Here is a 72089-nt window from a genome sequence, read left to right as displayed (position 1 = left end):
AATTTCGATTATTGTCAATAACCAATATCTCTATCCGTTCTTTGGTTAGATGAAAATCAAAGGACATTTGATTTATTGGTTGCGTAATTTAGTATTAATTGCGAAGATTTTATGATGTAGAGACCAAGATTGGGAAGGATTTGTATTGAATTCGTCTGAGTGATTGCGGCGAAGTAAAATTACTGCCACAATAGAATTCTGCCAGCTATATACGATAACAACTGAAGTGAATGTAAATTTAAAAGCACTAATGCTGTGACACAGCTATTTTCAAAATAAATTTCATATACTTTCTTGCAAAAAAAGGAATTAAATTATATATATCTCACCAAGAAACTAAAATTAAAATTATTAAACCCAAACTAGACCTTAAGTTGGTTTAGGAGCCATGTTATTAAGTTACCCATTCAATCAATGGGTTACTGGCAAAGCCGGCTCAACAACTTTGAGAGCTTTAGACAAAAAATTTTAAGTGAGACATTTTTTATATTCAAATATTAATTAAATAATATTTATTGATTTTTTTTTAATGCAAAATCTATTGATTCTTTTTTGAGATTCAGTTTGTTTTTCAATTTTTCTCTTCTTTTTTGTTGTTGAAGTTTTTCATGTTTAGAAAAATATGTTATAGTAGGCATTTGTAATAAGCAAATATTTATAAATAAATAAAACACAATTTATAATTAAAAATTATAATTTAAATAAAATTGTTTTAAAAAAGAACATTTTTTAGAGAGTTTCACAACCGATGATGTCCACTCTTGATGATAGTTTTTTATCATTAGACCAAAACATTAATTGGTTTTTGGTGTAAGCTAAGATTGAACCCACAGTAAAACCCACAAAATAATAGAATCTAGTTATTACAGTTTTTCTAATGTTGTGACTACTTTATACTTTAAAATCTAAACTTGCAGTCCTACACAAATAAGAATTAATTTATTACATGGTTCAATAAATTAGTATTACTTAATACAAATGGGTTGATATGATATGCATCAAATTATCAATTGGTGTGATAAAAAGAGACTATGCGTGTACAAGTGTTTATTATTTAGTGGGTGGGGTTTAAGAATATTTTGTTAATAAAAGTTAAAACCCAAAAAATGTTGAAGCAACCTTTTGAGCATTTTAAACACACTTACACACTTTTTCACATACTTTTTCATCTACATGTATATTAAAAACACCCAAACAACTTTACTCAAACACCCAAAGTGTCTTTAGTAATAGTGTGTGGGCCATGTGGCTGTGGTGTGCTACAATGATATTTTCTATTTGCAATGTGTAGTGCAGTAAGCTGTTCTGTCAGCTTTGTAGTGCAGATAAATTTTTTTTTTTTTTGAATTATTGAATAAAATTAAAAGCTAATAGTTATTACAAATCAGTAGTTTAGTACTCTAAAATTGCCTTCAATCTTTATGGAAATTTCGGAGAGAGAGAGAGAGAGGGTACCTCCAGGGTTGGCTCACACACACACCGTCCATAGTCCACTGCAGTTAAGCTATTGCAATGATTGGTTTCACAGTGAAGAAAGAAACCTGATAAAAAAAGAGATTCAAGATGATGAAAAGAAATGTGAGAATGTAAATGGAGAGATAGAAAGATCGAGAGATTAGAGATTTTTTCTTTTGTTTTTTGTCTTTTGTTTTAGAAATTTATAATCTCTATTTTAATATATTTAAAGATATTTATGTTGTATTATTATTGAATTTGTCCGGTATTAATTTTAATTTTAGTATATTTCAAGAATTAGTTAATGAATTTGTCTCCTATGATTTAATTTTGTTAGCCGAATTTGACTTCTTCTTCTTTTTCCCTTTTTAATTTTCTATATTTTAGGATACAATAGGTCATTTTTAATGCATTCTATTGACCAATAAAAAGAATTTAAATGTTTTTCCTTAATTAAAAGAGATATATATATATATATATTCTTTTACAAGTGGGGCCTTTTTTTTTCCCTTTTTAATCTTCTATATTTTAGGATACAATAGGACATCTTTAATGTATTTTATTGACCAATAAAAGGACTTAAAATTGTTTTCTTAATTAATATATATATATATATATACACACACACATATATTTAATACAAGTGGGGGCCTTCTTTTATTTGGGGGCATTAGGCAATTACATCACTTGCTTCTATAGTTAAGCTGACCCTGGTTACCGATCAAAATGCAAAGTCAAATAAATATATAAAAAAATAAATATAAAAATAATTTTTATAAATGATAAATTATAAATTAATATGTAAATTAAAAAAAAAAAAGCATACCTAAATAACTAATTAGATTTAAGTTTAAAAAACTAGCCTCCTCATATACTTCAAAATCAAAATTCCTCAAGTAACAACACCACAAAAATAAGATAAAATGATGTTATAGAATTACATCCATGGTAAAGTCAGTGATAGTTGAATAAGAGATCTGAGGTTCAATATCCATCTACACCAAAAATCGATTGATGTCTTGATCTAATGATAAAGAGATATCATTGAAAGTGGATGCTATAAGTTGAAATTCTTAAAAAAAATATATATAAAAAAAAAAAAAAAAAAAGCTTTACTAAGGGTCTGTTTGGATTGAACTTATTGTTGCTGAAACTGAAAATTGAAAACTGAAAACACTGTAGCAAAATAATTTTTAAATGTGTGAAAAGTACCGTGGGACCCATTTTTAATATTTTTAAATGTGTAAATAGTGCTGCTACAGTATGTGAACAGTGATGAAACAGTGCATGAACAGGGAAAATTGTCTCTGAACAGTAAAATCTATCTCTCCTTAAACGCGTGAAAGTGAAAAAAAAAAAAAAAAAAAAGAAAAGAAAAGAAAAGGGAAAAACGTGGACGCAGGATTCAGCAAATGCTGAATCCAAACCCACCCTAAATATGATTCTATTACATGTCTTAAAAAACATACCTATTTAATATTTATGTTAACAATTGAACTAACGAATATCTTCTCAAAACCATTAGCCTTTCATACTCTCCAACATGCACAATTCATTGAGACTTGTGGTTTGCAAAATTGCACTAATGAAAATAGGGACACAACACTGCAATGTTCAGTAAAAAAAAAAAAAAAAGATTTCAACTCTATGAAATTATTAAATTGTCTTAATTTAAATATTAGAAAAGTAGAAAATGATACCGTGATGGACCTATAACAATGATCATGGTAATTAGACCAATGGTTTTGAAACTTGGACTGTTCAAAGAACCAAAAAATTGAGAGATTTAAGATTTTTTAGATTTAATCATAATGATATCATAATTAATTTAATAACTATTTAAAATATAAATAAATATATTAACTTAGTAAGAATTAAAAATTTGACTAAAATAGAATGGTTTTCAAACCCGGATGCTTTAAAAATTGTGTTTGGTAATCTTTCAAATAAAAATCACTTTAATTAAAATTAAAATCAATTTGAAAATAAATTTACAAATTTTCACATTCACATGCAATGATGTAAAATCATAATTCTATTACACAAATAAATTTAGAAAATACTATTAAGTAAATAGTGATAAAATTAAATTCAAAACTATTAATCTTATAAAAATACAATAAATAAAATATATATCCAATGGGTGGCCAAATTAAAGAAGCCAATTGGTGTAGTGGTTAATGTGCTGAACAAAGATCTTAAATGCATTCATTAGTTCTATACTTGATGCATGTGTTTTTCTCTGGCCTTGGTCTAACTATGGGCAGCAATTTGCAAGTAACTAGGACCGAACCGCATAGTCCGATCCGGTTAACCAAAAACCATACACCAAGATGATTCTTTAAACCCCAAAAACCAAACTAAAAAAAAAAAAAAAAAAAAAAAAAAGCAGTGAACCTAGGTACTGTGATTAAACCACCCTATTTTGAAAATTGTGAACAGTTCTCGGATTTTATATCAAAATTTTTTTAGGTACTTATAACCATTGTTAAAGCTTCAACCACCACAAGATCTCAGACCTTTAGATTGCATCTCTTTCTTCTTCTTCTTCTTCTTCTTCTTCTTCTCTCTCTCTCTCTCTCTCTCTCTCTCTCTCTCTCTCTCTCTCTCTCTCTCTCTCTCTCTCTCTCTCTCTCTCTCTCTCTCTCTCTCTCTCTCTCTCTCTCTCTCTCTCTCTTCCAAGGGATGCATATGACTCATGGTCCCAAATAGAAGCCCCTCCCATCACCCCAAAAAAAAAAGAAGCCTTCCAAGGTTTCATATATACGCTATAATGGTGTTCCTATGCTATGAGAACTAGATAACAGTGATTTGTGTTTCCTTCAAGTGTTATTGTTTCTAACCAAATTGAACCTTAATCCTCAAACCCTGTACTACCCTTTCCCAACCTTAGACAATTAAGCCATCAATTTCATTGTCAACCCGATCCCCATACTAATCCTAAGAGCATCTCCAGAAGAATCAGCGAATTTTTGTACTGTTTGGAGAATGAACAGTGACTTTTACTTTTATCTACCAACTTTTTCCAATACACTTTCCAATAGACTCTCTATCTTATTCTCTATCTTATTTAAATATTATTTCTTCATTCATTATTTATTCTTTTTTTAACAACTACACATCTTCCAACATTTTTTTATTCAACACCTAATTATTATAATAGAAAAAAAGGATTTGAAGAAGGAACAGTAGTCATCAGACCTGATGAGCTACTGTTCATTAGCAAAAAAAAAAAAAAAAAAAAAAGTTTTAGAGAGACTATTGGAGTACTCTTTTTCTGTTTTTTTTCCAGTTTCACTCTCCATATTTTGGCTATCCATAGCCTGTTGGAGATGCTCTAATAGTTCTACTTTTGTTGCTGTCCAATTTAGACTTCAAAATTATAAATTAAGGAAATAAGAGAGGGAAATGCACCAATTTTCTTTAAATATAACTAGCCTAACATAAATGAAAGTTACCCAATTGGCTCTTTTCCTCTCTATGGTTGTGAGCAATTCTTGTCTTTCAAATTTGGGTATTGTAACCAATTCAAGATTGGTTTAGATTTTGTATTTTGGTTCTACTAGAAGATGAAATAAAGGACATTTTTTTTTTCTGTGTTAGGGGATGACTAGCTTTAAGTTTTCACACGAACACTATTACCAAGAACTTCATTATAGCGTTTATATGGAAATTGGAACCTTGAGGGCTTTTAAAAAAAAATTGGGTTAGAGGTGGAGCTTTGGTCTTGTGAGTCCTTTGCGTCTATTAGAGGAGTTCATGGAGGTCCCCCCACCACCCCCCCCCCCCCCCCCCCCCCCGCCCCCCCCAACACACACACACACACACACAGAGCTCAGGGCCAACTGAATGGTAGAGCAAGAGATGCGGTCACCTAAGGCCCCAAGTAAAAAAAAAAAAAAAAAAGCCCTCAAATTTTAACCAAAAGGGTTATTTATAATTAGTAACTAAATAATATTTTTTTTACCAGATGAAAAACAAATAAAAAAGAAAGAAAAATGCAACGTCCACAATATTTTTCATAACACTTTTACAACTAATGCTAAGTAGCAGGTTGTTATAGTCTGTTATTGATGGCAAAAAATAATAATTATAGTGATATTTTCAAATAGAAAACAAAAAGCAACTTAAAACCTAAGATTTGTTGTAAAAATAAGAATAATAATAAGAGTTAAGGTAGCAAACTTTTACTAGTTTTTATCTAATTAAGTCTAACACTAACACCACTTTTTTATTTACCACTATCAATCTACCACATCAACAAGTATGAAAAATTTTGTCAAATATTCTGTCTATAATTTTTTTTTAAATTACGTAATTAATGTTAATTAGAAATAATTTTGCATCTAAAACAAGATAATTAATTTTCACCTTAGACCCCCAAACATATCAAGTCGCCCCTAAGAAAGTTATGGAGGGTGGAAAGAGGATAATGATTAAAAAAAAAAAAGGAATTTAATGAATTAATGGTATTAGATCTAATATGGTGTGGGGCTAGAGAATTTGTGATCTCGGCCCACTTTCCATTAGGGCCCAAGGCCCGCGCCGAGGAGAGTAGTTGTTGAGGACAAGTAGCGAAAGTCCAAATGACCTAGAGATGCAGCCGAGGATGACCCTGTCCTCAGCATCCCAAGGCCTAAAAGGGAAGAATGACACATCATCAAAGGCAGCCTCCAAAGCGCTCCCAGAAGAAAAGACGAGTAAAATGGGACTCGCACGGGGGTACAGTGTGGGAGTGGTTCAAGGAAAAGACGTCACCTCCGCATTGAATGTGCCAACAAACGTCCCAGCCACATTGATGGGAAAAGACCCCTGAACAGTGTGGTTTCAGTTATTGCAACTAATAGAAGGTAGGGGGAGGCGGTTGATGGGACAGACACTCGAGTAGTTACCTGCCTAATCAACAGATGGAAGGTCAGGATCAACTGAGAAGGGCTATATAATGTAAGGGTTTATGCGCCAAAAAGAGGATGGTAACCAAAAAAAGTGAAAGGAATAATAAGAACATTAAGCTCAATGAGCAGGTCCATGGACAAACTTAGTTCACCTCTGTGCGTCCACCATGACTAACCACTGTCCGGTGATCAAGGCCTAGCCTTTCAGCCCACTCTCTACAAATTTATTGTTTGGACCTTTAACGTTCGAACTCAATATCAGTTTGGGATCGTTACAAATTGAGTCCTTACATATGGCATTAATGTTATTTTAACCATTAGAATGATGGAAATTAATGATTTAAAAAATGCGTAACTCCATAACTTATGTAACAGGTTATTATTTGCTATTACAGATGGACAAAAAAGTAATTTAAGCTGTGAATTTAAATTAGAACCAATAACAACTTACTACCAGTGATTTGTTGTGAGTGTTGTAGAAAGAGACGTAGCATTTTTCTTATTTTTTAGTGTTTGATTATGTTCCAAAAAAATATTTTGAAAAACATTTATAGTTGACAGCTAAAATATCCTTAATTTTATAAAGACAAGTCTAAGTGTATTATCTATCACTTTTATGTGGCTTTCTAAAAATATGTAATAAGAAAAATACGTTTATTTTATGTGGCTATCTCCAAAATTAAAATACATTCAAGTCCAAAATAATTATTTCAAATTTTGTTAATGGTTTATCAAACCATCATGCCTTGTCGTTATAAAATATATATATATATATATATATATATAAAGCATCATGTCAATCAACATAAATTCTTCATGCTTTAAACATTAAATTACTTGTAAAACTTGGAGAATCCTTCTCCTCTCATAGGAGCTCTCCCTCCCTCACTAGGCGAGTATTCTCTGTCGTTATGGTTCCCTTGACAACCTATCCCTCCCCTTCAAGGGGCCGATATGGCGGAGGAGTTACTTGATAGTTTGAAAAATAAAGATGTACAAGAACTCAAGAAGAAATGGAAGAATGCCCGACAAGAAATGGAAGGAGTTATACATTTTCCTACTTCAACCCCCACTTATCTGGTATGATAAATTTAGCTCAATTCTTCTTTGTTCAATCCCCATTTTGCATGAACACATGAAGCAATTAGCATGTTGTTTGTAAGAAAGTTGTCCTTGAATAAAGAATGGCTTGCTATCTTAACAGTGTGGACCAAATTGCCAGTGTGTTCACCAAGAGCTACACAGGCGCACAATTCAAGATTTTCAAATCCGAGCACATGGCTCATGAGGCATGACCAAACTCAGGAACCATGAGCTTGCAGAGTGATAAGTAGTAATTATAGGGTCATAACAAGGATCATGGAACTAATGCAAACATAAAAAATCATGTAGATCCTAGTCAACGATCATTATGTGGGGATTAATATAAGGAGTCAATTGTGTAGCCACACTTAATTGTATAATTTGAATTTGAAAATTTGTTGTAAATACATCCTTAAGAAAAAGAGACGTGATGTACATTTTTTCTAAGTATATATAGGCAAGCTATTTCATGGCTTGTAAGCCCATTTCACAATCATTGTATTATTTTATCCTTTCCCTAGAACAACATGAGAGTGACTATATATGTGCTATATGTCCAAAATCAAATTGTAGATGGTATATCTAAGAAGAAACTTAAGATAATGGAAAAGGAGGTTAGGCTAGCTACAGAAGGAAGCTCGGTTATTGATGTCTAGGTTCTTCAATCACACTAGTCTAAAATTCTGAATTTTGAGCACTTTGGGGTGATTCTTTAGCCATACTTTGCATTTGAATTTGACTTGCTTCAATCGGGCCTCTTGTACTTTCTTCACTGCTCTTAAATGGTTCTTTAAATTTGATCGTGCTACCCATCTTCATGCGGTGAGAAAATATTTTAAAACAAGTAAATAGAAAAGAATGAGGATTTCATATGTCAGGTGAAGCTTCTATATTATTACAAAAATAAAGCATGTGTGTGTATATCTAACCTGGGTCACAATAGCATACAAAGGCAAAGTACTATAGCTGCATAGCACTTGAACAATCAACCTGCATAAAGAAACTATTACCTTAGCATGTTAACGATGGGACACACAAAAACATGGGCTAGCAAAAGAAAATATGTTCCACATTCTCCCTTATCTCCAGAGTTTTACCCCACAATAAGTCTTGGGATGATGAAGCCTAATTTGTCCATGATGCATGAATGGAATCCATATGTGAACTGCAGGTGAGTAAATTTTACGATTGTATTAGATCATATGCCTCTGGAATTTCTTGTGCACGTATACTATTAGGTAACTGGCCGATATATGTTTACTCACCAAGATCCAGAAGAAGAACCCAATCTCAAATGAATTCTGAAACAAAATGAAGTGAATTAAGATGAGAACAAGAGCAGGGCTACTAAACCAAAAGTAATCATCTGAAGGCTTCACTGGTGGTGCTGCTTCATGCACTTCATGATTGTCTCTCTTCGTCTCTGTCACCTGTAGTTGTGCTTCATGATCATGTATGTTCCTCTCTACTACTACCTCCTGAGCCAAACGGGTGATGATGTGCTGTAACTTAGCACCCACAAGAAGTAGCAGCTATCACCCCAAACAAGTAAAACATGAGTCTAATTAAATGTCAGTCCATAATATAATTTAGTATCAATAAAAATTTAATAAATTTCCAACGGAAATCAACCTAAACCACTTACAATCAATGGCAAAAAGGACAACCAAAAATACGTGTTCCATCCTGCTTTCATGTTTAACTTAGACACAAGTAAAACGTGAAATTGCAATTGGGAAATGAGGCGTATCAATTATGATATAAGGAAATTACCTGCCACATTCAGCAGCAAAAAAACCACAACAAACAGCCACAGGTACCAGCTGCAGTTGACAGTGTTTATGTAAAAATTCACTTTCCATCCTGGAAGATTGTTCAATAATTAGATTTAAGCTGTATCTTCAAGTGTTACCTTACACCGATAACTTTTTTGAAATCAACTGCAAGTGTCTGCATCACATGATGGTGAAAATTATATTCAGGATCATCAGGGTAGTGTTTCTGCAGGGAGAAAACAAAAGTAATTAGCGGATGAAACAAACTATATAGACACGCATAATTTGGTATGTAGAAATGATGAAAACTTAACCTTGATGAATCCTTGTCGCATTGCTTTGTATTCTGACTTGGTGACAGAGGCATAAAATTGTTTGAATAATGACATCTACCAATAAAAATATAACTGAATGTCACCACATTTGAGATAATTAAGGTTAACTTTACCCTTCTATTTCAGGTGTAAAATAGCTGGACACCACATGCATGGTAGAGATATGAGAATTAATTAATTCATATACATCTTTAGATGTATTATATTTAAAAGGAAAAATTTATGTTTATTTTTAGGTGTAAAAATAAATGACAACTATTAAAATGCTTTAAACATTTATAAAGTCGGAGGAATTTTTTAAAATAAAACAGATTATCTTCTAAACTCATTATGGTCACGCATGCAAGAGTTTCTCACTAGTGTGGTGTCCGATGGCATGGACATCAAGAATTTTAGAGTATATATCTATGCTTCTTAGTACGAGAGACTAGCTATCTTTGAGTTCATCCAATTAATGAAAGGAAAGGACAAACACGTACAGATTACTCAAGATTGATAATTTGTGAATTTCATTATTCCATGAATAGGTTTCAATCTTACCATCCAACTAACAACTGCTGCCTTTCTCCAATATCCAGCTCCACGTTCATTCAAGAAATCTTGGTGATCAGTATTATGAACATAAGCGTCGTTGCCACCTGTTAGACCTGCACAAATTATTAAATTCATGCATACAATATTCCAAAACAAACCAAAATATTTACAAAGATCATTTAGAAATTTTTTGAAAATTCCGATTTACATTACCCTTCTTTGATTTAATTTCATTCCTAACAGAATCCTCCCAGGACTTCCATTGGCGTATCTACGTATTTAGAAGAAAAACTTCAGAAATTATGAAAGACTAGAGATATAGTTAGGTATTTGTCCGATTTCCACAAACAATGCAGACTTCAAACTAGTTACATCATGAACAAAAGCCACGAAATTAAAACATATAATGCAATGAAATTGGAGGTTAGGATCATCAATGCATTACCCTGGCTGCTCCAAGAGTCATTATAGTGACACAGAAGATTACATGAACAACTGCCAATACAAAGATGAAAATGTGTAGTTGGTGTAATGCTTCCAATGGTAACAATGGAGCTTTTCCCTGGTCAAGAGAGAGAGAACCAACAGTGATATAACTATAAATCAATTGAATATAAGCTGGTCTATTAGATAGCATATATGTACAAATGTTTCTTTAGTGGAAGAATCCAGTCCTTTTTCTATCTATAATCATCATTCTCTCATTCCTATTGTTATTAAGCAACCTATCCATAAATTGTTTCTGTATTTTCTAATGATTACATGGACTAGTCCAAAATTTTCCATATCTCCATTGTATGGCTACGTAGTGTATGTGTTGAATATTCTTAATGTTCTTTCTCATTCTTATATGCATGTATTATAAGTGTGTTACAAATATATTAAATCCAGGCCTACTGCTTCAATGTCTGGTTGCGCCACCGCCATAGATGGAAAAACGTAGTAGCGTTAGATCTTGTTCTAGTTAGATGCAAACTCTTAAGTCCATAAAAGAATTTTTTGAATTTAGAAGGAAAAACTCTTGAATCCACCGAAAATAAAGGAAACTTCAATATTTTTACTACTTCAATTTTATTGATAGCAAATTAATTGTTACTTTAACCACAGTTGTAGTTGTATTATACGTACCAGTATTTACTTGTACTTTGGCAATACCCTAGTTATTGCTACCTACATAGAGAAGAAACTCCTATGTTACTGCTGATATAGAATAATTATTCACACTATGATAGGACTGTTAAATTTACATGATTCAATTAAGAAATGATTCAATTACATATGTACAAGTATATAGTATGCCAAGGACCTTATAACTCAATTGAAACTTCTTAGTATTTTTAACAAAGATATTTATGTTTTAAATTCGTTCTCTTCCCAACTAAGGAATTATATATATAAAACTTCTAGTGACCTCTACTTCATGACCCCTTATATCTCCTGGACTTTAATTACAAGCAGTTAAGAAGTGATGAAAAATTATGTATAAAAAAAATACTTGAAATCGGACTATCATATACCTCATGTAGGCAATGCCCTGAATTAGTATCTTCAAACAAAAGTCGTTGTGAATTGTTTGCAGCTGGATTAGAGTAATGCTCGGTACCATTGGGGTGAACAATGTTACTCTTCTTACATGGAAGCATGAAATTTGAAAGATGAGTTGGTATGCATATGCGACTTATCAAGCCTTGGAAGACTGTTAGTAGAAGGGAAATGAACCCTAAAAGCATCAGTTCTGTAAACAAACGTCAGAAGTACATTGATTAGGGTTGAACATAATCTTGTGTCTTATTTTGTGTTCTACTTAATGTCCCATTAATCACAACTTTTCACATTTTTTTTTTCCTTATAAAATACTCTAAAGTTTAAAATAGAAGAAAAAAAAAAGACATGACAAGTTGTTGTTGATGAAACATAAAGTAAAACACAAAAATTAAAACAAGATTTGTATTCATTCAGGATTAGCAAATAATATTAGAATAAAATAAAAAATAGTCATGTTATGTTGAATATGCATGGTAAAATGTTAAGTCTATGAGAGAGAGAGAGAGAGAGCACCTTCCTTTAATTTTTGTAATGCTGCAAATAGTTCATCTTGTCTTTTACGTATCAAGAGCTGAAATGAAAAGCAACACATGTACATCAAACAGAAAACTGCTTTACAAAATTAAGAAGAAATTTTGTTTTCCGTAATCAGAGGAAAGATGCTCATCAAACATACTTAGTAACTTTCGTTGTTTGCTAATCAAACACACAAAATCTCACTATATATTTTTCTTTTTTCTTTTTTCCCCCTAGAATTTTGACCAGCCTATGCTATGGTCTTCTACACCTGTATGCGTGGTTATGATGTGCTCTCTCCGTTATTTATTTATTTATTTTCTTCCATCTTATTCCTCAATATTCATTTAGGATTGAATTGAAATTGTTCCTCTTCTTTAGCATTCACGAAAAGCTACGGGTTTTGTATTATACAATTTGAAAAGGATATCAGAATAAAGGTCTATGTTTTATATTAGTAGTTAAGGGTTCTCAAAAACAAAGGATTGTGTGTACTGTGTAGAGAGGTTTTCGCGGGGTTGGGGATTCAAAATATTCTTTTTATCCTTGAAGTTTTCATGAATTTCACACTTTGTTTCTAAACTTTAACAATTTTTTTTTCTTAACTATTTAGGGTCTATTTGAGATCCATTTATTTTACTGAAATTGAAATTTTTTTTGTTAAAAGTACTGTAAATAAAGGTAAAAATTAACTCAAATAGTACAGTGGAACTCATGAATAGTAGCAAAAAATGCAGTAGAGTCCATGAATAGTAACAAAAATAAGCTCAATAGTAAAATAAGTTGACTTTTTAATTTGGAACCAAACACACACTTTGAGGAAATTTTTTTTTTTAATAATTTACGGATGACAAATTGACTTTTTACAATAATATAGGGATGAAAAGCATTTTAATTAAATTGAGCATTGATAAGTATAACCCCTTCAATAGTTTAAGATCCATGACAAATTTACTAGATAGCCTTTTTTTTTTTTTTTTTTGTCAGTGATTTTTTTTTCTTGAAAAATGAAAAGAAAAATTTTACTAGATAGATATTTTTTAAAATAATGAAAAAAAAAATTTGTTTAGTTGGTGCTTCAGCTCTTAATGATATATTCCAGTTCTTGACTAAACTCTCAATTGAGAAATTAATAAACCCATTCATAGATTTGACAAATGCATAACAACCAAATAAAATTTTGGTTCGAAATTCAATTGGATTATCAAAATTGATCATGTATCTAAGATACATATATAGTTACTCCATAACCATGAGCACTGTAAGAATGAAGATTGTAGAGGGTGATTCAAGAGATTTTTATTCATACCTTTCCAAGTCGATGCAGAGTGCGCTCCACGCATAAAGATATGAGAACAATAATGAAGCAGACGGTGGCAACTACCCAGGTGGGCGTATACACTAGGGAGTCTGTGTGTTCCAATGCCATGTCTTGCTAACACAGTGGACAACATATGATAGTGTTGAACTTAAAGCATAAGAAAGATGGTTGCTCATGTTGATGTTGGGAAGCAAAGAATAGAATATGTAGAAGCTAAAATGGAGCAGAATATATATATTCAACAAGTGGAAGTTAGTATATTGGTGACCACTCTACGTAACGCACAGAATCTACCATGTCGGAAAGGAAAACCGTTTGCCAAACCATTTGCCAAACAACAAAACAATCTATAGGACCACCACTTTTGCTTTTAAGTTTATAATTATATTTTTATAAACAAAGACCAAACAATCTATTATATTGAAAAACACAAATCCCTAATCATAAATACAAAAACTTGTGATGAAAGAGTCCATACCCAAACCTCCAAAGTTCAAACCCAAAGCCCAAACACGAAAACTTTGTAATGCAAAATCAAAAACCACAAATTCCAAACCCGGAACACGAAAACTTGTAATGTAAAATCTCAAACTTTAAGCCCAAAACCTCACACCCCAAAACTAGTACGCAATGTGAAACCCAAATACGAAAACTTATAATAAAAGAGCCCAAACCTTGGGCCGCATAACACAAACCCAGAATCCAAAAATACCTATAATGCGGAACCCCAAACATAAAAAATAAAAGGCCCTAATGCATACTTTGATGTGATGGATAATTTACAAGTACAAAATTCTTATAGAGTGAGAGGAGGATATGGAAAAGGGTTCAATTCTCTAGAGAAAACTTCATAAATATATACTTAGATTAAACTTGAGTAGAATTTTTATTATATATATATATATATATATATATAACACTATTAGTCCTCTTATCCTCTTTTGTTACTTTCTTTGCTTATGTACCTAATGGAGCAAATTTATATTACCCGTCCAAAAAAAAAAAAAAAATATCACCCATCCAATTCATTCAAGTCTAATGTGTGAGAAAATATGTTTGTATCAAAATGTAAAAACTGAAAAGAGAGAGTGATATATATATATATATAGGGAGGGAGAGAAAGAGAGATATGAGGCAAGTAATTACTGTAGCGGACCGATGCATAATAAAATATAAATAATAATCTTGAAACGAATTCTGTTATAACTTTTACTCAAAAAAAAAAAAAGAAAAAAAAATTCTGTTATAACTAATTATGGATGGTTCATGTTTTGCCTCAATATGCCAAAAAATATTAATTCTCATATAACTTGAATAGAGGAAAATTCATTCATAATTGAGTCTGTTTTGGCTCATAATGTCTCATTTTTATCTTCTTAATAAAGTTATTACAATATTCTTATTATTATTATTTTTTTTTTTTTAAAATCTGGATGGCTGACATCATCCTCCAAAGCATTCTATAAGCTTTGGGTTGACCAAATTCATTAGAAATGGCCTCGAGCCAATTTCAGGGTTAAATATTTAAATCTCGTAACTTCTCCGGTTGCAAAAATCATATTAATCAATTCCTAGCCACACTTTGATTAATTTTCTACTCATATTAAAGCCTTGGATGTCTAGTTTAAAATAAATTTAATTATAGTCTAAACTAAAACTCCCTATATTTTATGAGACATGAACAAAAGAATGGAGAATTGTCATTTTCTAGTATCAAGTTCAGGATAATTTTGAGCACTTTTTAAATTGTTTTCACTTTTGACTCTTAAAAGGGGAATATTTCTATTTGCGTCATCATCATTAGGCAGCATATGTTTGGTGAATTTAGTCGGTAAAAAATGTGGCAAATACACATATTTTCTCATGTGTCCCTTATGTTTATACTCACCAATACGTACAGCAACTTTCATAAAACGTATATATCATTTTCGGGGTAAAAATTTGGCAGCATTTCATCTTATATATTTTTGCATTGGAAATCGAAGAGAGTTTTGTAATTGGTGCAGCATGGTGTACCGGCGGAAACTTCAATTCCTTGGCCACTTGAGAAGCAATCGTTCATGAGCTAGCGTTACGTCCCAAGCGACCAACTTGGTTTTCCATTCTAAAACCTTTTAATATTTCCAAGTTGTCGAACTTATTTTATTCTCAACCTCAAATATTTGCAAATGAGACGTGGTTGAAAGCTTCTAATGCCAATTCTGATCTCTGGTTTTGCTCAAATTTTCTCAATTTTAGGGAGTTATGAGCATATGGTTTTTAGACCCAGACTGTTCAAAGAACTGGAAAAGATAAAGGTTTAAGGTTTTTAAGATCAGATCAAGGTTCAACTGAGGTCGAACCATTATGATGTCAAAATTAATTTAATATTATTTAAAATACAAATAAATATATTAAATGTGTAAAAATATGGAAATTTACCCTTAAAAAAAATAAAGAAATTAAAACAACTTTCAAACGAATTTTCATTATTTTTATAAAGTGAATAGAAAATAATAAATATAAAAAAGCTTTAAAAGTTGTGTTTATTAAACTTTCAAATAAAAAGCATTTTAATTTAAAATAAAATCATTTTTAACATAAATTTACAAATTTTATATTCATATTTATTGATATAAAAGCATAATTCTCGAACAAAAATAAATTTAGAAAATACTATTAAGTAAATAGTGATAAAATTAAATGCAAAGCTATTAATCTTGTACAATTAAAGTAAATAAAATATAAATTTCAAGTATGACACAAGGAAGCCAACTAGTTCAGTAGTTAGTGGGTGGGAGGTCGTTGGTTCTATACCTGATGCATGCATTTTTCACTATTTATTTCAAGACTCGTTTTCACTCTCTAAATAATCAAGTTGGGTCACCAGTAACGGGGTTGGACTGTTTGATCCGGTTCGGATTTGACAACCTTGGTTATGAGTAGTGAGCACGAGAATGTGGCAAAGCACCCATTTCAAGGTTTTCTAAAATTTGTGAGTTTGGATTCATTTTTATGATTTTTTAATACCAGTGACTCTTTTAAACTAAGGGTGGCAAAATTTGACACGACTTGTGAACCCGATACTACTAATATGTTTATAAATAGGTTATGGATTGAGGCTAAACGGGTTTGGGTCATATTCAAGTCGACACGGTTAACTCGTTTAATAAATTGGTCGTGTTCATGTTCAACATGCGAACCTGTTTGACCCGTTTAACTTATAGATATATTAGCTTTTTGTTGTTATTCTTGCTCAATTTATGTTTGTAATTGTATGTTTATTACTATATTTATGGTTGTAATTGTATTTTAATTTTAGATATATGAAAATTGATAACAAATTATTCAGATCAAGTATGTACTATTATTGACATTTGCATGACTTGTTAATTAAACAAGTTAAACGTGTTGTGCTAGATCGACTTATTTAATAAACATGTCATGTTAAGGTTGAGGATTCTTGACATATTTACTAAACAAATCGGGTTTGAGTCAATCCATATAACCGAATACTCATGGCTCGACATGACATGAACCTAAACTATGAACAAAAATTGCCATCCCTATTTAAACTAAAGCTTGTTGTGTGAGCTTTCCAATGACACACGACACATACAACTTTGATAACATTGATTTTATGAGAATGAAAAAACTCATATGGTGAAGATTATTGGTATCATGGTGTTCATATCTATTTGACTAAGACTGACCATGGTATCATGGTGTTCGTATCTTTTGAATGAACTAAGTGACCCTTTGTCACAAGAAGAGAATAATGACTTCTTTTTTTTCCCATAGACGGCGCCAAACTGACGATACCAAAAATCTCCAGTTGGGTTACTCGTCCAATTCAGAGCTTTTAACTATCCTATAAGATCTGCAAGATAAAGAAAGTTTATCTAAGAGACCACCGGGTTGTTGCCGGTGGGAGAGCCTCCGATACTTGAGCCAGTATCAGCCCATATCTTTCATACATAGACAGTAGTTTTGTAGTAGTTTTTGACGTACCTTAGTAAGTAAGGCAGATTGTCCCTTTTATAGATAACTTAGGTAGCTGTTAGACATAAATTAGGGAGATTATTACCCTAATTGTAACATTCTTTGTTTTGATGAGAGTTTAAGACCTTTGATGGTTGTTATTGAATGGGTTGAGTGGTTGCTCATCTTTCCTTGATAGTCCACTAACGATGTAATGGTTGTCCATTAAGATGGAAGACCTTAATGATTTTTATGGTCTCATCAATCATCAATCCATTTTTTCATCTGACCATTTATTTTTGGTTAACTGGAATAAATTAAAAGAAACTAAAGAGTTATGGAACTGCTATGGTAGTGCCTACAATGAGTAGTACCCAAGGTATCAAGCTTAATCTAGTTCAAAATAAAATTATGGGGCAAATCAAAGGAAACAAAATCAACAAGAAAATTAGTTCTACTTCTTGTCATAGCATTATTGATACTGTATTTTGTCTGGCCTCAATTTGCATGCCAAAATACCAATTTAAGCCTAAAAAAGCCAAAAACTACATTTTTAAACATGAAAAAAATAGTTACATGAAAAAATGGATGTTGGAAAAATCATTTTGATAATCCAAGAGTTTAAAATCCTAAAATTGCCATTTTTGGCTAGGTTTGACCCACTTTGATAAACCCTAAATCAGGTTTGTAAGGTTGAATTTATTCAACCATCTAATTGGCTTTATTCCGTGCCAAATTTGCTTGTAATTCAGCATTTAGTAACCCTGTATTTAGGTGGGATTGTTGTAAGGGTAGTGAGTGAGATAGAGTGAAGTTTGCTCAAGAGTGCGCAAGAAAACAGAGTGTCGCGGCTGGGACTCACGGGTGGACTCGCGGCTTCAACCCGCCAGAAGATGCACACGTGCCAAGCATGCTGGAAGATGAACAGTCATGCTAGCTGGAGCACTACAGGACAAAACAGGACAACTGGCCATACGGTTAACTCGCGACTGGATCTCGTGACTTGGTCAAGCCGCGAGGTCAAGCCGCGAGCCACCCCTGTTTTGGAAAAACCTGACGTTTCGCATTCCTCTTCACTCCAGTATAAATACCCTTTTAACCCACGATTGAAAGAGAGCTTCCAGAGAGAATTTTGAGAGAGAAACCCTAAAGAAAAACCAGATTGTTTCACCCACAATCTCTACCTTAGAGTCTCATCAAATTCCCTCACTCTCTTCCTCTCCATTGTCAAATCCTTGAGAGGCATTATACCAAACCTGGTTCTCACCATTATCATCTCTGTGAGACAGACGTTTGGAGTTCTGGGAAGCAGTTAGGAAGGAGCCAATCTTCATTGGTTGATGCTACGATGTAGTAGCGGAATCCGGAAAGCTAGAAAAGAAAAAGGTTCGGCGCAACCTCGTTGGAGCAAGAAGCTTGGAGGGCTTAGGTGCATTGGGTAGATTAGGCTTGGAGGGTCTATTGCTGTCCTTGTATCCCAACTGTATTTTCTAGTGGATTGATTACCGCTTGGAGGGCGGCGGAGAGGTTTTTCGCCGAGGTCTTCGGTTTCCTCTTCGATAACACATCTGGTGTTATCTCTGTGTTTGCATCTTCCTTCCTCTCTATCTCTGCCTTTATTTTATCTGCTGTGGATTTTATTCTGTTATGGCTTAGATAGTATTTAACCTATTTCATATTATAGCATATGTTAAGTTTCCGCACACTTGTTGTTTAACATATTGCTTGTGTTGGTTAAGTTGGTTTTTGGGGGTCTAAACGTTCAAAAGTGTTTTTGTACACGTTATTGAACTTTCAAGGTTAGTTAGTGTTTCACAAAATATCTGACTATCCGATTGTGATAAATTTGTGCCCATCTTAAAGATTATGAATTTCTCTTTAAAATGAAAGTTCAAGGGCCCTATCAAAGTTGAAATAGATGAGAATTGCAAAAACATCAAAAGCCATAACTGTTTTTGCAACGTGTTATTATAATTTAATTTTGATTAAAAAATAATCAAACGACCACCAATTGGTCTAAGTGAGAAGTGATTGGAAAATTTACATGATGAGCTTAGATTTTACAAGCTTTGATGGCCAAAAACCCCCCACTTAAATAAAAAATGATTTACAAAAACATTAAATTTAAAGTGGGAATTTTATACTAAAACGTGGTTTTTCCATTATTATTTCAAGGCCTTCAATGTGGGATTTGGACAAAAAAGCAAGAATATTTAGAAAATAAACATCATAACATTTCCAACGACATCTTATTTAACCAAAAATAGAGGCTAGTATGTCCATAAAGAAAGTTCTCAAATATTGGAATGAAATGCACAATACATTAAATTTCCAGTCAAAAATTATTTTTTAGGGAGTCTTCACTTAATAAATTGTACAAATTCATCCACAATTAGTGCCAAAGGCTGAAAATTTCTTGAATTATGATGAGTTATCTATTCCAATAAAAAACGGCTCAGTAATATCGCCTTTGGATTGGGAGATATTGCATTCCCAAGATAAGTGCTTCACAATTTCCTACACTACATCACCTTCTTTTCGAGTAAAATATCTTCATGAACATTGCCCCAAATTGAACAAGGCCAGAACTTGTAGAAACTAGACATCCAGTCCATTTCAAAGATATCTGATATGAAGAAATCCATGTCTTGGAAGACCTCCAAACAGCTACACACAAAATTGAAAATGGAAAAGCCTATCAGCTTCTAGAAAAATGCTGAGTAGGCCTAGCCCCGCCTGTTATGTTTTGTTATGCTAGACGTTAGGTTGCTTTAGTGGGCTGTTGGTGGGCTGTTGCCAATCTGTCAATAAATCCCTATTGTTAAGGGTTAGTTGTTCATTTGAATTAGTCTTACCACGTTATTAGGAGCTCTAAAACGTGGGCTGTTATTTTTCTTGTTTTTCAAGTGTTGCTCTGTAAGGCTATAAGATAGCCAGGTTTACTTTTCAATAAACACAGAGATTTCTCCCAAAATTTCCTTATTTGTTTCATAAGTTTTTCTGATTCCTAACATTTGGTATCAGAGCGCCGTCACGGGGCCTGGTTAAAATTAGAAGCAGCAGTCTTCTACGTGTGTAGTGATTGAAGTACGATGACAGAAAATTCTTTTGTGCAACCAGCTGTTCCGAAATTTGATGGGCATTATGATCATTGGGCAATGCTCATGGAAAACTTCTTGCGTTCTAAGGAGTACTGGGGCTTAGTGGAGAATGGGATTCCTGCAGCAGCAGAAGGTCTCACAGATGCTCAGAGGAAGAACATTGAAGATCAGAAGTTGAAAGATTTGAAAGCAAAAAACTATCTATTTCAAGCAATAGATCGTTCGGTCCTGGAGACAATCCTCAACAAGGATACAACAAAGAACATATGGGATTCTTTGAAACAGAAGTATCAAGGTACAACACGAGTAAAGCATGCTCACTTACAAGCTCTCCGGAAGGAGTTTGAAATTCTTCACATGAAGGCAGGGGAATCTGTGAATGAGTATTTTGCACGGACTCTTACCATAGCCAACAAGATGAAAGCAAACGGTGATGACAAGGGAGATGTTGCTGTAGTTGAAAAGATTTTGAGATCCATGACTCCAAAGTTTGATTATGTTGTGTGTTCCATTGAGGAGTCTAAGGATATAGACACCTTAACCATTGATGAGTTGCAAAGCAGCCTGCTTGTGCACGAACAACGCATGAGTTCTCATGAGGAAGAAGAACGCGCTTTGAAAATTACACATGGAGAACAATCTGGAGGAAGGGGTCGAGGCCATGGAAGTTTTAGAGGAAGAGGAAGGGGACGAGGCAGACAAAGCTTCGACAAAGCCACAGTGGAGTGCTATTACTGTCATAAGCTTGGGCATTTTCAATGGGAATGTCCAAGCAAGGAGAAGGAAGCCAACTATGCTCAGATTCAAGAAGAGATGTTACTGATGTCTTATGTTGATATGAATAAGGCAAATGGAGAAGATATGTGGTTCCTTGACTCAGGATGCAGCAATCATATGTGTGGAAAGAAGGAATACTTCTCTGATTTTGATGGAAGTTTCAGAGATTCGGTAAAGCTGGGCAACAACTCAAGTATGGTTGTGATGGGAAAGGGCAATGTATGGCTACAAGTTCATGGAAGAGTACAGATTATCACAGGAGTGTTTTATGTGCCGGAGCTAAAGAACAATTTACTAAGTATTGGGCAATTGCAAGAAAAAGGGCTGAACATTCTGTTTCAAGGTAAAAAGTGTAAAGTGTTTCATCCTGAGAAAGGCTTAATAATGGAGACGAAGATGGCTTTGAATCGAATGTTCATACTGCATGCTATATCTCAGCCTATAGCATCTGCTTGTTTCAACACAATCACGGAAGATATGGTGCAACTTTGGCATTGTAGATATGGACACTTGAGCTTTAAGGGCTTAAAGACTCTTCAGCAGAAGAAGATGGTGAATGGTTTACCACAACTTAAGTCTCCCTCAAGGCTGTGTAAGGCTTGTTTGGTAGGGAAGCAACAAAGGTTCTCATTTCCAAGGAAAAGCACCTGGAGAGCTTCACAAATTCTTCAATTAGTGCATGCTGATATTTGTGGACCAATCAAGCCCATCTCAAATGGCAAGAAGAGGAATTTGATTACTTTCATTGATGACTTTAGTAGAAAAACATGGGTTTATTTTTTAATGGAGAAATCAGAAGCCTTTGCTATTTTTATGAGTTTTAAGATACATGTTGAGAAGGAGACAAACTCGTTTGTTAGAATGTTACGTACTGATCGAGGAGGAGAGTTTACATCACAAGAGTTCATCAATTTTTGTGATGTAAATGGCATACAAAGACAATTGACAGCTGCCTACACACCACAACAGAATGGTGTTGCAGAACGGAAGAATAGAACTATTATGAATATGGTTCGTAGTATGATTTCCGAAAAGAAACTTCCAAAAACTTTCTAGCCTAAAGCAGTAAATTGGACAGTGCATGTCTTGAATCGAAGTCCAACAGTGGCAGTAAAACACAAGACTCCAGAAGAAGCTTGGAGCGGAGTTAAGCCTTCAGTTGAGCATTTTAGAGTTTTTGGATGTATCTCCCATGTTCATGTGCCTGACAGTAAAAGAACTAAGCTGGATGATAAGAGCTTGAGTTGTGTTTTGTTGGGAGTTAGTGAAGAGTCCAAGGCTTACAGGCTTTATGATCCAGTTTCACAAAGAATCATAACAAGTAGGGATGTTGTATTTGAAGAAGACAAGAATTGGGATTGGAATAAGAAATATGAAGAATCCATTGTGAGTGAATTGGAATGGGGTGATCTTGAGGAGGAAGCAACTATGTTTGATGACAATGAAGAGGGAAATGAAGTTGATCCTAATGAAGAGGGGAGCAAATCTGAATCTGATCCTGAAGCTAATGTAGAAGCAGCTGAAGGTAATTTTTCCTCTGATTCCTTGACCGAAGAAAGCTCTCCTAGTTCAAATGAAGGGAGGAATAGGAGACCACCAATCTGGATGAGAGACTATGAAACAGGGGAAGGCATTTCTGAAGAAGATAATGAAGCTCATTTGGCTCATTTGGCCATGTTTGCAACTATTGATCCTATTTACTTTGAAGATGCTGTGAAGAGTGAGAAATGGAGGAAAGCTATGGATTTAGAAATGGAAGCAATAAAAAACAATGGTACGTGGGAATTGACGGAGTTACCTAAGGAAGCAAAGAAGGTTGGAGTGAAATGGATTTATAAGACCAAGTTTAATGAAAATGGAGAAGTGGACAAATACAAGGCTAGGCTTGTAGCAAAGGGGTATACTCAGCAGCATGGGGTAGACTATACTGAAGTATTTGCACCTGTGGCACGCATGGAGACAATTCGATTGGTGGCAGCACCTACAGCTCAAAAAGGATGGACTATCTACCAGTTAGATGTGAAGTCTGCATTTTTACATGGTGAGTTGAATGAAGTGGTTTTTGTGGAGCAGCCTTGTGGTTATGTGCAAAAGGGAAATGAACAGAAGGTTTACAGGTTAAAGAAGGCACTTTATGGGCTTAAACAAGCACCACGTGCTTGGTACAGCCGTATAGAGGCCTATTTCATGAGAGAAGGCTTTGAGAAGTGTGACTATGAGCATACTCTATTCATCAAGACAAGCAAAGAAGGCAAAGTATTAATTGTAAGTCTTTATGTTGATGATCTCATTTTTACTGGAAATGATGAATTGATGTTTACAGAGTTTAAAAATTCCATGAAGCATGAGTTTGACATGACAAATCTTGGTAAGATGAGGTATTTCCTTGGTCTTGAAGTCTTGCAAAGATCTGATGGTGTTTTTATCAGTCAAAAGAAGTATGCTTTGGAGGTGCTGAAACGGTTTGGAATGGATAAAAGTAATTTTGTTCATAATCCCATTGTTCCTGGCTTTAAGCTCATGAAGGATGAAGGAGGAGTTAAGGTGGACAAGACTTACTATAAACAGATTGTGGGTAGTCTCATGTATCTAACAGCTACTCGACCTGACATGATGTTTGTGGTGAGTCTTATTAGTAGATATATGGAGAATCCTACTGAGCTTCATTTACAGGCAGCAAAAAGGGTGCTAAGATATTTGAAAGGAACAACTGAGTTTGGAATTTTCTATAAGAAGGGAGGAGATGATGAACTTGCTGCATACACTGATAGTGATTATGCTGGAGATTTGGAGGACAGAAAGAGTACTTCAGGCTATGTGTTTTTATTGAGTTCAGGAGCAGTATCATGGTCATCAAGAAAACAACCAGTAGTGAGTCTATCTACCACAGAGGCAGAGTTTATTGCTGCTGCTTCGTGTGCATGCCAAGCAGTATGGTTGAAAAGGGTGTTAGGAAAGCTGAGTCAAAATCAAGGCAAGTCAACCACTATTCATTGTGATAATAGTTCTGCAATCAAACTCTCAAAGAATCCAGTAATGCATGGTCGTAGTAAGCACATAGATGTGCGTTTCCATTTTCTTCGAGAGCTCACAAAGGCTGGTACAGTGGAGCTGGTGCATTGTGGTACACAAGAACAGTTGGCTGATGTGATGACTAAACCACTCAAGCTGGATGTTTTCTTGAACCTGCGAGGGCTATTGGGAGTTTGTTCTGAGATGGATATAAACTGAATGCTTGTAGCATTCAGTTTAAAGGAGGAATTGTTATGTTTTGTTATGCTAGACGTTAGGTTGCTTTAGTGGGCTGTTGGTGGGCTGTTGCCAATCTGTCAATAAATCCCTATTGTTAAGGGTTAGTTGTTCATTTGAATTAGTCTTACCACGTTATTAGGAGCTCTGAAACGTGGGCTGTTATTTTTCTTGTTTTTCAAGTGTTGCTCTGTAAGGCTATAAGATAGCCAGGTTTACTTTTCAATAAACACAGAGATTTCTCCCAAAATTTCCTTATTTGTTTCATAAGTTTTTCTGATTCCTAACACCGCCCCCCTCCCCCCCTCCCTCCCTTTGTCCCTCATGCTCCTACTAGCAATAGAAGCATAGTGGGGCTGAGCTCACTTGCCACTCTTCTTAGTATAAATAAACCCTCCCCTCGCCCCCCATCTTTCTACATGCACAAAATTACTATAAACTCTCTTGAAATTTCTCTATATCTCTCCTCCCTCTTTTCTCCTCTTTCCAACTTTATTCTTAAATAAAAGCCTTTTAAATGGGCTATAATATAAATTATCACTAAAATGCTCAAAATCTCATCTTTTATCCAATTTCATATCACTATCTAGCAAAGCCCAAAACCAGTCCTATGAGCCCAGAACTCGTGCACTATCCCAAAGCCCAAGACTATTACAGCTTGGAAAAATATTCAAAGCCCAAGACCAATATTGCTTGGCAATATATTCAAAGCCCAAGACGATTACTGCTTATCAATACATCAAAAGCCCAAAACGATTATTGCTTATCAATATATCAAAAGCCCAAGACGATCACTGCTTGATAATATATTCATAGTCCAAACCGATTACTATTTGGCAAACATTTTATTTAAAGCCCAAGACTAGTATTGCTTGGAAAATTTTTACAAATTTACAAAGCCCAGGACAATTATTGTTTGGCGAACATTTTATTTGAAGCCCAAAACTGATGATACATGGCGACTATTATTATTTATCTCATACTATATGATATGTACACAATTTTTAAGGAGGGAGAAAATAAATATTTAGAGAATAAATAAATAGAAATTTGGTTGGTTCTAATGAACCACTTGATATGTAAGAAGAAAAAAAGAAAACAAAGGGTAAGTTTGGATTTGACCAACGAAATTCTGACCTCTAGTAATCAATTTGGATCCAACTTGATTAAACTTCTTTAATATGTTTAATTGAAAATAACTCAATCTATTTAAATACAACAATGTAACATTAAAAAATTAAAATAATTGAGCACTTCTCCTAAACTTATGGCCAAAATAGCCATGTTCCTAAAATTAGGACACCACCAACACTAACAGTACAATCTAAATAAAATTCAAATACCACTAATCCCTATCTTAACTGATACCTAAACATGGTAATTCCCTACAAACATAAAATAAATAATCATTAATCTTTTTCCTAACAAATTAATATACGTAACATTATATGTTACAATCCAAGTATCCCACATGATTTAAGTGCAAACTTAACCATGTGTATATAAACTATGACAATTATTATTTATCTCATTGATATTCAAAAAACCGTGACAGTAATTTGTGGAAGCCCATATATTATAAACCCATGAGTAGGCCTGTTCAGGATCCAACTAAAGCCAATGAAAACAATCAATGCCGAACTGATCCAACCACTTCAAAGACCTACTGTAGGTGTCTGATGCGGTAGTTGGTGGCGATCTGGGCAAACCGAAGACTACTGGTGTGGCAAGTGGTGGCTATTTTGCACTGCAACAAGAAACTTCACTGCACCAATATATATATACACACTATAATTTAACAAATATTAGTGTATATAGTTTTATGTTTCAGCAAAGAGAAGAAAACTCAGACAATGCATGAAAGCAAAAGACGCTAGGTAGAAGAAGAAAAAGAAAACAGCGCTATGTGGTGGGTTAAGAAAAATGCTAGGGTTTTTTTTTTTAAATATATATATATATATATATAATTAATGTAGTACTAAAACGACATCATTTTAATACTTGATATAAATTTAATATCAGTTCCAAAATGACGCCACTATCAGATTTAAAAATAAAATGATGTCATTTTAGTTGGCTTAATTTTAAACCCTAGGTTTATTTACGTTACCCACCTCTCTCTTCTCTCCCTCTTCAGTCTCCCTCTCCCAGTTACCTCTTCTCTCTATCTCTCTCCTCAACCTCTACTGCTTGCTACCACCACAATCTATAGCTTGATGCCATGTTTCTTGGAGTTTCACCATCCTCACTCTCCTTTTTGTCACAACATTCTTAGGAGTTTCTAGTAATGGTTCTAACTTTGGATGTTCCTATTAGGTTTGTTTATGTATTTTATTTTCAATGGTTTTGTTTGATCTTTTATGGGTTTGTTTTATTTTATTTTTATTTGGGTTTTTTGTGATTTTAAATGGGGTAAGTTTGAGAGAAAAATTGTGAATTTGTTTGTGCTTAATTATTTGTTTTCTTTTGTTCTTTTTTTTTTTTTGGAATATTTGGTTTTTTAAATGATCATGATGTGATTTGAGGTTGTTAAGTGCATTGTGTTTGGTTCTTGAGAGAATGGAAAATTAGCCGAACCAACTGCATTGAACCGGTATCTTGCACCACACCTTGTATAGACCGGTTATCATTCCTCCACAAGTGAGGTGCAGTTAGGTATGAGGGAAAACTGCCCCTGTACGTGCGGTGCAGAAAAGCCCCTCCAAAATTGGCCGCACCGCACCATGTACAGGTATAGCCCTACCCATGACAATATTGTTTATCTTATAGGGCCCAAAGAGCTAGATCAAGGGTGCAAGCCCAAGTAACAGAATAATCAAAGACAAGGCCCACCTGAAATGCTCTAGCCCACGTATCAAAACCCAGCGGAAATAATCAGTAAATGAGGCCCACGTGCGTAACTAAAAGCAGTTGGGCAGATTTCACTTCATTCTAACCGAGTTCAGAATTGAACACTTGTCAAGCAATAGTTGAATCTACATCCCTACCCCCATATAGAAATTGGAGATTGATTACTAGTTAATATATATACTCTCTAACTTTTAAGTCCAAGCATATACTCACTTTTTTTTCTTCTTTTTTTTCCTTTCTTTTTTACTTTTTTAACCTAGGAGGGAACTTTCAGTAAGGTTTTATAAGCTTATAAAACCTTACTGAAAGTTGTTACATAAACTATTAATGTGACTTTTTTTTATCTCACATAAATTCATATTTTACAATAAAACTATAATAAGTGCCTCATGTGAAATGATAATTCTCATGCCCCGAGTAAAAAACATGGAGTATGAGGACGTGATTGTTATTTCGCATCCAATTCAACTTAGTGCATCAGGATAATACATACAATCGTATGATGCTTTCATTTTGTATATAAAAATATTCAATAAGATTATTAATATAAAAAGTTCAATTAAAGAAATAATATCCAAAATTTTCAGTCTCAAAATTTATAGTTAGAGAATATAATATCAATTTTCAAAGGTAACACATTTAAGTTTTAAAAAAATTAAATCAAATAAAGCATCACCGACAAGAAATATTTAAAATATTAAATTGCACCAGAGTTCATACTCCCAATAGTATAAGCAATTACTAATATATCAAACCCTTCTAGAGTTCATGATTTCAAAGCATAACATAAGCCTCAAATATTCCAATAACCAAATAGCTAGTGATCAAAATATAAATGTGCACCAAAAAACATGATATATCAAAACCTTCTAGAGTTCTTGATTTCAAAGCATAACATAAGCCTCAAATATTCCAATAACCAAATAGCTAGTGATCAAAATATAAATGTGTACCAAATACCATGAGCATAGATGCATCGTGCTCACAACAAACAAACATATCCCACACATGCCTCAATAACAAATGATAGTGCAAGAGGTTTATTTATTCTATAATTAAGATAATATCACAATATTCTTCTTAAAAAAGAAAAAGATAATATTACAATATTTACAACTGGATCTTGAAGCATAATCAACTGGCGAAGAAAACTCCTAATCTTATTTCATTATGCTTCCAGTTAATCTCTTCTTTTTTTCTTTTTTGCATGAAAGGGATGTTTATTTATGTATATAAACAAAAGGCAGAGAACGTCAAACAAGTTTACAAACAAAACCCAAATGACGAAATAAACAACATAAACAAACGCAAGACTGAACTTCATCTATACTACACACAAGACACTAAGCTATGAAACAAGACACTAACACACTACACACACGACCCTAACACCAAAGCTGGACATCATCTGCAGATTAAGGAAAATTACAAAACAGGGCTGTAGACAAGCCCTTTGGGCAAACATTTTTTTTTTTTTTTGCAACTGATCTGCACAAAAATCGGCCTCTCGCCATGTAACAATCTGCAATCCAACAGAAGGGAGGTGAGCACAAGGGGGAAGTCACTATATACAGTATATAGAAAATGCTCAGGAAATAAGTTTTGAAAGAATATTGAAACCATATGTGATTTGGATATGAAATCATTATTAACATCAAAGGTATATCAAATAATTACTATGTCATAAACGAATATTAGATTACACACATCTTGTTCAATCTCCATGTCCTTAATCATTCCATTTTTTTATATAAAAATATAAATTTATTAGATTATTAACGTAATTTTGTCTTAGTTAAACTTTTGACTAAAACTTAATTATTAAAAATTTCAAAGAAGTTTTTTTCTTTTTTTCTTTTTTGGTTGAATCAAAGAAGTTTTAATTTGGTTATTATAAGTCATATAATAATTAAAATTAATTAATATATATATATATATATTTTGTTTCTATCATATGCTTTCGGAACATAACTTACAATAGTTTCTTTTTATCTTTTATTTGTATTTATAAATATATATATTTTAATTTTTAATTTTTAATTTATTATTTTATATAAAAAAAATCTTAACTTTATTATATAAATACCTTTTATAATTTAAACCTCTACGTCGTCTACGAGATATGGGGTTTTCATTTAAACCTTACCGATACTCATATCTTTCTGCATATCAATTATTGTCTTCACCCTCTCCAGAATCTTCATCATCTCTAGCTTCATCATAATATGGGCTATCATTTTCCACTTGCCCAGCAACATCATCATCTCCAGCTTCACCATAATATGGGGTTTCATTATCACCTTGGCCAGCAACGTCATCATCTCCAGTTTCACCACCATAATAGGGGCTATCGTTTTCACCTTGGCCACCAACGTCATCATCTTCAAGTTCACCATAATATTGATCATCGTTTCCACCTTGCACAGCAGCATCATCATTTTCAGGTTCACCATAAAATGTGTCATCGGTTCCATCTTGCCCCGCAGCGTCATTATCTCCGGATTCACCATAATATGGGCCATCGTATTCACCTTGCCTAGCAGCATCATCATCTTCAGGTTCACTATCATATGGGCCATGACTTCCACCATACTCAGCAACGCCATCATCACCAGGTTCGCCATAATATGGGCTATAATTGCCACCTTTCTCAACAACATCATCATCTTCAAGTTCACCACAATATGGGTCATTGGTTCCACTTTGGCCAGCAGAGTCATCATCTCCGGGTTCACCATAATATAGGTTGTCCCTTCCACCTGCACCATCATCATCTACAGGTTGATCATCATATGAGTCATCAGTTCCACCTTGCAACACAACATCATTATCTTCAGGTTTACTATCGTATGTGTTACCGTTTCCTCCTTTCCAAGCAGTGTCATCATCTCCAGGTTCACCATAATGTGTGTTATCAAATCCACCTTGCTTAGCAGCAGCATCATCACTAAGTTCACCATGATATGGGTTTTCGGTTCCAGCTTGGAAAGCATTCATCGATTGACATCCCTTTCCAAAATCTCGAGTTTTGCCAGCATATATGTTTTCACTTTGACCTTGCCGAGCTTTCACCCCTTGCTTGCCAATTTCATCATCTCGAGTTCTATCAGAATCTGGATGTGAGGCTTCATCATCAAATTGCTCAGATTTGATTTTTTGTAAATCAAAATCGTCATCTTTCCAATCTACATCATCGCATTGCTTTAGTATATTCATGTCAAACTTAGGGTGCACATCAGAAGGGAATTCCAAAGCTCCTTTGAAAAGTTCTTGCAAATTGGGGTGCATTTCTCTTGTTTCATCATTATAATGTGTCTCGACATACTTGCTTAGTACAATCCAAATTTTGGTGCTTTTTTCACCTTCTGGCTCAATTTCATTGTTTCCAAGTAATTTTCTTTCCCAATAATCCATGCTTCTAGAACACAAATCAGAACCCATTTTCACTAGAGCTGATGGAATGCCCTTAGTGAAACGTACTACAACATTTACAAGTTTCATGTAATCCGGGATAGGCTTGTTTCTTTTAAAAGCATGCCAACTAAAGAGTTGAATGGCTTCAATTCGATCCATTGTACTCATCTTATAGGTTAATTGAACATCCTGAGTATCCAATAAATGTTTATCTGTCGTCGTTATAATTATCCTACTTCCAGGACCAAACCAATCAAGTTTTTCTGCCAATTTGTCTAAAGGGTTTGGATCTGTATCCTCCACACCATCAATCACAATAAGTACCTTTATATGGCAAAGCCTTTCCTTAATCACAGTGCTTCCTCTATCCATATTGCCCAATTCCAAATCCTCTCCTAAGATCTCATGAAGTAGCAATTTTTGTAGTTTGACAATTTGATACTGGTTTTTAGACCTATCTCTAACATCCATTAGAAAGCAACAACGATCAAATTGACTAGCATGCCAGTTATATATAGCTTTCGCGATTGTTGTCTTTCCGATTCCTTTACATCCATAAATCCCAACCTTGCGAACCTCCTCTGAATGATCAATATCCAAAAGGCGGTTGATGTTTTGCAAGTGAGAATCTATCCCAACCGGATGTTTAGCAATACTTACATTTGTACTGTTCAATTTTTTTCCAGAAATATCCTTAACAATTTTTTGGATAAACTCAGGTTCATCATCCCTGTCAACAATAGAACAATGAAAAACGTATAGTAAGTTAGACTTAGTGACAAAAATACATATCACAATGAACTTGTTTTGAGAGAAATATCAAAATGAACTTGTTTCACAAGTTTCTTAAAAAAAAAAAAAAAAAACTTGTTTTACAAAAACATATTTTAATTTCTTATATATAAAAAAAATATTTAAGTCAACTAAGTTAGTATTTATATTCGTCAAACCATTATTTTGTTTCATCCAGTAAATTTATAAATCACTAAATTGGGAAATAGCTTTTAAGTTATATTACTCGAGATTAATATTCTTTAAATATTTTAGATCAAGATCTTTTGTCAAACAAACCATAGGTTATACAGTGAGAGCATATAGATAGCTTTAAATATAATGAAAATATGAAATTCAATCAATTTTAAGTAATTTAGAGAATAAACGGTACTTCACACACCTTAACATATACAAGTCATTAGAAGAAAGACATTACCATAATAAAAACAAATGGAAAACCTTATATTTCATTCATAACAAATGCAATAATGATCTCTTACTCATAATCACAAAATCTACCGTTGTCATTCTTCAAACGATAAAAGCATAAAGTCCGAATCTTTAATTCTCTTAATTCAATTTAAAAAAAAAAAAGTTTTTCTTTTCGGAAAACAAAGAATGCGTCAATTAAATAGATTTACTTACCGATTTTTAGGAATATATATATATATATATATATATAGAGAGAGAGAGAGAGAGAGAGAGAGAGAGAGAGAGAGAGAGAGAGAATGATATGTCTACAACATTTTTATAACAACCCTAAGTGGCAGGTTGTTACTGGTTGTTATTGTTAGAGCAAAAAAGTAATTTTAGTGCTATTTTCAAATTTGAATCAATAACAACTAATCACCTGTGATTTGTTGTGAAAATGTTGTAAACGTAGCATCTCTCATATATATATATATTGATAATTTCTATCTTAATGAGCTATGTATAATATAAATGTAATAAGAGTAATAAGAAGAGAAAATGGCACATTACTCATTTAAATAAATTCATATATTGTTCCTCAAAAAAAAAAAACAAAAGATCATATATTCATAGGAATATATTCCTTGAATACATTTTTGTTTCATGGGCTATGCATATTTTTAGAGTAATAACAGGGGGGAAAAAAAATAATGCAGTACTAATTTACATGAATATAATACAATTAAAAAAAATAATAATTAGGGGGCATTATCTAAATTTTTTAATATAAATTCATTATTTTTTATAACAAATATTGGGGTGGGAGAGGATTTTAAAAACTCATAATGGACCCTGACCTAGAATTTGACTCCATGAGGGACAAAATTAAATAAACAAAGATGAAATTGAGAGAGAGAGAGAGAGTGTATATATATATATATATATATAACTTGAGAGTATTATAAAATATAAAAATCCATTCATGTTTGTAGGAACATGTTCCCTAATTCTGTGGTTTAGAATACTAAGCAACACATGTGGTACAATTAATTTATATTATGGGTTGATATTGATCCACAATGGGAAATTTGGACAAGAACATGTAAATTATCAAAATCACTTCATTAATTCAAGTATGATGTGTTACATGGATCTCTCTTGAGTGTTTTTCTTATTGTTTTCTCTCTTCCTATATTTTGTGTGTTGTTCCTCTTCTCTTCTTTCTCTTTTATATGAGTCATCCCTTTCTTCTTCGTATTTTGTCTTTATTCACATAGATAACTTCTAGTCTTATTGAGCTCTTCTTTCTAGGTTTTTCATCTTGAACGGAGACTTTTGAAGTCTTCCTTACTGTTCAGGGGTTAACCTAGATAAATTCTAGTCTTATTGGACTCTTCTTTCTTGGTTTTTCATCATGAGTGGAGACTTCAGGGGCTTTTTTATTGTTAAGACTTGCCCTTCTACATTAAATGCAGTGGTGCCAGGCAGGTGACCTTCATTAATGTGGAGACAGTTGTGGAATCATCAAGAAACATCAAAAAGCTATATACCCCAAAAAAAGTACCTTCTGTGGGATTTACCTCAGTAGTATGGATACGGTTCGGACAAGGTCTCGACACTGGGCCTGTAAGGTCACTGAGCTTGATCAACAATCTGAGGCCCACATACATTGCTAGTATAGGCCAATCAGTGTTGGATTTGTTTCCACTGTTTGGCCCTATGTTGAAATGAACCTAGTATTTATCTCGTTACATTAAGGTCCAATATTTTTCCCACTACAATAGCCCCCCATGATCTCATGCCCATTAACTTCATGGGATGAGATCATGGTCTTATCTTGGGGGTTACCTCGAGATCTTTGTCTGACATTGATGGGAATGCAGCTGTTTGTGCATTAAATGGTGTTAGAACGTATGTGAATCATGTTAGAAACATATGTCATTTAGAGTTGGCTATTCCTATTGTTAGGACATATGTGTTTCACATGTTAGAAACATATGTCATTATTTTATGTAATTGACTAATCCTTTGAAAAAACGCACTTTACTTGTAATTGGGTAGATTTAGGATGTGTTTAATGCTTCAAAAAACAAGATTTCAAGTTCAAGTGTTAAAGTCATGCAAGTCTGTCCAAGAACCAAGTCAGAAAGTGTTGTTCATTAAAACTTGATAGTTAGCATCTATCGAGGCTTCAAGAGAGCTGTTTCAGCCCGAAATAGATTTTTCAGTTTTATTTTTTATTTATCCATGAATGTCTGTTTGGGCTTTCTTTTTTCACAACTCTAAACATATATAAGGATTATTTTAAGAGCCATAAAAGGTTATAGAAGTTGCACAAGAGCACAATTGCATAAGTATGAAGAAAAGTGAGACCAAAAACCTAGTTTGCCCTAATTATTCGTTCACTTCAAGAAGCTGCTGTGTTTTGTACACTTTAGAGTTTTGTGACCAAGCAACTTCATGATCTTCATCGTCTAGATGAACTGAAGAACTTTGCAGTCAACATTCTTTTCTAGTTGGTGATCAAGTCGCGTACTAGGATTTGCGCAATTGGTTAGTCATGTACTGGGAGCCATGCATTGAAAATGAGAGATTGTCACTATAGAACAAGTCCAATTGGGTATTGGAGTAAGAGTTCAACTGTAGGTTAGTATAAGGTACTGTGATTCCTTTACTTGTAATCGCTTGTTTTGATAACAGTGGATTCTCGGAAGTGGTGACCTTAAAATCACCCAGTGGGGTTTTTGCAGTGTAGGTTTTCCCCATTCGTAAACAAATCATCATGTCAATTTATTTTCCATTACATACTTTAGTTAATTGGTGATTTGTTTGTGCTACAATGCGCTTTGCATGTTAATTTGATTAATTAATAAATTTGGCTAATTAATTAATTAATTAATTCATCACCAGGGGTCAATATGTTTTTTGGCCTATCAAGTGGTATTAGAGTAGGCACACTCTGATTAGGGTTAATCTTTGTTATGTGATCCATTGACCCCTGTCGTCATGACTGCAATCGGCTTGAAGAGATCTTTGTTTTCAAATATATCTTGTTTTTCTAACTCTTCTTGTTTTTCTAACTCTACTTGTTTGAGTGTATCAGAAAATTCAAGTCTAAAAGTTATTTGAATTCTATTATGATGACTATTGGAAAAGATCTCAGTTTGGCAAAGAGGAAACTAGACTGTCTCAAAATGAAAATGTGCAAAAGAGTTCATCTGAGAAGAGTGAAAGTTAAAGATTTAGTTCATAAAAGGCAAATGAGACAAAATACCATTCCCATTGATCTGTCATCTAAGCACGAAGTGTGCTTTATGATGAAGTCTGCATTTAAAGTTATGGACACGTGTTTGTGGTACATTGACAGTGGCTGCTCAAGACACATGACTGAAGAACGATCTCTCTTCAAGGTTTTTGAGTCTAAGAAAGGTGGTAATGTCATTTTTGGTGATGGGAGAAAATCACAGATTAAAGGAAAGAGAATCATCTCTCTACAAGGATTACCAGACATTGCAAATGTTCTATACGTAGAGGGTTTGAAAGTGAACCTGTTGATATGTGATCAAGACTTTATGGTATTATTCTCAAAGGGAAAATGCCTTGTCATGGATGAGTCTGGAAAGAAACTCATAAGTGGTGTCTGCACTTTAAACAATTGTTATGGCTTGGTTCCAGATGTTGATATTGTGTGCAATAGTATTTGTTTACCAAATGAAGATCTATGGCACCAAAGGATGGGACATGCTAGTTACAAACATCTTTTAATTATATCTAAGCATGAGTTAGTTTTTGGGACACCTAAGCTTAGTAGATTGAGAAATGTGGTGTGTGGACCATGTCAACTTTGGAAACAAACTAAGACTAAACATCTGAGCACTCAGACATCTGCTACATCCAGACCATTGGAGCTACTACATCTGGATCTTATGGGTCCAACCAAAATCGAGTCTATTGGTAGAAAAAGATACATCATGGTTGTGGTAGACGGCTTCACTAGTGGGTCATTCTCTTATGATCCAAGTCTGATGCTCCTAAGCACATTGAAGCTTTGTGCACAAGATTGCAGAATGAAAAAGGCTTGAAGATTGATTGAATTTGAAGTCATCATGGTAAAGAATTCGAGAACTCATATATGGAATCCTTTTGTACAAGATCAGGCATATCTCAAGAATTCTCTGCTCCTATTACTCCTCAGCAAAATGGTGTAGTAGAAAGGAAGAACGAGGTTATTCAAGAGATGGCTAGAGCAATGTTGCACAACAAGGATGTGGCTAGAAACTTGTGGGGAGAAGCCATTAATACTGCTTATCATACGGTTAATAGGATGTACTTTAGACCCGGTACCAAGAAGACTCCATATGAGTTATGGAAGGGAAGGAAGCCTAATGTTAAGTATTTCAAAATCTTTGAAAGTACTTGTGTCATTCTCAATGATAGAGAGAATGTAGAAAAATTTGGCTCCCGAAGTGATGAAGGAATATTTCTAGGATACTCCTCTACAAGCAAGGCTTATCGGGTATACAACAAAAGAACCATGAAGGTAATGGAGACAGTAAATGTTGTTATTGATGAATCTTCAGATGCTGGTTCTGAAAAATTTGGTGAAGAACTTCGCAAAGAGATTCTTCCTCTCGAACCTAGAGAAGGTCAAGAAATTATTAAACAAGAGCTCGTATCATCTAGTACTCCAGATAATCCAAGTGTTGTAGAAGACTCAGCAGATTTTTCTACCTCACTTGATGCTGAAACCCATGAAGAGATAGGACCTTCCTCTAGGGTCAAATTAAATCATCCTCCTGAAGTTATTGTGGGAAACATGAATGAACTTACACTAAGAAAGGGTACAGTTGATAAATGTGTTGCTAACTTTGTGTCCTATTCTTATTATTTGTCATAGGTTGAACCCCGAAGGGTGAGCACATCATTGGCACAAATTGGATATTCCGCAATAAAACTGATGAAGAGGGTAATGTGATCCGCAATAAGACTCGTCTTGTAGCTCAAGGATACTCACAAATGGAAGGAGTAGACTATGATGACACATTTGCCCCGGTAGCCCGTATGGAGTCCATCAGAATTCTTCTAGCCCTAACATGTCACTTGAGGTTCAAGCTCTATCAAATGGATGTGAAGACTACATTCTTGAATGGGATGCTTAAAGAAGATGTTTATGTGGCTCAATCAAAAGGATTCATTGATCCACAGTTCCCGGATCATGTGTTGTACCTCAAAAAGGCACTTTATGGGTTAAAGCAAGCCCCCAGAGCTTAGTATGATCGTCTCACACAATATTTGGTGTCACATGGGTTTACAAGAGGAAAAGCAGATCAAACTCTCTTCATAAAAAGGGAAGACAGTGAGTTGATAGTTGCTCAAGTCTACGTTGATGATATCATCTTCAGATCAACTAAGGATGAACTTGCCCATAACTTCTCAAAAGTCATGCAAGCCGAGTTCGAGATGAGCATGATTGGAGAGCTGACTCACTTCCTTGTATAGCAAATTCGTCAACAAGATTTAGGTATATTCCTATCTCAATCTAAATATGCTAAGAATCTTATGAAAAAGTTTGGTTTAGAATCTGCTAGTTCTGTTAGAACTCTTATTAGCCCAAATGTTAAACTCACTTTTGACTTGTTAGGAAAAAGTGTTGATCCATCTCTTTATAGAAGTATAATTGGTAGTCTTCTTTACCTTACTGCTAGTAGACCTGACATTAGTTACAGTGTGGGAGTGTGTGTTGGATATCAAGCTAATCTCAAAGAGTCTCATATGATTGCTTTTAAAAGAATCATAAAATATGTCAAAACCACTATCGACTTTGGTGTGTGGTACATCAAGGACACAAATGCTGTCTTGGCTAGGTACTTTGACGCTGATTGGGTTGGGAATGCTGATGATAGAAAGAGTACATCAGGGAGTTGTTTCTATGTGGGTAATAATCTTGTCTCTTGGATGAGCAAAAAGCAAAATTACATCTCTTTATCCACTGCAGAAGCTAAGTACATTGTTGCTGGTAACTGTTACACCCAACTTCTATGGATACAAAAACTCCTCTATAATTATGGTATTTGTCAAGAACATCTTAACATCTACTGTGACAATACCAGTGCCATCAACATCTCTAAGAATCTGGTTCAATGTTCTCGAACTAAACATATAGAGATTCAACATCACTTCATTAGGGAGCTTGTCGAAGATGGTATTCTTACTCTTGAGTTTATTCACACTAATGATCAGAAGGCTGATTTGTTTACCAAACCTTTTGACAGCAAACGGTTTGAATTCCTTCGCCAAAACATTGGTGTCATGTCCACGGATTGATCTCTTCTTCTCCTCCTTCTTCTCCATGCATTTGCATCTAGTTTTATGCATTGTTTTGGTTAATTTGTTTTTGTTTTTTTCTTTTCAGTTTTGTTTATTTTGTTTTTCATATAAAAATTAAAAAAAAAAAATGAAAAATACAAAAAAGTGTGTGTTTGTGTAAATTGAAAATACACCAATCCATGTATATTTGTTTAGGCTTCTTTTCTCACAAACCTAAACATATATAAGGATTATTTTAAGGACCATCATAGCTGATGCAACTCAGTGCAAAAGTTTTTCACAAGCATCTTCCTCTTGAAGAAGCTGCTGCGTTTATACGCCACAGGGTTTTGTAACTAAGGAGTTTCATGATCTTCATCGTGTTGATGAATTAAAGAACTTTGCAGCCAATATACTTATCAAGTTAGTTGTTAGTCATGTACTTAGATTCGTGCATTAATTGGTTATTCACGTACTGTGAATCATGCATTGAAAGAAGAGATTGTCGCTACAGAACAAATCCAATTGGATATTAGGGTAAGGGTTCAACTTTAGTTTAGTATAAGGTACTGCGACCTTAAAATCACCCGGTAGGATTTTTGTCTTAGAGGTTTTCCCCATTCGTAAACAAATCACCGTGTCAAATTTAATTTCTGTTGCATTTAGTTATTTGATGATTTATTTATGCTACCACATGCATTGCATGCTAATTGAATTAATTAATTAACTTAACTAATTGATTGATTAATTTATTACAAGGGGTCAATACATTCTTGGCTTATCAAATGGGATGTAAAATGTCCTTTCAATTTTTGAATTGCCACGCCACTTGTCAGCATCTATGTGGTGGATGTCGAAAGATGGAGTGTGTAATGGAGGGAAACCCAAGAGTTGGAGCAAAATTTTTCCCGCCTTTCTACTATTTAAGACCCCTTTTACCCATTTTTTGTCACTTTCACTCCGCTTCCTTCCTTTCTTTCTCTGAAGAAAATTTTCCTCTTTACGCTCTAGTCAGGCTTTGATAATCTGTTTTCTTGTAAGTCCCTTAGTTCTTATTCTTTTTATTTCCCTTTTTTTATTTGGCTTTCGTTTCCTTTCTTCGTCTTCTTAGTCAATACTATGAGTAAGCTTGCCCAATTAGTTAGTTCCTCTGAAGGTATTGCTTCTTTCAAAGTTTGGTATAATAGACCTGAAGATGAAGAAATTAGGCCATGTGAGGAAGGTGATATTGCTCAAAATGGAGGCTTTGGGAGGGTAGTTATCCCATTGATTGCTTTTATAAAGGGAGGGTTCAGATACTAATGAATGATCTTTTAGTAAACTTTCTTAGATATTTAAAACTATCCTGACCAGTGTGTACCTAACGTTTTTCGAGTAGTCAATGTTGTAGATACACTGAACAAACAATTAGGCTTGAATCTTACTCTCCATGACATCAATTATGTTATAACTTACAAAATAGTCGTAAATCTGAGGCCCTTAGATCGTGCTGGAATCTCAAGGCCCGCCACTGGCTAGTTAAGATGATCTCTTGCCTACCTAACTCTAACAAACTCACGGATGGGGGTACCTCGTTATCTCGAGGAATTGGCAATCTGATCATTTCTCTTACCCTATTAACATCAGTAACTAGGTCTGTAGGATTTTCATTCACTCACCATCATTTTTTTCTTTTTCTTTTTTGTTTTTATCTATCTATTACTATTATTATTAAATTTGCAAATATGTTTCCTTCTTTGCAAACCTGCATTCCCACAAGAGAAACATCAATCTTGTTGATGTTAACCAACTCAACAGGTTGCTTTGGTTCGAGATCTACATTCATACGGACGGCCAACTCTAAGCTACTCATTTGATTCTCGAATACAGGCCCATGTACCCTTGTTTTCAAAAATGATAACACATAATCAGTAATGGTGATTATCGGCTACCCCATATCGGCGTCCATCTGAAGAACTTTTATTCGTCACTAGTGGAGCTTGAAGAGATGGAATAATGTTCATGGCGTAGTGATTGCCCTCCTCCCTTCACAAACGTGGATCTCTAAGTGTCCATGGCTATACCAATCTCGGTTACAGTTATTCTAGAAGCCCCTTCAAGATTTACTCTCATCGTTTCTGAGGTGATTCTCCATGAAAATCTGGGTTTGGAGATGTCTTATCAAATGGTGATTTCGGACATTGTTTACCTCCATGGAGCACTGAGAACCAAAGCTTTAAGGGCTTCCTCTATGGCTACTCCTAAGACTACTCCTGAAGCTAAAAGGCCACATGGGGGTTCCCAAGTGATGTCCCATCAAAGAATGGCAAAACTCTTCATACTAAGGTCCTGATGGCCATGACAATGGTACCAGTTCAGCCTTCTACTTATCATTTGCAAATAATGAGTGTTGAAGATTCCCCGAATGGTGGAGGGTCATCCAAGCCTGATCCTCCCCCCTACACATGTGATTTTGTCAGGGAGGGAGCTCCTCTTCCATCTACCAAAGGTGTTAGGCCCTGGGCAGACAGGCATGTCGGAAAGGAGGCTGATTGAATAGGAAATGCCCTTTTTCTTCCTACAGATATGGAGAACTAGAAGACAATGGAAGGGTAGGGGATGCTCTTAGCCTTAAAGAGGAATGTGGTAATGGTTGGTATTAATTAGGCTAATTTCATTTTATCTTATTTTTCAATTGTTGTCCTTTTTGCTAATGTTTCTCATACCACTATTATTACTATCTTTTTTACACTTCTAACAATGATTTTTATTTGCAAACTTATCAAGGCATGGGGGAGGCTAGGGATGCAGTTAAGAAGTCATTGGAGGCCTAAAAGGCCTTGGAAGGGAAAAATGTTGAGCTAGAGGGGAGGATCATTACTCATGGTGATGAACTTCAGAAGGCCTATTGGATGATTAAGAGTTCACCAAGGAGTATCTTCGGCCTTTGGTCCAAAAATCTTTCTTTCAAGCATTTGTGGAAGAATGGACCAGTGCTCTGGACAAACAAGAGGTAGCTACTGATTTAGTGCTTTAGAATGAGGAGGAGATACCCATTCCGAACAATTATCTTCCCGATGTGCTAGCTATCACCAAAGGTGAGAGAGGGGGTTCAAGATGAGGATCCAAAAGTTCAAGGTAGGGGCGCCAAGGAGGTGGGGTCAACCTACTGCATGATATTTCTTTTAATTTTATAAATTTGTAAAATTTTTTTAAGGGTTTATAACGTATAATTTTTGTTAGGGTTTTATGTTTGTTATCTTGTATCCATTCAAAACTATCTTTACTTTAGTGAATGCAGTATCTTTTTCGTGGTTAAATAATTTTTATGAGGATCAATTTTTGCAAGTGTTATCTTATGTTTTATTACCGTTTAATGCAAGTATGAATGCTGATGATTTATGGCCTTAATGGGCTTAAGCGTCCATCTGTTTGGCCTTCCCTCTTCTCCTAATAACCCCAGGATAGAATTGAGTAGAAAGTTCTGTTTAGGATACACCCAAGGTAAAGACATGGTCTTGTATCCTAGGGTTTTATAATCCGAGCCATTGAACTTTACTAGTAAAAGTACTTCCTTAAGTTATATACATTCCACAGTCGAAGGACTGGGTTTTCATCTAAGTATTCTAGTCTATAAGCTCCCTTTCTAGCAACTAATGTGACCCTATATAGACCTTCCCAAGTTGGACCCAACTTTCCCCAGCTCGAATATCTGGTGTTCCCCATAACTTTCCTAAGTACCAAGTCTCCAGGGACAAACTTTCGAGCCTTCACATTCTTGTTGTAACCACGGCTGATTATTTGTTGGTATTCAACTAACTTGATCATTGCAACCTCTCTATTTCTTCTACCATGTCCAGCTTCTTGGATAGTGTTAAGTCATTGCTCTTCTGTTCAAAATCATTTGTCATAGAGATTGTCATTCTGACCTCTGTAGGTATTACAACTTCCAATCCATAAGTCATAGAAAAGGGGGTTTTTCTGGTGGATCTCCTTGGAGTTATTTTAAAAGCCCATAGCACACTCGGAACTTCCTAGGTCCACCTCTCTTTAGATTCATCCAATCTCTTCTTCAGACCATTAACGATTGTTTTGTTGGTAACTTCAGCCTGTCCATTGCCCTGTGAGTAGGTTGGGGTTAAGTATTGGTTGGTGATTCCCAATCAGTGCAATATCTACGAAACATTTTGTTGTCAAATTGCAGTCCATTGTTTGATATTAGGGTTTGAGGGACTCTCAATCTAGTCACTATATTCTTCCACATAGAGCATTTTACATCAAAGTCTCTGATATTGGCCAGCAGCTCAGCTCAACTCATTTAGTGAAGTAATCAGTAGCTACTAACAACCGTCTCCGATTTCTTGTGGCCCTAGGGAAAGGTCTCACTATATTCAGCCCCTATTTGGTAAAAGGCCACGGACTTGTCAATGGATTCAAAAACCCACCTAGCTGGTGTATGTTAGGAGCATATCTTTAGCACTAATCACATTTCTTGGTGTATTCTTGGGAGCTCCTTTGAATGTTTGGCCACCAGTATCCTTTGGTAATTGCTCAGTGAGCTATGGTATGCCCTTCAGTATGACTACTACAAATTCCATCATGTAGTTCCTGAAGTAATTCTATTACTTCTGGATGAACACATAGCAGGCACAAACCGATATATGAGCGTTTGTAAAGCTTCCCTTCCCTTAATAACCAATATTTTGGAGCTTTGCGCCTGATTTTTTCTACTTCAAAACTATCTTTAGGGAGCATTCCTTCTTTAATATATGCCATGATAGAATCCATCCAATTAGGGCCAGGATGGGCCAGGATGGATACCCATTACCCGAGCACCATTTAAGTGGTCCATGCTAGGTTTAGTTAAGGACTTCACAATGATTACCCAAAGTGATAAACTTTTGACCAAGAAGACCAAAGTTGCTAGAGAATCTACATGATTGTTGTTTCCTTGAGGTATCAAAATAACAAAAACTTGCTCGAACTGTTTTTGTAATGCCTTCACTTCGGTCCAATATTTTACAATCCTTTCATCCTAAGTTTCAAACTCTCTGTTAACCTAATTGGTAACTAATTAAGAGTCACATAATATTTTTATCTTGGTAGCCCTCACTTGTTATTATTAGATGTTGAGAACTCCAATCTTATCAATCGTTTAAGAGAAATTCCCTCGGGGGAGATGAGGACCACTCGAGAGTTGGATGCTCTGTTAATGTAAATTTCCTACAATGGATTTGAATCCGAGATCACATCACACACTTGGTTCAAGTCGAGATTCTTTCCCATGCTCTCCAGGGTAAATTTGGCCATAAAATCCTTTAATTGACGTGTGGGGCTAATACTTGATATCATAGGCTCACAAAGCAGTTCCCCATTAAACGATCCTACCAGAAAACTCATCTCTTCTTAAAAGTGCTTGTAGTGGGTATTCAGTTTGGACAATGATTGTGTGGGCCTGAAAATAATGTGGCAACCATCTGGTTGCATGCACCAGAACCATGGTGATCTTTTCCAAGGGAAGGTATCTACCTTCAGCTTCAAGTAATATTTTGCTTACGTTATACACTAGTTTTGAAACCCTTCTTCTATTCTAATAAGGACTGCGCTAACAACGTGGTCTAATAATGATAGATACTTGTACAAGTTTTCTTCATTCTCAGGCCGTGAGAGTAATGGAGCCTTTGTCAGGTATTTTTTAGTCCTTGGAATTCCCCCTCACATTTAGGTGTCCATATATAGTCTCTCCATTTCTTTAGGAGCTAGAAGAATGGCTTACAATGTTCAGCTAATCTAGAGATGAATCGGTTCAAGGCCGTGACCATTCCCGTAAGGCGTTGTACCTCTTTACTCTTTAGCATTCCTCGAAGGTTGTAGACATTATATCCCCGTGAATTGGTTGGGGTTTACTTCTATCCCTCGATGAGTGATGATATAGCTGAGGAACTTTCTTGAACCAATGCCAAATGCACACTTCGAGGCATTTAACCTCAAACGATATTTTCTTAAAACTTTGAACACTTCGTATAAATCCTCTAAATGTTTCTAAGCTTCCTTGCTTTTAATTACCATATCATCTATATTTTTATGATAAAAATTGTGTTTAATTTTAAATGTATCTATATGTATACATGTGTTATATGCTATTATTTTTTAATAATTTAAATAATAATTTATATTTTTATAATAAAATTATATTTAATTTTAAATGCATCTATGTGTTTGCATGAGTTACAAGCTAGTTTAGTAATAATAATGGAAGGCAAAAATTACAATAGACGTCTGACGTTGAATAATAATGAAAAGGGTGAGTGTTTTTTTTTTTTTTAATTATTGATGAGAATGAGGAGTTAGAGTGAGGATTAATATAATATAATTAGACCAAACTCATAAATTTAAGTTTTTGAGTTAAGTGGTATCTTATATTTTATATAACCACTCAATTAGAGGCTCCCCAAGATATTCTCTCTCCAACAAAATAAAATAGGTAAAAATAAAAATTATATCATTTAAGTTTGACCAATTGTTGTGGGTTCCAGTTATCTCAACTTGTAAAGTCTCTTCTTGTCGAATGACTAGCTTGCCCAAACTCAGGCTTCTATGGGCCACCAACCCGATGAATTTATGTTAGCAAAAACCTAACTAAATTGTCATTGCTACCATACATGTCATGGTCACCGTGATTACAACCAGTGAGGCCACCACCATGATGGAGCTTGAAATCAATCTCAAGAAGGGCTTTAATTGTGATGCCCCAATTTGATTGATTGTGTGATGTGTATGGGTGTGTGATAGGTCTCACATCGAGTATTTATTAGATAGATCTGGGCTTTATTAACAACTACAAGGAGCCTTAATTATGACTAGTCATTTTGAAGTATAACGTAGATGTGGCTAGTACTTTTTTTTGAGTCGTTACATATGGTATCAGAGCTGGCACAATAACCCCATGTGGGCTCGGAAATAATAGTCCACAAAATGGGCCCTAATGAGGACGTTAAGGATTTAAGTGGGAGAGATTGTGATATCCGAATTTGATTGATTATGTGATGTGTGTGGGTGTGCGATGAGTCCTACATCGGCCATTTACTGGGTAGATTTGGGTTTTATTAACAATTACAAAGAGTTTAAATTTTGATTAGTCCTTTTGAGGTATAGCGTAGATGTGGCTAGCATTTTTTCTTGGGTTGTTACATTAATTCTCTTAAAGTAAACTCTCTATGTTCTTTTTCTTTCTTAGCTTATGCTCTGTTTGTTTCCTTGGAATTATTTTGCTTCTCTTTTCTTTTTTATGCAGCATTGCAAGTTCTACCTATTTTGTTGGTTAAATTTTGTAATTTGATCATAGGCTTATACAGGAGGTTTACCTATTCACGGTGAAGCTTCTGCAAAAATGAGCTTGGAATGGATTCGCCTTGCTTAACCAACTTGTTTGATGTCCAAAGATCCAAAAGTAGCTTCCATTTTTTTCCCCATATTCTCTTTTTTTATTTCTCTATTTATCAACTGATCCGTTTCTCTTGGGTTTTATTATTTCCTAATTCCTATTTGAGTTATCTTGACTTTTTAATTTTGGGTAGATGTAATTCTCTTCAACATTGCAAAAATGATATACGGAGTATTTTGAGTTTTTTAAATTTGTTGGGTAAATCTGCTGTGTGATCAAATTGCTGGGTGTTCCATAATCTTGCCTAAAATTACTATTGTTGATGTTTATGATTTTTTTTGATAAAAATTAATAAATTTTTCATATTAAAAGTGTTAATTTTTAATGGTTAAGGGTAGTTTATGACAAAAAGACTAACATTGACAACTAATGCAAAGTTAATAGACTAAAATGATAAAAATGAAACTTAAGTGACTAAAATAATAACCACCAGTGGGTGTGGTACAACTGGTAGGTGACTACTGAGACTTCACAATATCCCAGGTTCGAGTTCTCACGAGGACTGTAATTATAATTTTTGGAAGTCCCAAAAACCAATAGAGTCTGGGGTGTGTGTGAGTTCGGAGTTTCCGAGCTCCAGTTCGAGTTGGTGGTACCCATGAGCTTACCCAATTGTACCATGGGACGTGGGACAATGACTGTCACACGCGAGTCCCCCTTTTTTTTTTCCCTCCAAAAGAAAAAAAAAAGTGACTAAAATAATAATCAATCAAATTTAAAAGGTGTTATTTGCATTTTGCCAATAAAAGAAGATACTATAAGACTCCAGAAATATTGAAAACCTAAATAATAATTATATCAATTTTTTTTATAATCTAATTATAACAAATTTTAGTTGGTAATGACATCCATTCTTCTCCATATTAAAATATATTTTTTGGGATAATTTCCATATTAATAGTTAAATAAATAAACATTGATCATTAATTTTATTTCTTGGATATTCTAGTATGGGAAAAAAGTATTTATAAATTATAAAATAAACCTCTATTAGCGCTTTTGATGCTAACCAGTTCTAAAATACAAAGCATCTTTATAACGTTGTCTTTTGTCACTTTTCGCTTCCAAAGCAGTTTTCTCCTTTCGATTATCAAACAAGAATAACAGATCCAAGATACTTCAGAAATGTATTACTAGTTATTTTTTAGTTTTGAAATTGTTCTTTTTTTTTCCCTCCATAGGTAGATAGTATGAGAAGGAAAGATAGATTTTCAAGCTCAAACATATGGCACGGCAAAAAAAAAAAAAAAAAAAATGTTATTACCATTTGATTACCATTTTAATATTTAATAGAATATCAACAAATGATCGATACAAGATAGAGAAAAACCAAAGCCAAAATAAAATGTTTTGAGAACACATGGATTAACTTCACACGCAAAAATTTTAAGAGGCCGAGTCATATGTAGATAATTTTTCAGAAACTAAACATATATTTTAACAGGGGATCTACCTTCCCCCACCTTCCCAAATTTTTTTTTTTTTTAATTTTTCATAATGTGTATATATATATATATATATATATTAATAACTTTTCCTTGAAATATTAGACCTAAAAATAAAATTTGATCACCAGAAATTAGAGTTATCTCATCCCAAAAATATATATTTATTTTTTTAATTATTCAATAAGTGGTTGTATGTGGAGGAATTTAAATTTTGGATATTTTCATTAAAAACATCAAGAAGTGCCAACCAATTAGCTTAGAAAGCTTTTAGCGAAAACTTTTAGCTCTCCTAAAAAGAATTGAACAACCAATCTCCAAAAAATAATTGCTCAAATGGCCCTCTATAAAATTTATATTAATAATAAATAAATAAAAACAGTTTAATAAAAGCAAACTGTCCACTACCAATAACATTTCTCATTTTTAACTTTTGCCTCTCTTGTATGACGATGAGTTCTAGTTGTTGACTTGAGTTCAAGTAAGGACTTTTAAATAAAGCAATTTTCTCTTGCACCTTTAACTTTGAATTTCATTTGTGGCTTTGAGGACATTATTAGATTTAATGGAATCTTTTATTTGACTATAACTTATAAATATAAGTTTGATTTATAAACATGTAATATATGGAACTGTAGAAATATTTTTTTATTTAGAATTATGTGTCTTGTTGCTGTTTGTTATTATTAAATTTAATAGTCTATTTATTTATTTTCATTAAGACTCAAAAATATTAATGAAAACACTAGAGGATATTTAATGTTATGAAATGATAGTACTTAAAAGAATAAAAGATTTAAAAAAAATAAAAATAAAAAAGAACAATAGAAAGATCAAAGTAACTTAGAGGTGAACAGAAAATCTGATGACCTAGGGGCACAAAGTAAATGTTTTCCTTTACAATATTTTCCCCTACAAGAGTTTTTAAAGGGTTACAACAAATTTGTTTCTAGAATAGAATCAAATCTACTGGGTTTTATAAATATCAATTTTGGAGAATACACTCAAAATTTCTTGTATTTCTAAGAGAAAATCAAGGGAGAGTTTATTGAAAATGAGAGTTACAATCACTTATTTATCACGGGTAAAGTGCTATAATCGTAAAAAAAAGTAATTTGAAACTTTTTTCTAACATTCACAAACGTTTATATTTTAAATGGTACAACTTTTGGCCACAAAATTGCAGAAAATGCAATTTTATATAATCTCAGGTGATGTTTGGTCAACATTTAGTCAACCGAACTTATGTATAGGGACTTATAGAGAGCGTCACCTCTCTCTCTCAGTTGATCCGACTCGCAATTAACACTTGGGTCGACCCAGTTCTAAGTTTAACTTCGTCATTTACCTTATTTTCACTTGTTTACTTTGATTTCCTTAATACTACCTTTACTTAAGAGGTATTAACATTTTTCACGAAAAAAATAGGAATTAAAGATTATTTTTCCACTACCAAAGTGGAATCAAACTTGTATTATGACCTATATTCTGTATTTTTCCTAAATTATGTGCTTTAAAATATATCATAAAAATGAATAATAAAGGGTTAACAGTGGTTACCTGTTTCCTAAATGCCATCCAGACAAATTGGCCGCTTCAGTTAGAGCATTCCTCCATTTTTGAACAATTTCAAGGTTAGATTGGAATCTTTTCTCATGTTTGTCAAACTCTGCTTCAAGGTTCCCCTTCTGGTTTCGAAGGTCCGATGGATCAACATCATAAAAAATGGGATGCATAAGATGACTCTTTGATTTCACACATTGAAGAATCTCAACAAGTTCGTTCAGGCACCATGTAGATGATGCATAGTTTCTAGAGAATATGACAAGTGAGAATCTGGACTCTCCAATTGCTGTGAGAAGAGCTGGAGAAATTTCTTCCCCCTTCCTAAGCTTCTCACTATCTTTGAAGACGCTAATACCAGAACGAAGCAAATAGTTATATAAATGACCTGTGAAGTTATTACGGATATCCTCACCCCTAAAACTCAAGAAAACATCATACTTCCATTTATGATGGTTAGTTGAGGAAGCCATAGTCATGATAGATTCACTCATTTATGATGAGCAAGAAGCACAAATTGCATTGTCCTTGTCAAGGATGGAACCATGCTTTGGCTAAAATTTGAAAAAAAATATTATATATATATATACATATATACACACACAAATTTAGCATTTTTGTTCAATAAATTTACACTTAGGCTCCCTTAAAAATAGCAAGCTCCAAAAAATAAGCCCAATAACAAAATCACCAATAGCAAAGTTAAGAAATAATTAAACCCAATCTACCAATTTTACCAAAATAGAAAAAGCCCAACCCTTTAAATTTTTGAAACAAAACTAGGCTATAAATTTAAAATTTTGATCCTTCCATCAAATTCCCAAAGGAGGAAAAAAAAAAAAAAAAAAAAAAGAAGACCTATACTAAGAGAGAGAGAGAGACACTGAACTGAAAAGAAAGGCAAAGAGGCAGTGTCATTACAACACAACATAATAGCAGATTGAGCTTACAGATACATGCATAATTGATATTTTGAAGGACACTTGAGAGAGAGAGAGAGAGAGAGAGAGAGAGAGAGAGAGAGAGAGAGAGAGGGTTTACAATGGATGAAATAAAGAAAAATGAAGAAGATGAAATTAAGAAAGAGAAACAAGCTAAAGAAGGAGAGGGGAGAAATAAAAATGATTAAATTGTGTGAATATGGTAAGGTCCAAAAAAAAAAAAAAAAAAAAAAAAAAAAGAAAAGAAGAAGAAAGGTCTAGAAGATAAGGAATGGGCGGAGGAGAATAAATCAGATGAAAACAAAAACAGAAAACTTGGCTTGTAGGTGGCTCAATGGGTGGGAAAACTAAAGTAAATTGGTCCATAATTACTAAAAGATAATAGAATTCTAGTTCAAGTATAATATATTTTTATATTACTATATATTAGGTTAATATATTGATATTATATAATGTGCAATAAATATATATATATATATATATTAAAGTAGCGGTAATTCCAAAACGACATACTGGTATCAACTGATACAGAAATATTTTGTTTCTTTAGTCAAATTGACTGTCTTGATTTATTAATACTAATTGGAGTTTCATAATAATTTCTTTTTATACTTAAGTCCCCCTAACTCGAAGTCCTGGAACCGCCCTTGGTCCTCATCTTTATAATATAATAATAATTGATGTAACCTAAACCTATGTACGTAGTCTATCATTCTTCTAATTACTTAGTAATATAGAATCTTGCATACTATGACCTTTTCTCCTAAAGCTAAAGCTTTTTTTCTTTTTCTTTTTTCTTCTAAGCTAAAGCCTTTTTCTTTCCTTTTTTTATCAGTAAGAGTTTAGAGGGACAGATTTTCCACTTTATGTCATAAACTTTCCTTTTTTTATCGCATACTATACCTTTTCTCCTAAAGCTAAAGCCTTTTTCTTTCCTTTATATCGTATGCCTGTGCTGTGGTGGGCTCGAAGTGAGGGGTTTTTCTTTTCCTTTTGTGTGTGTGATTGTCAGTAGCACAATCACAACTACTTTTTAGCCTTTTAACTGGGCTCCGAACTCCCACGATAATGACTGGCGGCGGTCCGGTCTACTTCTTCTTTCTTTCTTACTTATTTTATTTTATTTTATTTTAGGACAAGGATTTCCTGCATACAAGGTTGCAGCAGTTGCTGCATACAGGGACAGATGTCAAACAAAAAAAAGAGACACATATGCAAGGTCATGTGCGCTAAAAGAAAACTTCTGTCAACTCTAACGTTAATGATTTCTATCTGTCTCTCTAACTTCTGTCAACTCTAACGTTAATGATTTCTATTTGTCTCTCTAATCTCTCTCCCTCAAGCACACGGCAACAATTAAAATTCTCTTCAAAACCCCTTCAACACCTCTCTCTCTCTCTCTCTCTCTCTCTCTCTCTCTCTCGCACGTGCACGGCAGTGATGGCACCCCTCTCTCTCTTTATCTTCAAAACCATCAACGCCTCTTTCCTCTCTCTCTCACATCCTCCATCTCCTTTGGGTCGGATCTTGACACGATAATCAGGCGAAGAAGTGCCGAATCTGAGGACGAGTATAATGGACTTGTGGGTGAGGGTGAGGGCCACGAGCCAACCCTCCTTCCCGACCCAACCAAGCTCAGCTCCTCTCACGCAATGCAACCCAGATCCGTAACATTGGTGCTCTAGTTCCGCCTCAATATTTCAGTTTCATTTTCCCCTTTTCTAGATTCTGGACTAATATACTTATCAATCCTTCTTTAAAATTTGTTAGAGATATATATTAACAAAACTAAAACCATATCCCACACATTGATTGGATCGGATTGGAGCAATATTGCTGAGAAGAAAAGGGGGAAAGTAGAGAACACTGTTTCCATGCTTTTGGTTCTTCTTGAAATAATCAATACTCTTCTTTTTAAGTTCTGGGACAATTTTTCATTTTATGGGAAAGGTACACTTGATTTGCTTTACTATTGCTATTTTATGGTTTTTTTTTTTTTTTTTTGGGAGATTGAAGCTGAGAACTTTATCAAGAGAAGGTCTTCATGTTGGCTGAGGGGAGGGAACAGTGGAGACATGGTCAGTGGGATCGACAACCTGAGCATGTGGCAGGGGTTTTTTGGATAGAGTTTCTGATAAGAACGAAGGTTGGAAATGAGAGAGAGAGAGAGGCGTTGAAGAGGTTTTGATGAGAGAGAGAGTGATTTGTTACCGTGTACTTGAGAGAGGTCATTAACGTTAAGAGTTGACAGAAGTTTTCTTTTAGTAAACGCACATGACCTTGCATATGTGTCTCTTTTTTTGTTTGACATCTGTCCTTGTATGCAGCAACTGCTGCAATCTTGTATGCAGGAAATCCTTGTCCTTTATTTTATTATTATTTTTTTTAATGGTCTGGCAGTCCAGTCTCCCCACGTAGTACTTTGCAACAGTAAATAATTTGAGAGAGAGAGATATTTTCGAAGGAAAAATTATGAGAGAGAGAGATTCTTCATGTGATCTATATATCTATATATGTAATAATATGTGAAGTTGAAAAAAACTCAATTTTATACCATGTGTTTTAAATTATGTATTTTTAAAGAGTTTTATTTCTTAATTTTAGAATAAAATGTGGAACGATATTATAAATATTCATTCAAGTGAGTTATTAAGTATAAAAATCAAAGAGTCTAGAATAAATGAATTGTAAAAGAAAAAAAAAATTCGTCACAATAATAATTAAAAAAAAAAAACATTGGCAATTTACATTTTATATCTAATAATATCATTACAAAATTTTTTAAAGAGTTAACAAAATATAAAAATGACTACTAATAATATTTAAATTATATATATATAGGAATTATATTATGCATCTTATTGTATATTTTTAAGTGAATCCATGCATATACATGGAGTTACAAGCTAATTCACTATAATAAGTACATTTTAATCATTAAAATAATTTGCTTTAAATGTAATTAACTTTCATATGAAAATCCTTACAATTTTAAAATAGTACTTGTGGGGTCCAATAATTTATGGGTCCGGCCCACACGCTTATGGGAAGCCCACCGGTCTTAAACTGAAGGAGGCCAGGGCCCAAGCTCGAAACTAGGAAACATAAAAATAGCCCGAAGACACAGCCGAGAACGGTTTCGTCCTCGACAGGCCCAAAACCTCAGGGATAGTAATGGAACACGAGTAAGCTAGAAAGATCAGAAAATATCCTGGGGAAGTTGTCTTTAATGCCCTTCCCTGACATGACACTGCCCCTAACAGAGCCGGGATCTTAGGCTTTATGGATCATCTCCAGTAATTTTGGGATTAGACTGATGGGACAGATATATGTCCTGGAAAGATCGACCCTACACGTGGACGAAGGACAACGAACGTAGGCTAGTATAAAAAAGAATGTTATGTGACCAAAAGAGGAGGCTCTCCTATCTAGCTTCTGGAAAAAGACTTGATGAAAGAGAATGCCTGGAGAATATGCGCCGGACACCACCTAAAAACCCGCCGACGGGTAACCGGGAACAACACCATCGCTCCTCGGACATGATCCGAGGAGCCAAATCCTCCTAGATACAAGATTGAAGGGCCTGAATATCCAGCCCAAAGCTTTATCTCATGTTGGTTCACCTAAAGTCCGGCCCGAAATGTCCCCTTGTGATCCAACGCTGGCCTTTCAAGCCCACTCTCTACAAATATTATTGTGAGGGACTTTCCGTGTGCGAGCCCAACATCGTTGTTGGGCCGTTAAAGATTTTGTGTCCCTACAATTGGCGCCGTCTGTGGGAAGGCTTGCGCGTTGGCGCAGGAGGTGTTTGAGTCAACTCTCTAGCCAGCTGAGGTTTGTGGGATTCCCTCCATCTCCGGCGACATGCAGTCGTTGCTCCGACCCGAATTTTTGCTAGGGGCTACGCCCTGCAGTGTCCACAGCGCGGGCAGCTCTAGGGGCTTCCGGCTTCAGGCCAAATCCCCCCGCCATGGTCTAGGGGCTGATCTCCAACAAGTAATGGACAGAACCAAGGCCTTGCATGGTCCCCGGACCCAAGCCTATGGGGAAACCAACTACTTAAAAAGAAGCATACAAGTTTTGGACAGAACCAAGGCCTTGCATGGTCCCCGGACCCAAGCCTATGGGGAAACCAACTACTTAAAAAGAAGCATACAAGTTTTGGACAGAACCAAGGCCTTGCATGGTCCTCGGACCCAAGCCTGTGGGGAAACCAAGTACAAAAAAGAAATCTTACAAGTAATGGACAGAACCAAGGCCTTGCATGGTCCTCGGACCCAAGCCTGTGGGGAAACCAAGTACAAAAAAGAAATCTTACAAGTATTGGACAGAACCAAGGCCTTGCATGGTCCTCGGACCCAAGCCTGTGGGGAAACCAAGTACAAAAAAGAAATCTTACAAGTAATGGACAGAACCAAGGCCTTGCATGGTCCTCGGACCCAAGCCTGTGGGGAAACCAAGTACAAAAAAGAAATCTTACAAGTAATGGACAGAACCAAGGCCTTGCATGGTCCTCGGACCCAAGCCTGTGGGGAAACCAAGTACAAAAAAGAAATCTTACAAGTAATGGACAGAACCAAGGCCTTGCATGGTCCTCGGACCCAAGCCTGTGGGGAAACCAAGTTCACGAAAGCGTCATCGGAGTTCCCTAACTCCCAGTCGATTGCGCGGATGAAATATTTATAAATCATCAGCCTTGGACGATATTCACGCGCTTATCACAGAATATCCAACTGATATCCCGGTTAGTTTCTTAAGTCTGATTTATTACAAGTTATCGATGTAATGCCTGATAGTGCTGACAGATGAGAGTTGATTAAATTATGCTTCAAAGTAGCTTTATCACAAATATTTTCAAAGCAACACATACATAGAGCACATTCGTTCACAAAGTTGTGTTGCCCATTAGATCAACGCTTAAAACATGTAAATCAATTTCCATTTTTATTACGATGAAGAAATAGTACAGTGTACAAACGAAAGGCTGGAATCAGCCTACGTCAAAGCTTACTACATAATCAAGAAAAAAAAATAATAATAATAATACAAGAAAGCTGGAGAAAGCCGAGGAGGTATGTCGGAGGAAAGGTTGGCTACAGCTCCGAGACCTTATTCTTCCCCCGCACCCTTACCTGCCCATAACTCAGGCAGCTCAAGAGACCCAACTTGAACCTGACACCATTGAAGAAAAGGTGCAGGGAGTTGGAGGTGGTGGGGCTTTCTCTAAATATACGCCTGCCGCAAAGCAGAGGCGCTGATGGAGGAAAATCTTTTTTCTGCCACACCAAAACTTTGGCGTGGACAGAACCTGCTTCGGATTTTGACTAAAAGAGGGGAAGATTCCTTTCCCCCTCGGTGGAGATGGAGTACTCTCCTGAACTTGTGCTTCTTGTGCCCATACCTTACTGTTATAAGCCTCATGAAGACACGGCGCTTCTGCGGCGGAGGAAGTTCTTTCTTCCCAACCCTCGCTTTCAACATGTTATGCCAAGAAAGGAGAACTCCGGGTATGGGAAACGTGATGTGAGAGAAGACTAAAAGGGTGGGTGTATATATAAAGCAACCCTCTCTCCCTCCTATTTATTTGAAAAGACAAGATAGTGGCAGTTAACTCACGCGGCGTCCCAAGGAGCACTACAGACAAAGTGGTCTTGGCTCAACTTCCAACGTCAACTGCAACCAAAGAGACTCAAGGAGCCTCGTAAAGGCGCGCCTCGATCTTTGGGGCGTCAGAGAAGTACTGCATGGCCAGAGGTTGCAGAAATATCTCTTAATCTGCGGATTCATTTAAATTCGCGGCCCAGACCCACTTTGCGTGAAGGCCCAGGGACACCCTGTTTGGCACCTCGGGAAATGCTCAATGAAAGGGAAAATCTGAACTCAAAGTCTTGGACAGAACCTAAGGCTTGCATGGTCCTCGGACTCAAGCTAAAAGGGAAAACCAAGTACTGATGCAGACATTGGTCTTGGACAGAACCTAAGGCTTGCATGGTCCTCGGACTCAAGCTAAAAGGGAAAACCAAGTACTGATTCAGACATTGGTCTTGGACAGAACCTAAGGCTTGCATGGTCCTCGGACTCAAGCTAAAAGGGAAAACCAAGTACTGATGCAGACATTGGTCTTGGACAGAACCTAAGGCTTGCATGGTCCTCGGACTCAAGCTAAAAGGGAAAACCAAGTACTGATTCAGACATTGGTCTTGGACAGAACCTAAGGCTTGCATGGTCCTCGGACTCAAGTTAAAAGGGAAAACCAAGTACTGATGCAGACATTGGTCTTGGACAGAACCTAAGGCTTGCATGGTCCTCGGACTCAAGCTAAAAGGGAAAACCAAGTACTGATTCAGACATGGGTCCCGGACAGAACCTAAGGCTTGCATAGTCCTCGGACTCAAGCTAAAAAGGAAAACCAAGTACCGATAAAGACACAATTCTCGGACTCAAGCCTAAGGGAAAAATCAAGTACATAAGGTAAAACGCGTAAGTCCTGAACAAAATCCAGGTTTTGCAAAGTCCTCGGACTCAGGCTTCTTGGGAAATCAACTGCCCGAATGAAGAAATTTCTCGGCTTAAATACTGGAAAGGGTTAAGTCTCGCGTATCATGGAAATGGCAGAACAACCTAATGATCGTCAACCTAAAGAGGCCATTCATCCGGTGGGTAACACGTCCTCGGATAGCTACTTCTTACATCTTATTGAAGCATTTAATACCCATCACGGCTAATTTTAAGATAAGTCTCATTCCTCACTGGTCGGATTGCTATGTTGAATAATAATTTTGTTAAAGTCATCGTGGCATCTTTTTATCAACGATTACTTTGGCCTTATTTATTATCGATTGAAATGCTATACTATTATGCCGAGCAGCGCTTTCACATTTGTTAAAATATATAAACAAGACATACAAAATAGAGTAACAATAACTTTTATTAATATGAAAAATTGTTACAACGTACAAGGAAGGGCTTAAACGAGCCTATACAAAAAATGAACTGCTAAAACAGTAACAACATCCGTAACACAAGTAAGTAAACCATCAGGTGTCTTCTGAATTCGCCTTCAAAGTCTTTCTGAAATCTATGCCTCAGTACTGCTCATATCAGGAGAAGATCCTTATACAAAAATAATGAAGGAGAAGGAAGAAGAATTAGAAGACATGGAAGCACTTCAGCAAGCTCTTGTCATTGAAGAATGCAAGGGAAAAAGAAGATGGAGGACATGAGCGGGAAGGAGGAGAAGAAGAGGGAAGCAATGAAAAGAAAGTAAAAGGAGCAAAAGAGGGAGAAGGGGAGCCATATTAGGTATGCTCATGAGAGAGCGGATGGAGATGACAAGGGAGGTTTTCGACTCAGTCACACCAGAAATGGGGTGTGACGAGTCCCTGCTTCGGATTTTGGCTAAAAGAATGGGGAGGCAAATCTTAAGCCTCCGCCATCCTTGCCCTGACCGAGCCATCTCAAGTTTTGTCAGGACATGGCATTTCTGGGAAAGGAAGGATTTGTTCATGGTGGATTACTATGAGAGAAGTATTATTGAGTAGGGAGGAACCGGATGGAGGAAGTGGATTCTGAGAAGAACGTGAGGGATTCAGATATGAGAGAGTCACCCTCTGTCTTCTCTCTTTATATAGGGAACGAAGAAGAGGGTATGTGACACATTCAGATCCCCAGGGAAATCCAGAGTATAACGCGCCGTTTCGTTCTCCCACACCATCAGTAACCGTTGCATCTGGGAGGCCTCGTAAATGGGAAGACATTAAAGACACGCTGCAGATAACCACGCAGCATAACGGCAACGTGCGCAAATCCAGGAAAAACAGCTCGTAGACCGGTGCGTTCCTTGTGGAGGGGAAGAGTCGCCAGAGTTGATCAAGATCCGAAGAAAGTGAACGGCAATAAGGGCTTGACATCATCAAAATCCACCTGTCCTACCATGCTGTTGGACAGCAGGATTTTGAGGGGCTAATGTGGGGTCCAATAATTTATGGGTCCGGCCCACACGCTTATGGGAAGCCCACCGGTCTTAAACTGAAGGAGGCCAGGGCCCAAGCTCGAAACTAGGAAACATAAAAATAGCCCGAAGACATAGCCGAGGACGGTTTCGTCCTCGGCAGGCCCAAAACCTCAGGGATAGTAATGGAACACGAGTAAGCTAGAAAGATCAGAAAATATCCTGGGGAAGTTGTCTTTAATGCCCTTCCCTGACATGACACTGCCCCTAACAGAGCCGGGATCTTAGGCTTTATGGATCATCTCCAGTAATTTTGGGATTAGACTGATGGGACAGATATCTGTCCTGGAAAGATCGACCCTACACGTGGACGAAGGACAACGAACGTAGGCTAGTATAAAAAAGAATGTTATGTGACCAAAAGAGGAGGCTCTCCCATCTAGCTTCTGGAAAAAGACTTGATGAAAGAGAATGCCTAGAGAATATGCGCCGGACACCACCTAAAAACCCGCCGACGGGTAACCGGGAACAACACCATCGCTCCTCGGACATGATCCGAGGAGCCAAATCCTCCTAGATACAAGATTGAAGGGCCTGAATATCCAGCCCAAAGCTTTATCTCATGTTGGTTCACCTAAAGTCCGGCCCGAAATGTCCCCTTGTGATCCAACGCTGGCCTTTCAAGCCCACTCTCTACAAATATTATTGTGAGGGACTTTCCGTGTGCGAGCCCAACATCGTTGTTGGGCCGTTAAAGATTTTGTGTCCCTACAGTACTCTTATTAAGAATCTATTAGTAAATTTCAAGATATTTCAAAAATTGTCACTATTTATATTAAATGATTTAAAACTTATTTCGTTGAAAAAAATAAAATCATATATGACATGCTTAATTAAAATTATTATTTAATTTTAGTGATCTTTTTTTTTAGAAAGAATTTTAGTGATCTTAGTAAACCTATTCTCAAATAAATAAATAAATATATTCATTATTAACCGATGCATCATATGGACATACTGCCAGTTAATTTGTGTCAAATATATTTTATAAATTTGATATGTTATTTTTGAAACTTCAGATTTTAATTTGTTAGTTTTGAAATTTTAAAGTTTAATTTATGACATTTTAAAATTTTAGGGTCTAATTATTTGTTAGTATTTTAAAAATTATTAAATTTAATATTTTACTTTTTAAAATCTTTTACTCTATTTTGTTACCTTTGAAATCTTACCTTTTAATTTGTAAAACCCCTACACTATTAGACTTAAACGGTAATTATTTCAATAGCTCTTATTCCTTATATTGCCCTTGGCTTTTTTTTTTTTTTTTTTTTTTTTTTTTGTGGGAAAAAAAGTAGGAATTTTATCAATAACAGATTTATGTCAAGGTAAAGTGATGCAAGGGGAGATTTGGTCAACAATAACAGTATTTTGGCATACAAGTAGGGCAAGCACAATTGCTCTTGTAATAAGCACCATGAAGCTTTCCACCCTTCAAAGATAAAAGTTTTCATAATTTGATTGTTTTTTCTTTCTTTTCTTTTTTGCTAGCTAGATAGGATAAAATTTAAATCTATAGTTTCTACTTCATGATAACTGCTTTTATCATATGGTGTCCATCAAGCTACCACAATTGGTTTTTTTGTGTAGATTTGGTTTTAACCATAAATCTTTTAATCAACAAGAGCCAGTTAAACTAACTAGAATCCGCATACTTTAATTGTTAGTAACTATGAATTACACTACAAGAAATCTATACTATTGCAGCGGTTTTTTTTGCGGCGGGTGCAAAAACTGCCACAATATGTCGCATATTGCGGCATTTTTTGAGACCGCCGCTATACATAGAATCAATTGCGGCATTTTTTGGAAATGCCACTATAGGTATAGACTTTTGCGGCACCCAGTGGCGGGACATAAAACCGCCACAATATATATGTTTTAGCGGCGGTAACTTAGATATAGGCGCTCCAAAAACCCGCTGCAATAAGTATATCATTTTGCGCAAATACTATAGTGGCATTTGTATGACCGCTACGATAGGGACTCCTTTTTGCAGCGTATTTTCTTAGTTATAGCGGTGGGTTGGACCGTTACTATAGACCTTCTAACTCCCCACCTCTCCCCAAATCTTCCCTCTATTTTTTTTTTTGGCTTTCCATTTTTAGTGCCTTTTCATTTTTGCCAAAAACGCTATATCTCTCTATCTCTCTAACTCTTCATAGACCCAAAAACACTATTCACTATATCTCTCTCTAACTCTTCAGAGACCCAAAATCCAACCCAAACACCTAGCTCAAACACTATTTATCTTTTAAACTCTCTCTCTCTCTCTCTCTCTCTCTCTCTCTCAGACCCAAAATCCCACCACCATCGCTGCCTTCACAACAACCCCACCACCACCACCAAAGCACGTCAACTCAGTGCCCGCCACCTAGCAACCCCAATCCACCTCGTCACTACCACTTCATTTCACTCCCAAAAACCAAATGCTCTCTCTGTAAGTTGTCTCGAACACTCTCCCTTTTTTTTTTAATTTTTTTTTATCTGATGTGCTATGTTCAATGTGCGTTGGTTTGTTAATGAAAATTTTACATTAGATTATGGGTATCCTTGTGATTATGGTATTTTACTACTCTTGTTTGATTCTTAATGAATATTTTTTACTTTTGGTTTGAGTTGGTAGATGTGTCCAAATGCATTATTATTGTCTCGGTTTGTGTTTCATTGCTGACAATGTAGTGAAAAATAAAGGAAAATGGAGAGCTTGAAATTCATATATATATATATATATATTTTTTTTTTTTTTTGGGTCTTGGTTTGTGTTGGGTTGCTGAGAAAATGGTAGAAAGGAAAGGAAAATTAGAGGGAAATTATCGGTTCAGAAGTCTAATTTTCACCCTTATTTTTTTGCATTTCCTTTTCTTCACTTTCTTTCGCTTCAACTAGGCAGTCAATTCCTCACAGTTGCTCGACTTACCCCCACCACTACAAGTTAACAAATATTTGTCCTTGAACTATTTGTTTCACTATATATTTTCTTTACAAAACAATTTGGTGTTTGATAGTTTTTTTTTTAATTAAATTCTTTTGGTTTTATCTTAAAGGACTAAAATGAGATTTGGGTTTTGAATTTGATTAGCTTGGTTGATAGTTATGATGATTATAATGTGGGCGAAGATGGTTTCTATGTAGGTATTGCATGTGCAGTAATAGATTGTGTGCAAGGAACATGCAAGGGCTCTAGTTCATTTCCTGGTCTCGAGTGTGAGTGTTACCCTGGTTGGAAGGCAATACAGATTGGTCCTTTGACCTTCCCTGCTTGTGTTATTCCTAACTAGAAGTCTCTCTCTCTCTAATCTCTGTGTGTGTGTGTGTGTGTGTTACAACACCAACACATTTAGATATGACATGACTCTATGCATATTTAATACATTTGTTTTTGTAATGCACATGTTGTGTAAGGAACATGCAAGGGCTCTAGTTCATTTCCTGGTCTTAAGTGTGAGTGTTACCCCAGTTGGAAGGCAATACAGATTGGTCCTTTGACCTTCCCCGCTTATGTTATTCCTAACTGTAAGTCTCTCTCTCTCTCTCTCTCTCTCTCTCTCTCTCTCTGTTACAACACCAACACATATAGATATGAAGTGACTCTATGCATATTTAATACATCTGTTTTTGTAATGCACATGTTTGGGTCTCTATCTATTTACAAATGCTAGAAAAATTTCCTAAAGATAGTGGAATTCATTACATTTTTTCATTCTTAATGATGTGACTTTGACATTGTGGAATTGAAATATAAGAGAAAAGGGAGGGGCATAATGAAAGTGTTGAGAGAGATTGAGAGAAAGTGTTTTTATTTAAATATATTCGATAAATTACACACTTACAGGCTGGGGTAAGGTAGAATAGGACTAGGAAAAACACACGAGGCATAGTAGTGTAGGGCAAGTTGAGCTGGGCAAAAGGTTTTCGCCATACCTAACAAGCTCAAAGAAAACTAACACTAAGGCCCTTCTATCTCCTTACTCTCCCTTTAGCTCAAAGAAACTTAAGCTTCCAACCCCTCTCAACCAATTCTATAATAAGTCTAAAAACACAATAATTTTCACTATTTATCTTTTCAATATTGTTGAAGTGGCAAATTATGAATAATGTATAATAAAAGTGATATATCAGTGGTGGTTTCATGTGAAGGGATATTATAATAATCAGTTCGTTACCTAAAAACTTTGTGAAAATAGTGGTTCAATGGTGGTTTTTTATAATTTATTTACATGTCTTAGAATAAAGATTATAAAGTTGATTGCTCCATAAACTGTTCTTCAGAAACCAAAACTGTTATTTTCTTTATTAAAACTCTAACAGACGAATGAATTATTAGTGGAGGGCTATTTTTGTTGTTGTTTCCCTCTTTTTTTTTTTCTTTTTTTTAATGAGTATTGTTGTTTTTAATAATAATTAGTTACATGCAGCAATATATTTCATTCATATTACATTTTTCTGCTTTTGTTTTTGTTTATGTTTCTTTTTTGTTAGATTATGTAATGTGTCCAGCATTATATTTCATTCATATCTACTTGTTTTTTTCTTGACAGTTGAAATGGCAAGGCGAAAAGCAAATTTGCACACGCGTTCTAAGAGCGTAACCATGGAAGGAGCTTCTACATAACATGTGGATGAAGAAACAAACCAAGAAATGCATGAAGCTTCCATGCAAGGTATGGGCTTACAACTTGATATCAAATTTGTTATTAGTTTGCTTAAAAATTCAATTAAAAAAAATAAATAAAGGAGCAGCCTCTATGTCTCAGCCCCTGCCCTATATGTCTTATGATGGTTATTGTCTATTTTTATATATTTTTTAAAAGTGACAGTTTTATTTGTTAAGCCTGTATGCATGTTGAAACTCTCAAGTTCTATAGTTAGGTTCATGTTAATCATTTAATTACTAATCAATACAATCATGCTCAAGTATGTTGTTCAAACAATAATAGTATCAATCATAGTTGCAAATTTAATAAGCAAAACACATAACCATGCCTTCTCTCTAATCCACCTAGATAGTTGAATTTTATTTAAAAATTCTTAAGTTGAACTTAAACTGAAAATTCAATTCCACTTTATTTAAACTGATGCTAATTTCTTAAGTTGAATTTTCTAATATTATGCCCCACCATCTACTAACTAGTAAACAAGAAGATAGAGAAAGAAAAGACCTTTGTTTACAATTTGTTTTTTTATTATTATTTTTCAATTGTTGATTGATAGAGTCAGCAAAGTTTGCACTATGATTCTTTATATGTTTTTAAGTTATTGAGAGAGAGAGAGAGAGAGAGAGAGAGAGAGAGAGAGAGAGACTATGGCATGCAATACTTTCTTCAAAATAGTTTATAGTCTATAAAGTCTACACCACATTTTTTATTCATCATTAACGTAGGCTATTTTAACCTAAAAGAACCTTGAATTTGGAAAGTTGTGTTGAAACTTGAAATTGTATGAGAACTAAACTTAAAGCAACATAGTCCAACACGTGCCTCTCTTCATCCAAAACCAAATTTCATTCAATTTATGTTACAAAGTGATCGATCTGATGTGAACCTTAAATAAGCTTTATATATATAATTTCATATATAGTTACTTACTTTAATGATATTGTCTCCTTTAAATTTCAGTAGTGTAGCCACCTGTACATGCTACTTGTGGGCTAAGCAAGTACTTAGATGTTTGGGATCTTCCCGACGACCAAGTAATTGAATTGCCACTAAATAGTATGCATTAGCCGGTTGATGACGAGGCGAGGGCTTTCACTAGTTTCTTGGGGACGATTGCGCAGAAACCCCACATGTGCCTGATTAGAGATCTGAGTTGGAAGGACATGCCAGAAGAACTTAAAGAAGAGTGTTGGCATCTTGTAGAGGTAAAACAGGAACTTATAATACTTGCAATTATGACATTTTAGCATGCTTGTTGCAATTCCAATTCTAACTCAACTATATAATTGTAATTTGCTAACTCAACTATTTGATTGTAGCGAAAATATGCCGCCCCTACTAATCTTACTGCATATGCGGGTTTGAAAATATTTACCTTACACAAAATTGGGAAGGCTTGGAGGGATCACAAGTGTAGGCTAAAAACGGCTCATTACATACTGCATTCAAGAAACAAAGCACGGGTGAAGAGCAACTGACCCAAGGGATGCATACCAAAAGATTAGGATGTTCTTACCATTGGTATACTAAGGATGCAGTGTTATGGTCATTTTAATTTTTTTTTTTTTTTTTTTTTTTTAAAGATGTGCTTAATTTGTGTTTTTGGTTTTCATTACTACCATGTTGTAAATGTGATGGTTATTTCTCAAAATTCACTGATCTTTAGCTTTGGGACAATTGAGAATGGTATTAAAATAGTGGTTGTGACTTGTGAGTTTGATAGTAGTTAAAGTTCTTGCTGCTATAATAGAAGGAATTTATCTTTGGAACTTTGACAAACTTGGAAATCTTAAAATATTGGGGTACTTGCTATTTGAAATTTGATAGCAATATCTAGAGGGAACAAATTTGAAAAGAAATGAGTTTTATGTCTTTTAGGGAGAAAATTGTGATTTTTTTTTTTTTTTGAAACTTAATGAAGCAATATCTAGAAACAGGTTCTTTTCTTCACTTATTTTACTTGTGAGTTATCAACTTTTTTCCTACCATTATAAATCACTTTTCTTTTTTGTGTGCTGCATATGTAATGCTCTGTTTTTTTTTTTTTGGCTAAGCATATGTAACGCTCTGTTAAACTTCTACTAATATTCAAATGCATATTGAGATCCTGAATCTACACCCCCTTTAAGCTATTTCCAATTCCCATAATAAATAATATGCTTAAGGACTTATGCAGTGTTAAAATCTAGATATAATTAAAATTTGCCTATAACCTTGGATGTTTTATTTCTGCCCAAAGAGCAGGTTTTTCTTTACTAATTATTACTTGAAAGTTGTGACTCAACAAAGTTGGTGACCTAAGATAGGTCATGCATTAGCCAATGGCTGAGATAGTCTTATATAATGCTCCTGCTGTTGCTTTTGCTATGGGTAGATTTTAAGTTCTATTGATACATTAATTTCAAATGATTAGGTGCATGATAAGTGTTTTTGTTAAAATCATATCATAACTGAAATCCATGATGTGTATGTATTAATTCATTAAATCCTTTGACTTTAAATTCTTATGTCTAGATACAACCTTTACTAATTCTTGTTTCTTCTCTTATGTCTAGATACAACCTTTCTTACCATTCATTAAATCTCTTATAATATCTAACTTGTGAATTCTAGTGAATTAGGATTTGATCAACTATATGATAGGTTGCATTTTGTAGATCATGTGTGACAAAATTAGTTTGTTTTGATAATTCTATACATATGATTTGATTTGAACCTCATGCTATATAAAGTTTACTAATTTTGTGGGCATGCTAGCTAGAAATTTTAATCCGATGCATATTTGAACTTTCAGGTTTATGGAATTAATGAGAAGTGCCATCTGTTTGTAAATTTAAATATTTTAGAGTATCTTGATGATGACTTGCAATAAGGCATCCTAGCTCCTGTGGATGGAGACCAAGTATTCCACCCTGTGCCCCTCTTGAATGTGTATTACTTTTTGTCAGGTGAATGAGTTTTAAATGTATATATATGGGGCTAAGATGCAAGTCCAAAAATTTCCTCGATGTTGTAGAACCAATACTTGAGGTTAATATCAGCTTACTATATGTAGGTGAATGCGTACCATATGTTGGACTTTAGGCAGCTGATAAGTCAGGCAGTTTGCTTTATTAGAGAACCACAAAAAGTTTAATTTTCACTTTACTAATGTCTAGCTCCTGACCATTTGCTGTGTTATAATTTCAACCATTCAATATCATGTTCTTAAACTCTGGAAAACTATTTAGGATGTATTGATAACAAAAGAGAAATTTAAATCAAATGCTTGAAGCTCATTTGTAGTGTAGTATATCGTATGCTAAGCCTTATAATGGTGAATTACATTGCTTAAGAGGACAACATAATCCTTTATAATACAATAGTTAAATTAGTAGAACACAGTGTTTGAATAACTATAAGGTGTAATTTTTTTAATAACTATAAGCACTAAACCAAGATGTGAAATGCTTTGAAACACTTGTGGTTGTGTGCAAAAATGTAAGTTTGTTTGTTTGTTTTTGTATTCTCTGACTCCATAATTTTGTAGATAAAGTCAGAGAAGAATAGGGACCGTTTTTCTAAATAGGAGAACTTACATAATACTTGTCATGTAGCCTTGTCGTGCACGTTGCAAAGAAGGTAATAAGTATTATGACTAATTTTTAAATGATTTGACTTATCTTAAATTTATGTGGAACCAATATGAATCACTACATAAATATGCTATTCATATTGCAGGCAAAAGCGGATGGACGTCCTGTAGAGCGTGTAGCATTATATTCAATACTGCATACTCATAAAGATGGATCTGCAGTTAATCCTGTAGTGCAAGCAAAAATGATGAGTAATCCATTTTATTACATTAAATTTTATTATGTGCTCGCTTTTGAGTTTGTAAATGGGAGCTTATGGTGATGTATAGACTTATATTACTGAAATGAAGGTAAACAAAACAATAATATGGAGGCAGTGGCCTCTATTATTTGATTCATATGAATTTTATTTGTTAAGTGATTCCTATGCTCTTTGTTAAGTGATTCTTTTGCACTTTGACCATATATCTGGTGAATGCATTAGTGTGAAAGACCAATTTTGATTCAAATGATATTATAGGTTAGAGGGAGGTTTAAATTAATATGAGTGAAAGTTGCAAATTTGATGGGCATATAGATGATGAGTGTGTTCCCATATAGTTTAGAAAGACTTAAGGGAAGTTGGATTTTAGGTTGTACACCTATGAAGGTGGATTAATATTAATGCATTTGGTTTCTATGGCATATTTTTTTGGATTTTGTAGTCCCTTTAGCTATCAGCTGATGAGTCTCAGCCTGCTTTTATTTTTTCTTCTTTTTTGTTGCTTTGTTTCCTTTGCATATATGTTTTCGGTATATTGTTTTTGAGTTTTAATGAAATCACATTACTTATCAATATATAGCATTGAATTTGGTTCATCTGATTTTGTTATTTGATGTCATTCTCTACACAGCTGCTAGTAAGTAAGGCTAAACGAGAAAATACCACTAGTGATAATCAAACTTAATTTCCATCCCTTGATTCTAAAAGAATAGGTTTATGTTAAGATCCATTTTTCCTCAAAAATTTTAATCACAAAATCATAACCAAAAATTTCAGTCTATAAGAGATTTGATTTCAGATTCCATCAGTTCTGAGCCCACTCTTTTTAAACCCTCTTTAAGTTCCTCAGATGTTAACGTCCCACTATTGTCTATATGAATCATATATACAGCTCTTATGTTTGACCTAAAAATCATGATCTAAATAGTTCTGCAATTTATGGTTCAGTTGCGTGCAAACAGACACTAAAGAACAGGTGAACATATATTTAAATTGTGTGATATACCTATTAATTATGTGATACAACACTGCTTTATGTTTCCATGTTAAAAAGGACAGCTTTATTGAAATACTTTGAAATGCTAGTTGTGAAGCTAGTTGTTTTGAAATACTTTCCATAGTTGTTTTAATTTTCTGTTTGTTGAGGAACTTCTACTTCAATTAGGTGTTTCTTGTTGGTACTTAGATGTTTCAAATCTTGTTGGTACTGCTATGCCATAATTTCACTTCTTATTTGTTCTATTCATAAATGATTGCTCATTAAATGCTATTTAAAAATTACTCATTGAATTCACATATCAGGATAAAATGGAGTTGTTGGCTGAACCTTCGAACCAATTGCAATCATCTGACACAAGTGGTAGTATTGCATGGGCACTAGACAATGTGTTTGCCAAAGTGATGGGTAAGGAGTGCAAAGGTCGTATTCGTGGGGTAGGATTTGGTCCAAGCCCAAATGGCAAAAGTAGCAAGAGTGCTCTCACAGACCTTCAAATACAATCAAGTCAATCAAGGGACGACGAAGTTGCACAACTGAAGGCTTCCTTGGCTAAGATGCAAGAGAAATTATCCTCTTTTGACGAATTGAAGGAAAGACTTAGCCAATTCAAAGAGATGGAGCAAAGAATGGCTTGCATGCTTCAACAAATGCAACAAATAACTTCACAGTGCAGTCAAGTTGGCATTAGTGATTTTAATTTTGGGGTTTCTAATGGTTAATTTGTGTTTTTGGGTTAATTTGTATTTAGATAGTAATAAGGTTTGTGTTGTGTTTTTTTAGCTTTCTTTCTAAACTACATGATTTATACTTGCCAATTTTAAGGTAATATATAACTTAGTGAAGACTTTGGGCTGATTAGCACTTTGGACTATTGAAAAATATCAAAAGTTGTAAAGGGGTTTGAAATCTAGGGTAGTTAGTTGGAAATTCACTAGAAATTAAAAATCTAGCTCTTTGTAATCCATATTCATGTGTTTTTCCCTCTTCTTTGCCTTTCTTAGGGTTTGAGTGGGGTATAAGGAGATGATGTGTGAAATAAAGATGCTTTACTATGCCAATCTTGCTTTTAACTGGTGGCATTGCAACAGTGGTCGAGTTATGTAATCCTAAACTCCATGTTTTTATCCTATGCTGCAAGTTTTTTGGAATGATGCTAAGATTATATTTGCATTGTCTGTTGTCTCCATCAATTTTCAGTTAATCAATCCTACTGAAACCAATCTTTCTGTTCTTTTCATTTCTTTGTCAAAGTCTGCCAGGCTATGTTTTTAGGGTTAAAAACTTAATTTGGTTGGTTTTTTTATTTTTATTTTTATTTATTAGAAGTTTGCAATCTATGTGGATATGTTTTTGATTCAGACCAACAACACATTCTTATATAATTTTTGATTTGTTTAAGCACTAATTGATCTATTGGACTTTAAGCTCAATTTCTAGATTGAAAACAGAGGTCCTCTAGAATTTTGTTTATAGTGAAAAAAATGACAACTGGGTGCTTCATGTTGAAACATTTTTAGTGCTTTAAAGTTTTTGCTGAGCAAAGATTGAAACCCACAAACTCAAGTACTATAGCTTTGGTTTGAAATTTCCCCAAATTTTATTGCTTTGTGCTTTGATTGATTTTTCCCCAATATGCTTGATGATGGGAATGATGCCTAGTTGAGTGTGGGTATTTTTACCATGTACCGATGAATGGTCTCTAGCTTGTGGGTTTGGTGGGTTGCAGGCATGTGGTGTGAGTTTGCTCAAAACAGGTGTTAGATTAAATTATTATGACTTATTTTTCATTAATGTTGAATTAGAGTATCTGTTTCAGTAGGTAAGATGTGATTTGTAGCGTTAAGTTATCATTTTTTTTTTCCCATTTTCAATATTGCTAGTTTGAATCATGAAGGGGCACAATTCTACATGTAACTCAAATATTTGTACATTATTTTTCTATCTTGTCTCTGTTGATTACTGCTTGGTTTTGTAATGTGTTGAAATGAATTGAACGTTTGGTATTTTTCCAGTCATAAGCAATGTGGCCTCCTTTTGTCTAGTCATAGGGATTGAAGGTGAGATCACAGTGTTGTAGACCTGTACTTTCTCCGATTTGTAGTTGTTATATGAAGGCTTAGAAAGCATAACTCTATTTGCTAATTGGTTGGGTCAATTATCTTCATAAATGTGGTATACTTACAAATATAATGGTGACTGAGACAAAGATCATAAACTAGTAGAGTTCTTCTTTTTTTGGATGTAAGATTCAATAATATATAGTAGACAATAAAGAGTATTGGTTAACAATGGTTTAGCTAAGAGGATGTAAAATTAGCAACTTGGCATGGTTTGAATGTGTGGAAATGAAGGGATGGGAGTGGAGGGTTTATCTTTGAGGATTAATGTCTTAATTAAGGATGTGATTTTTCACAAGGTCATATGTCTCAATAATGTATGCCCATGCTGCGTCAGTTCACATAAGTAAAGAAAAACTCATGAGCAGTAAATCTATAGAGTAGTTATTTGGAAATATCTATATGTGATTGTGTGGTTTTTTTGGCAATAAGCAGTATATCATATTTTAGCACATTAAACAAGCAATGTGAAATAGTTGGGTTTGAGGTTGTACTTATTTTATTTATATGTAGAAATGAATACTGTATTCATTGTAATTGCAAATAAATCCTCATCATCCAATGATGATGAGTTGCATGGTTTTGTGAGTTTATACTTTAAGGTGTTTGATAGTTGTATTGTGATTTCCATATTGTAGTTGCAGCCTTTGAAACTCCAAATTTCCCTTCTAATGCTCATGCATTAAGCAATTTTGGATTCCAATATTTGATATTGTTGTGTCCTAATTATTGCCTTTTTTTTTTTTTTTGGTATGTAGGGCGTTCCTCCGATCCTACAATCCCAAGCTCTCCTACAGTCCCTAGCTCTCCAAAAATCATCAGCTGCATCCCATCAACCAAACAGCTTATAAATTTTATGTTGCTATTTGAGGACATTTTGTGTACAAAGAACCACATTTGGACAAACACATTTTTTGCAAATGTTGAAAAATATTTTGAAACACTTAGAAACTTTGATTATGATATTAGTTTAATTTTCTGTGCACAAAGGACAACATCTTTTCTTTTGATATGCATTTGATAATATATTTCTATGTTAATATTACATTAGTTTGGAGACATTTGTGGTGTTGTTAATTAGTTACATTTGTGGTATTGTGTTGGTAGAGCTAAAACTATTATAGGTTCTTTGTCACAAGTCTTTAAAAAGAAATAGTGGTTTTAAAACCTGCTAAAAAAAAAAAAAAAAAAAAAAAAAGAACCTATAGCGGCTGTCAAAAAGTACTGCTAAAGGTGTATATATTATAGTTTAAATGAAGCCCTATAGCGGCGTTTTTTGCCCGCCGCTAAAAGGTTTACATATATAGCAGCGTTTCTCCACCCCGCTAAAAGTGCAATTTGTCCATTTTAATTGATTCCCTATAGTGGTGCCTTTTGCCCACCGCTAAAGGTGGACACCAATAGTGGCGGGTCAATTGACACGAGTTCTAACCTTATATGGCAACAGTTTTATGCTCGTTGCAAAAGACCAAAAACGCCACTAAAAGGTGCATTTATAGCGGCCTTTTTTGTTACCGCCGCAATAGAGCTATTGCGGTACCGCAACACTGGCGGGTAGAACTGTTACAATAGTCCACGTGTGGCTAAAAAGCTACCTAGTCTACCATTACCTATATGGAAGGACTAAGAATAGAAAAATAAGGAGCTAAAGGAAAGCTAGTTTGCCATTATCCAACAAAAAGGGAGATAAAGGCTGAGAAGGTGACCATAGTAGGAACAAAAATACTAAAAAAAAAAATTGAAAAGTTGAAAAGTGGGTGATGGCATCAACACATGAAAGAAGTTAATGGTCCCGAAAAAATGCTGGTGTAGTATTGCACTTTCGTTGCAATTTTGGCTCATGAATTGATCAGTTAAGAGAAAAAAAAGGAGAAAACAGTTTCTCAATTCCTCTAAAAATTAAAAGGGACTTCAACAAGCAAAATAAATAAATAAATAAAGGGGAGGCACACATAAAAGAAGAAAAGCACAACAAAACACAGATAGAAAAAAGAAAAAGAAAAGATACACAGACAGAGATAGAAAGCAACAAGCAAAGGAGGAACACACAGCATTATGTTGAGATTTTATCAGTCCCTTTCTTCTCTAAATCTCTACCTCTGCCTCTTCTTCAAATCCGAATTTCGTTTTGGTGAAACAAATAGGGTTGGGTTTCACGAGGAATTCCTAACTCCATACATGAAGGTTTAGATACGAGTCCCTGGCTCGTAAATCCTATTTGAAAATTTCCAAATAAAAATTCTCTTAAGTTTTGGTTCAGCATTTTCTCCACTAGAATCCTTGACTCTACCCAATTAATGGAGTCCTTGACTCTACCAAATTTTAATGGAGTCCTTAACTCTATCCAATTAAGGAGTCCTTGACTCTACCATATTTTAATGGATTCCTTCATTCTACCCAATTAATGGAGTCCTTGACTCTACCAAACTAATGGAGTCCTTGACTCTACTAAACTAATGGAGTCCTCAACTCCACCACATTTTAATGGAGTCCTTGACTCTACTGCATTAATGGAGTCATTAACTCTACCAAATTAATGGAGTCTTTGACTCTATCATATTTTAATGGAGTCCTTGACTCTACCAAATGAATGGAGTCCTTGACTCTACCTAATTAATTGAGTCCTTAACTCTACCATATTTTAATGAGTTCTTGACTCTACCAAACTTATGGAGTCCTTGACTCTACCATATTTTAATGGAGTCTTCAACTCTACCACATCAATGGAGTCCTTAACTCTACCCAATTAATGGAGTTTGTAACTCCCAAAATTATATTAAATAAAGTGGGGAT

General features: G+C 34.8%; 3 protein-coding genes across 5 annotated transcripts; 1 reads left to right on the top strand and 2 right to left on the bottom strand.

The window, feature by feature from the left end:
* Nucleotides 1-7776: 7776 nt before the first annotated feature.
* Nucleotides 7777-13629, bottom strand: LOC126725736 (MLO-like protein 13). 3 transcript variants are annotated; one of them, XM_050430606.1, is made up of 14 exons: nt 13448-13629; nt 12136-12193; nt 11595-11812; nt 10523-10639; nt 10291-10348; nt 10084-10181; nt 9523-9597; nt 9346-9434; nt 9207-9256; nt 9079-9119; nt 8699-8965; nt 8531-8598; nt 8363-8423; nt 7777-8246 (listed from the first exon to the last, which is right to left on the bottom strand). In XM_050430606.1, the coding sequence occupies exons 1-14, from the start codon at nt 13565-13567 to the stop codon at nt 8109-8111; spliced, it is 1458 nt and encodes a 485-aa protein (XP_050286563.1). In that variant the 5' UTR covers nt 13568-13629; the 3' UTR covers nt 7777-8108. The 3 variants fall into 3 exon arrangements, with proteins under 3 accessions (XP_050286563.1, XP_050286562.1, XP_050286564.1); XM_050430605.1 differs by having other exon boundaries at nt 10084-10190; nt 13448-13628; XM_050430607.1 differs by lacking the exon at nt 12136-12193 and having other exon boundaries at nt 10084-10190; nt 13448-13579.
* Nucleotides 13630-28535: 14906 nt separating this feature from the next.
* LOC126725735 (disease resistance protein Roq1-like) lies at nt 28536-49259 on the bottom strand. The gene is made up of 3 exons (XM_050430604.1): nt 48730-49259; nt 29543-31540; nt 28536-28918 (listed from the first exon to the last, which is right to left on the bottom strand). Exons 1-2 carry the CDS (start codon nt 49224-49226, stop codon nt 29566-29568), a joined length of 2472 nt encoding a protein of 823 aa, XP_050286561.1. The 5' UTR covers nt 49227-49259; the 3' UTR covers nt 28536-28918; nt 29543-29565.
* Nucleotides 49260-67487: 18228 nt separating this feature from the next.
* Nucleotides 67488-67898, top strand: LOC126728081 (uncharacterized). Its single transcript, XM_050433953.1, has one exon. It carries the CDS (start codon nt 67488-67490, stop codon nt 67896-67898), a length of 411 nt encoding a protein of 136 aa, XP_050289910.1.
* The last annotated feature ends 4191 nt before the right edge of the window (nt 67899-72089 follow it).

The sequence above is a fragment of the Quercus robur genome, chromosome 5, assembly GCF_932294415.1.
Source record: "Quercus robur chromosome 5, dhQueRobu3.1, whole genome shotgun sequence".
Classification (NCBI taxonomy): Eukaryota; Viridiplantae; Streptophyta; class Magnoliopsida; order Fagales; family Fagaceae; genus Quercus; species Quercus robur.
The sequence above is the reverse complement of the archived record's forward strand: the minus strand, read 5'-3'. Positions and strand labels throughout refer to the sequence as shown.

Bases quoted from the DNA above. Each gene is read 5' to 3' on its own strand.
- LOC126728081 (XM_050433953.1), top strand. From the start codon at position 67,488: ATGGAGTTGTTGGCTGAACCTTCGAACCAATTGCAATCATCTGACACA.
- LOC126725735 (XM_050430604.1), bottom strand. From the start codon at position 49,226: ATGAGTGAATCTATCATGACTATGGCTTCCTCAACTAACCATCATAAA. The intron at 31,541-48,729 runs GTAACCACTGTT...TATTGTTGACAG, and splicing joins GGATGGCATTTAGGAAACAG to GGATGATGAACCTGAGTTTA.
- LOC126725736 (XM_050430605.1), bottom strand. From the start codon at position 13,567: ATGGCATTGGAACACACAGACTCCCTAGTGTATACGCCCACCTGGGTA. The intron at 9,120-9,206 runs GTAATTTCCTTA...ACATGAAAGCAG, and splicing joins TTTGCTGCTGAATGTGGCAG to GATGGAACACGTATTTTTGG. The intron at 8,599-8,698 runs GTGAGTAAACAT...ACTCACCTGCAG, and splicing joins GGTTCTTCTTCTGGATCTTG to TTCACATATGGATTCCATTC.